At 42.8% G+C, this 72,089-nt stretch overlaps 1 long non-coding RNA gene across 2 annotated transcripts; it reads right to left on the bottom strand.

Annotated features, from left to right (window-relative positions):
* Positions 1-41,532: 41,532 nt before the first annotated feature.
* LOC110339249 lies at positions 41,533-64,624 on the bottom strand. 2 transcript variants are annotated; one of them, XR_005873241.1, is made up of 4 exons: positions 64,515-64,624; positions 60,351-60,505; positions 43,379-43,619; positions 41,533-41,758 (listed from the first exon to the last, which is right to left on the bottom strand). It is a non-coding gene; the product is annotated as an uncharacterized LOC110339249 (long non-coding RNA). The 2 variants fall into 2 exon arrangements; XR_005873242.1 differs by having other exon boundaries at positions 60,351-60,457.
* Between the last annotated feature and the right edge of the window lie 7,465 nt (positions 64,625-72,089).

Below are 72,089 nucleotides of genomic sequence, written 5' to 3'. Positions count from 1 at the left end.
TGCTGATTTAGACAATCAGACAGAGGGATTTTTTTTTTTTTTGCCTCATGTCTTTCACTTGCTTAGGATTTTAGAGGAAATGAAAGGAGACATCAGATCAATGATTTAGGAGAAAACACGGAGTGATATTTATATACATATGTATACACACACACAGAGACAGACAGACATACAAAAAAGTGTGAACTAGCAGGGGAGAACAATGGAGGGAACCCGGGAAGCCACTGCTCTGCAGCACACGTATAAGGAGAAACGCTGTAGAAATCCCAGGAACCCAAGCACAGGGATCGGTGTCACTTCTTGGAAGTAGTCACAGATGGCGGTGAGAACATGGAGAAGAGCCAGCGAGTGTTCCTACTGTCTCTACAGTCCAATGTGACAGAGAAACACGTATTTGTATCTTCCCAGGAGCAGCATCAAACACTGCAGGACCTAGGAGGACACACCTACCATGGCCTGGAGCATGAGTGCCAGAAGTGGCTACCCGGGGTTTTGAGGAAGTGATTAGAATAGATGAAATTGGGATATCGAAGCTCAGCTTGTGGATTGGAGGGAAGAGCTGTAAGGAGACAGGAATGTGGAGTGAGGAAGTGGGGAAAGTCTCCTAGGAGGGTTAGCCCTGGACAGACATGAGCAAAGAAGAATGTGAAAGAGCTCATTTGTCAGTGCTGTCCACAAAGCCTGGGAGACTGGACTCCTGACCAAGAACAGTACACAGTGAGTGTGAGGCCAGCCTTTGCCACATGCCAGCCAGCAAAGGACGGTTATTCACGGGTAACAATTCCCAAAGGCCTTTCTGCTTTATTCCATGTTTTAGTGGTGGTGGGGGCGGAGGTGGTGATGGGGAGGAGGAGGAGATATCTGGTTCCAATCAAATTAGAGTAACAAAGACTGAATTTGCATTCTTTTCTGAAACAACAACAATAAAACGGGACAAAATATACAAAAGGATGAGTGTTAGAACCCTGGTATTAGGCAAGGATGGAGTAACAGGAAACACGGAGTACCGATTATAGAGAGTTTACACAGCCTAGCAGACTCAAGGTGAAGAGGAGCCGACTAATACAGCTGAGGGGTGGTGGGAAGGAACAGACCAAACTGTCAGTCTAGAATTTAGGCTCAATAAAAGTATGTTCCAAAAAAGAAAACAACCATTCTTTTAGACATAAAAACCCGAAAGACTTTTAGCAGAAGACGCAGTGAAAGCCACCCTTTCAAGCCAGGAGGAACCAAGAGTCACAGAAGAGAAGGAGGAACACTGGGGTAACAGTCACATGGGTAGGTATTTAATATTCTATTAATCTTATTTAATTTGGTTTTAAATTGTTTATTAAAACAAAGCTGTATAATAACTTTATAGCATATAAAATAAAGCATGACTAAGATATCCCACAGGCAGCTTAGGAGAAGTAGAAGTTCACTGTTGTAGAGCTTTGTTCTGTATGTAAAGGGATGTCTAATTAGGTAAATTATTAAATTAACAAAAGACTGAAACTATAGCTAGTAAGTAAAAGAGAAGCAAAGAAAACAATATTCTAATCTAGAAGATGACAAAATCGAAGTAAAGGAGAGTAGACACTGAGTAGAAAAATCAGAAATCGCCCCACACCATGTTTGTAGTGATGGTTAGATGTGTGGGGACACCTTTGCAATTATCAAAGTGTATATTTCATTAAAAATATGCAGACTATTGTATTCATATTTCAGTTAAGCTGTTAAAGGAAAGGACTGGTTGGCAGGTAATGTTTTGTCATGAATCCACCTTTATACCTTAAAAAGAAAGGAAATAACTATGAGTTAAATTTCTACCATTTGTGCATTGAAAACCTAATCTGGGATATCAACAATGTAACTAGCTTTACAGCTGCAATTTTAACGACACCATTAGAGCAAGTCAAAGTCAGTATGACCATAGCCTTTAGAAAAAGAAGTAGCCACCACTTTATTCTGTTTGCTGTAACACAATACCACAGAATGGCTGCTTCAACAACATAAAGCATTTCTCACAGCTCTGAAAGCCGGAAAGCCCAAGATAAAAATGGCAGTTTCATTCTGAGGTGACTTCTCTTGGATTACGAATGACCACCATCTTGCTGTGTGCTCACATAATGTCTGTTTACAAGTAGGAGGGAGATGACAAGTCCTCTTGGATGGTCACCAATATCACCAGCTCAGAGCTTCGTTATCTCAATTTCATCTATTCTAATCACTTCCTCAAAACCCCCATTCTAGAGACTGTGACACTGGCAACAGGATATTGCCATCAATTTTACAGGGCAGAAACACTTAGCCTAAAACAGGTAGACAGGAGATTATGGTATAAATAATGAAAGTAGCCACATACAAACCAAGCAGAGGAGAGGCCTAGTTCTCAGGAGTCAACCCTTACAACACCTAGATTTGGGACTCCTTGCCTATGGAATTGTGGGACAGTGTGTGTGTGTGTATGTGTGCGTGTGTGTGTGTGTGTGTGTGTGTGTGTGTGTGTTTGGGCCACTTAGTTTATGGCACATTGTAATGGCAGTCTTAGAAAACTAATGTAAAAGTACAATAGGTAAGGAAACTTAAACAAAACAAAAACACTTGAAAACAAAGCAAAAACCATAGGGATCTAGAGCAGCTTCTCCCAAAGATGCTTCTGATCTATCCATGTATGAACCTGTTGGAAGGGCTAGCCTGAGGTAAGAACTTCCAGGACTCATCACAGAGGATGCTTCTCTTGTCTTTAACCCTTAAAGAACCTTTACGGGCTCCGTGTCTCTTATTTACCTCTAAAGAACTCACGGAGCTCACTGCCTGGGGTAGCAACACAGACGTTTATATAAGGCAAAAGTTCAAAGTTCTGTGAAAGTCTTTTCTGTCTTGAAAAAAAAAAACCCTTTCTAATCTAACTCTTCTGAATCCAGGAGAGGCATGTGTGTCATGTACCCATCATTACTTTAAGCCAATTTAACTTAAGAAACACCAGAGCCAACAACTTCAAGAACATCACCAAATAAAGCTACCTATTTAGGATAAAAGGGCCGACTGCATTAAAAACAATTCCAAGCCCTTAGACGCATGATGACTTTAATGCCCCCCCACAAGACTCGGATATTTGTTTTCTAGAATCCGGTTTGAGGGAGTTGCATCACATACCACAACCAGATATACTTGCATTTCCAATCTCTTACTCTTGTTTGGCTATGAAAATGGTCCTCGCTGATAATGGGAAACTCAAAAGCCTTCAAGCACCATGTCTTGTAGGGAAAAAAGAGATGTGTGAAAGCTTAGGGGGCAAAGTCCGGATTGTACTAAAAGAAAGAAAAGGGGGAACGGGGAGGAAAGGAAAAAGAAGGGGAAGGGAGGAAGGAAGAGATGGAAAGGGGCACGGGTCCCATCAGAAAGTCTTCCTGCTTGGTAGGCAGGCGCTCTGTCGTTTCTTTAACCCTCCTTATGAAAGTTTGTATGAAGAATCCAAAGTCCTTTACCTGTGTTGTTACAGTACCTGCTGTCTATTCAGCCCTCGCCAGAACCCTCCCAAATGTATTGCATGGCCTGCTTTTTGTAGCAAATCTTTAAGTGTGATATCATTAAATCTAGAGACAAGGACCATTCTCAGAGACAGTGATCCCTCAGTTGATATGATCGCCTAGCCAGGCAGTGCCAGAGTGGGCCTGAGTCAGACCTCCAAGTCCACGGCCTTCTTGTCTCTGGGTTCCTCCCAGGCCACGTGGAAGTCTCTCTCTCACACCACATCTTTCAGAGAAATTTGGCAACCGGGTTTATGTTATAAACAAATATAGTTTTCCTGCACTGTCCCTTGATCTTGAGCTGTTGTGACCAATCAAGGACTATTCATTGCCAGAATATAAATGAAGACTTTGATCTCATTACACATAATCTGTTACCAAGCTTCCATTCTTTTTTCGTTTTTTAATTTAAATTAGAAACAAGTTTGTTTTACATGTCAATCCCAGTTCCCTCTCCCTCCCCTCCTCCCCTGCCCCCCAACAACCCCCTATTGCATCCCCTTTCTGTTCCCCAGGGGGAGTGAGTCCTTCCATGGGGGATCTTCAAAGACTCTTATCATTTGGAGCAAGACCTAGACCCTCCCCCATATGTCTAGGCTGAGAGAGTATCCCTCTATGTGGAGTGGGCTCCCAAAGTTCATTCTATACTAGGGATAAATGCTGATCCACTACCAGAGGCCTCCTAACCGACACCCATGTTCAGAGGGTCTGGATTGGTCCTATGCTGGTTTCCCAGCTATCAGTCTGGGGTCCATGAGCTCTCCCTTATTCCTAAGATTCCATTCTTGAAGAATATACATGCTAAATAACATCTAATATTGAAATGACAGAAAGACATTGTATTCCATTTGTTTTCTTGCTCCACTAGAATGTTAAGAGGAAGCAACTGATCTGTAGTTGAATTTATACTTAAAAATGTTATCACTGCTAAGTTATCCGATTTGATGCTATCATCTCTGTAATTATGCAAGAAATATCCATCCCACTGGCAGTTCCCACAATACAGTAGTAATTGCTATGCTATTACAGAATAGTTGCATGATATAGCTATTCTTGTCATATAAACTATAAATTATGTGCTAAGCACAATATAATTTATAATGAAGAGCTTACTGTGCTCCAGTAGCTACCCAACTCAAGTTGTGCTCTGTGGCTGTACAAAGTAATTACATAATTATTTAAGCCTCACAAACTTAGAAATTACAAAGCACTTATGATGAAAAGCATAACCACCAGACACTAAATGGAACTTAAAATAGTTGGCAACCCACTTTGGGTGATGATTTTTTTTGTTGCACTCAATGGCAATCCCATCATTATCTTTCTCTGAGATAGCATCTGAAATATTTTAAAAGTATAAGCTCTAATAGTAAAAGGCACAAGGTTATTGGATGTGGCTTCCTTGGAGCATTTAACAGACGCTGTGGTCTGGGGAGATAACTCAGATTGTAAAGTGCCTGGCAGAGTATTGTGGGGCTTTGTGTTGTACCCCTACAGTAATGCTTAGTATAGGGACACATGTCGTGTTTGTAATCTCAGAGCTCTGGGGGTAGAGACAGATGGATCCCTGAGGCTTCATCTAACTGTGTAACTGCTAAGATCCAGGTCTAGTGACAGAGAGATCCTGCCTCAAACAACAGGGTGTCAGCACCTGAGGAACAGCTGGAGGTTACCTCCAGTTCCCACACACAAACACATGTGCACCCCTCACCCCTGCAGCACACGTGGTGGTATATGTGGCTTTTGATCTTTCAGAAATTATCTGCTTAAATTTCTCTGGTGTTTTTGTTCTCTACGGCAATGGCAAAATGCTCACCAAGAGACCCAGGAATGCCTTACTAACCAGTAATTCTCAGGGAGGACACTTTTCTTTCATAAAAGTCCAAAAGAGACCTTGACTCCTCCTCTGCCTGGGGTGCTGGGGGTCTGTGTCATGTTCCTTCCCCTGAATTAGTCATCACACGCGCAAGTAGTGTGATCTAAATCTAAAGTCAAGATGAGCGTCCCTACATCCAGCAGGGTTGGGTCGTTCCCAGAGGAATTCTGTGGTGTAGTAATGGAAGAAAAATGACTGCTGAGCCAAGGAAGACCAGATGGCTCAAGAGGCAAAATTTATGATCTTCCTCCAGCAGAGATGCTCTGATGGTAGAAACCTCTGGAAGGTGAGTTCTGGTAATGTATCAAGTGAACAAGAGGACCTAGGGCTGATGCCTGTATTGTCAGCATTGACCATAAACATGTTTACAGAACTCTCATTTCTCATTCAAACTGTGGCTACTCTAGAGACAGTCTTCTTCAGCCCCGATCCTCAGAACACTGATTCACCAGCGCCAGTTTTCCCAGAACACTTAAATTTTACTTTTGTCTCTACTCACCAGCCAGCCATGACTCAGGGGCTCTGCTGACATCACTCGGTGTACACAGAACATTCTGGAGAGCCACATATCCCTGCCATATACGCTAATGATCTGTATCCACAGGGCTGAGGGCAGGGAGAACTTCCCACCATCGGGAGCAAGGACGACTTTGTATGGGGAGAGAAGATTGCTGCTCCAGCCCTCACATGCAGCAAGTTAGTCCTCCTGTGGCCAAATGTCTGACCTTCATTTCCAGGTCATAACTATCCACCCGTGAGGTTTGGTGGCAGGCACACACTCATCATCATAGATGATAAATATGCTCTCGGCCAACCTTCTAGTCCTTCTTATTGGCAATGCACGGCATCTGACCTGGCTCCACCAATAAGTGTCCACTCCTGTCTTTGAGTAAAGACTCAGAGATGCAAGTGAGTGAGGACTGAAATGAATAATCTCCGACAGTGACACCTGTTTGCCTCGAGATTAAGTTTTTCGGGGCAACAGAAAGAGCAATACAGAAGCCATGCCCAAGGTTGAGATCAGTTGTACCTCATGGCCTTCATGTAGGTCTAAGGCCCAGTCACAGTAGCTCCTCATTCAACCTCCCTGGGCTCATTCTACAAGACAATTTTCATTTTCTTTCTACCTTCTAAATTTCCAACACCCCTGAAGCAGCTATATATTCTGTATAATGTTTATTTTTCTTTTAAGTAGTCCAAAATTAAAATCTATGTCTTGTATCTAAAAACCTAGGCAACAGAAATGTTTTCACCACATGCCCCATCAAGACTAAGACTACTGTCTTGAAAGATGTCACAGCACGGGGCAGAGGAAGTCTTGTCTCTGTCACATACACACTGCAAGTATTCCTGGGACACATAACTGCTCTCACCCACGGATTCTTTAATGGCAAAGTGGGTTTGATGGCATCTACGTGCAATACCTCTGCAAGGTCAATCACCACATGCTGAGTCTCTGAAGCATAGTAAAGCCTCAATGTGAGCTTTGCAAATTAGTAAACAGATCTGCAGCGCCGTGGCCTGCCTTGAGTCAGTGAGTTGCATTTACTGTCTATCACAGAGGGAAGAAATGAAGGGTTTATATCTTAAAACTAAAACGCTGCCATCGGGAACACATAAACGTTTTAATTTTTCTAGTTTTCCAACTTATGTAAATAAGATGATGAGTAGCAGAGGTTTTGGTAAAAGGGTCAAAGAGCCCCCTTTGATGTTGGTGGCCAGGGTGGTTTGCTTCTGTTCCTCAAATACTTCCTGGGGTGGATGAGGACCCTGAGGCTCATTGCTACAAAACACAAACTAGTCCCAGAAAGAAAACACCTGGGCTGGGATTCCCATATCTCATTCCTTCAAAGGGATCCAGAAATCAAGAAGATGATTTTGAAGGAGGAGCGGGTGAGGGCTTTCATCTGAGTAGAGGTAATGCCTAGCCATCCTAGAGGAGCAGCTTCCTGGTCTGTAGGTGGACATTTCTTTCCCGCCTACCAGTTCGAAGATAACCAACACAGACACTTAATGTTAATTATAAAAGATTGGTTGATAGCTCAGGCTTATTACTAACTAGCTCTTACAACTTAAATGAACCCGTTTCTATTCACCTATGTTCTGCCAAGTGGTATAACCTCTCTTGTTTCCTCTCTTCGTCGTGCTGGTGACACCTCTGACTCCCCCTCCTTCTTCCAGGGTCCGCAGTGTTTGCTGTCCCATATATACTTCCTGCCTAGCTACCAGTCAGTCAGCTCTTTTATTAAGTCAATTAGAAGGTGCCTCAGCAAAGACACATCTTCACAGTGTACAAAACGATCATCCCATAATATTTCCCCCTTTTTGTCTATCACCAGTCCCATGTTGGTCCTCCTAAAACTGGGTGACTGACTCCTGTGTTGCTTATGCCAAAACCAAACCAAAAACATGCTCTTGTTTTCCTATTGAACTATAAATGTAGCAGAGAGTGGTGCTCCAATTCTGGCTGGCATGAACTTTCCATAGCCACGCATCTACACCAGAAACTAGAGCTGACAGCCATAGTAGGATAATTGTGAAAGAAATGAGGAGAGAGCCCATGTTACTCAGCTAATAACCAGAAGAAGATCTGAGGGAGGGATGCTTCCTTACAACCCCACACACGACTTCTTAAACAGGCATCCTGTGGTCTGTAATCACATATCTGAATACTGAATTTATAGGCCCCAGGATGGTAAGTGTGGTTAAATGGTATTTAGCAGTTTTGTGTGGTGTTGTACTAAATTTGGAAAAACCAGAAAAGAGTTTTGGTGTCTTTTCTTTGAGTTTACTTATAAAAGTTGGCTTGGGTGACAGCTGAAACAAACAAACAAACAAACAACAACAAAAACAGACAAAAAAACCCTCCAACCAGGCACAGGGCAATCAGCTTTACTTGCTTTGGATTTTTTTTGAAAAGCCATTCTTTAGACTATGTCTAAATAATTATGAATTTGTATCCATCTCTCAAAATTTTGAATTAGGGAGATTTCTAAATCGTGTCCTGATGGAAACATTCTCCAGAAAAGTCCTGGGGCAAGACCCTGCCAACTCACTGATGTATAATTTGAAAAAAAAAAAAGGTATGAACTATAATGGTTGTTCTAACCATGGAGTTCAAGGATAGGATTAGGTTTGGCATAAAAATGTTCATATTTGTATGCCAAATTACACTTTTTCTTTTCCTTTCCCTCCTTCATTGTCCTCGCCCTCCCCATCCCCCCTTCATGTCTTCATTTCTCACTTTCTTTTTGGAGACAGGGCCTCACGGCATAGCCCCTAGACTGCCCTGGAAGTAGACATGTAACCCAGGTCAGCCTCAGCTCTTCAGCCCTGCGTCTCAACTTTCCAGGGCTGGGGTTATGAGTCAGTACCACCGTGCCCATCTCTACTTTTCTAATACTGTGATTATTTAGAAACTTTAAGAACCTACAATATTTTAAAATAATCTTTTAGCTCAGTTTGAAACCCATGCAAGGTATTTGATATACTTCTTCCAGAGCACTCTTAGTTGCCTTTTTGTTCCCAAAGCATATTAATGGATCAAGGTCTCCCACCTTTTTAATATATTCTATTCCAAAAATCATTTAACTATCTTGAACACCCAGACTCATCCTAAAAGCAGTGTGCCAAGCATATCAACTTATTAAAATGATTGTACCTCCAGTTCTAAAGAATTTTCAAAGTAATATGCCTCAAAAAGGGAAGAAAGAAACAAAGAGATAAAGAAACAAAGAGAGGTAGGGCTTTAAAATTTTACCATGGTTTACGAATGAATTTTGGGAGTCCATTCCAAATAGAGGGATGCTCTCTCAGCCTGGACACATGGGAAAGGGCCTAGGTCCTTCCCTGGATGAAATGACAGACTTTAGAGGTCCCCCCAAGGAGGGCCTCACCCTCTCTGGGGAATGATGTGGGGATTGGGTGGGGGTCTGGGGGCTAGTGGAGGGACAAGGGAGGAGGGATGGGAGAGGGAGCTGGGATTAACATGTGAAGCATTCATGTTTCTAATTTAAATAAAAACATATATTGAGGAAAAAATTGGTCCAATTAAACTGAATAAGTAGAATATGATTCTCAGGTTGATGTTCCACTGGCTCTGGCACCCTATGACTGACTTGTCTCTCTCTCTCTCTCTCTCTCTCTCTCTCTCTCTCTCTCTCTCTCTCTCTCTCTCACACACACACACACACACACACACACACAAATTAGTGTTTTCAGATTACAAATGATTTTTAAAGGATGTTTGCATCTGTGTTGCATAGATTTTTTTTTATCACTGACTCATGCATAAGTTAGCCTCTAGCATAAGTTGAGAAATGGCCCCTTCTTTGGCTCCCTGTAGCATACATCACACTGGCTTTATTTCTTCCTTGAAAGCACAGAATAATTAAAGAGTAATGTGTTGATAGAAGTTTCTGTACCACCTGTTCCTGCAGCCATTTAGTCCCAAATAAACACGCAGAGGTTTATATTAATTATAAACTGTTTGGCAGATGGCTCAGGCTTCTTATTGGCTAGTTCTCTTAATTATTAACCCTTTTCTATTAATCTATGTGTGGTCTTGGCTTACTGGACAATGCTGGGTGTCTACCTTCCCAGTAGCTACATGGCATCTCCCGACTCCACCTCCTACATTTCTCTATTTCTGTTTTGATTTCCTGCATGGCTAAATCCTGCTTGTCCATTGGACAAAACAGTTTTATTCATCAACCAATAAAGAGAAACATATTCACAGCATACAGAAGAACATACCCCATCAGTACTGTTGTGATGATCGGTCAAAATTACCAACAAGACAGATTCTAGAATCACCTAGGAAATGGGTATGTCACTGGGGGATTCTCTCAATAGTCTTAACTATTTAAAATGTGTTACATTTGTTTATGCTGTGAAATGTTACTTTAACTATGTGGAGGTATGTTACATTTGTTTCTGCTGTATTTGCTTAATTAGGTGAAGATGTGTTGCATTTGTTTCACCTTGCCTATCCAAGGCACCTGATTGGTCCAATAAAAAGCTGAATGGCTAATAGCCAGGCAGAGAAAGGGATAAGTGGGGCTGGCAGGCAGAGAGAATAAGTAGGAGGAGAAATCTAGGCTTGAGAAGAGAGAAGAAGGAGTAAAGAATAAGGGAGAAATAGAGGGATATGCTCACGGCCAAAAGCCAAGCAGCTGCCAGCCAGACATGGAGACAGCAAGAAAGTAAGATAGAAAGGATAGAAAGAAAGAAAGAAAGAAAGAAAGAAAGAAAGAAAGAAAGAAAGAAAGAAAGAAAGAAAGAAAGAAAAAGAAAGAAGGGAGGGAGGGAGGGAGGGAGGAAGGAAGGAAAGAAAGAAGGAAATGGAAGAAAGGTTAAAAAAATCCCTGAGGCAAAACATAGATCAAGAGAAACTTATAAGAACTAGTGGGAAAAGTATAAGAAAAGGATGAGCATTCATAACTAATAAGAACTCTCCATGTCATAACTTGGGAGCTGGTTGGTGGCCTAAAAAAAAAAGACCCTGATCCAGAAAGTCCCAACAACTGTGGGTGTCACCATTCTCTGGGTGGGATCCTAGACTATGTCAGTGGAGAAAGAATGTGCAGCAGTGTGCACTCATCCTTGACTATGGATGCATGTCTGCCGTTCCAAGTGCTTTGACTTCTCTGCCATGATGGACTGTGCTCCTGAACTGTGAGCCAGAATAAACCCTTGCTCCCCCGGCTTTTTCCCCCTGAGGTATTTTGTCTCAACGAAAAGAAAAGATACTAAGTAAGACAAGTGTCACCTGAGGATTTTCTGAATAATATACTGTATAGCCAATTTTCACTTTGAAGTTTATTTATTTATTTGTGTGTGCTTGTGTGATTTGCGTGGTAGCTCGAGTGTCATGGCTTCCATATGTGGAGATCAGAGAACAACTGTGGAGTCAGTTCTCTCCTTCTACCTTTATATGAGTTTCAGGGATAAAACCCTGATTGTCCAGTAGCCGAGCAGAAAGCATAGGCGGGGTTACCAGACCAGGAGAACAGGAGAGGGCTGGGTAGGGAGGCAGAGAGAGAGAGAGAGAGAGAGAGCACAAAGAGATGCCACATAGAGACCACGAAGATAGGACATGCCAGGTGTTCTCTGGTAAGATAAGGTCATGTAGAAATACATAGATTAGCAGTTATAGGTTAATAATTAAAAGAGAGCTAGCCAGTAAGAAGCCCTAGCCATCGGCCAACAGTTTTATAATTAATGTAGCATGCGTGTGTTTATTTGGGGTGAATTGGCTGCGGGAGTAGGCAGGACAGGAACCTCCATCTTCACTTCCAAGCCTATAACTAGATAAACATATTTTGTTTATGAAGTGACAATTCTTGGGTATTTCATTACACTATTAAAACATGGACTAACATATGTATACTAAGATGTTGACAAAAACTAAGATGTGACTTGTTTTATGCACGCTGCTAAGGTTTGCAATTATAATTATGGTTTTGCATTTTTTCCTCCTTCATGACCACCAGTTTCAGCTTTGTATACTTTGGAGTGCTGTTTTTAATGCATACATGCCTAGAAATATTATGGATTAATACTTCTCATCACTTACAATATTTTTCCTTCTGAAGTTTATTTTGTCTTATACTGATACAAATATTCTAATTTCCTCATAAGTCATTTTTCTCATTTTATGTGTTTCTCCAACTTTTTGCTTCTAACTTTCATCTTCACAGTTAAAGTGGGACTCTTACATACAGTAAGCAGTCAAACCTGGCAGGGCTTTGCTCTCTCCTTCTCCTTGCGGGGCCTGGGAATCAAACTCAGTCATGAGGCTTGGCACAAGTGCATTGCTCGCTAAACCATCTTCTGGTCCTCAAATAAGGTTTTACCTACAATATAAATACACTCCCAGTGTCCACCTCCTACACACAGTGCTATCTCTCTATACTTCGTGTCTCTGTATGTGATGTCCCACCATTATAATGGTCTATTATTTCGCTTTAAATCTAAATCATATTTTAAGGAGATACACATTAAAGAGATGATGTTTTGAGGAACTTTCCCATATACATTCACCTCTAGCACTGTCTTTTCTTTTTCCTTTTTTGTTGTTTAATCTCCAGTTGACATTATTTTATTTTTGTGGAGCTAATAGAATTTCTTTGGACCTCTCTGGAGGACAGACTGCTCGTGGTCAGGTCTACTTTTGTTAGTTTAAAAGATCTTTAGGACTGATGAGATAGCTCAACAGATAAAGGTGTGTGATCACCTGAAGTCTATCCTGGAAACCCACATGATAGAGGAACACCACCCTCTGAAAGTTATCCTCTGAGCTACACCACACTCACACACATACTCACACACACACTCACACACACACACACACACACACACACACGCACACACGCACACACGCACGCACATAGGCAGGAGCACACCATACCCCAAACAATATTTTTTCCAGACAGGGTTTCTCTGTAGCTTTACAGTCTGTCCTGGAACTTGCTCTGTAGACCAGGCTGGCCGTGAACTCACAGTGATCTGCCTGCCTCTGCCTCCCAAGTGCTGGGATTAAAGGTGTGCGCCACCACTACCCAGTCCAAACAAACAATTTTTGAAAGTCTTTACTTCGGTGAGATTTTTGAAAGACTCTCACTGGGTACAGAATTCAAGGTGTCTCATCTGTCAGCCCTTGCTGCTGCTCCAGTTCTCTGAACCTCCCTGTTTAGAATGAGAAGCTGCCTAAATTCTTCCCCCAGTACCAAAGACACAAGATGCGCTCTTCTCTGGTTACCTGCAGTTGAGAATGTATCGCTTTCCACAGCTTGGCCATGGTGCGTTTCTCTTCATGAGACTTCATTTCCATCTTTACTGCTTGTGGTGTGCCAAGATTCCTCTAACTGGGCTTGCAGATTCACACCAGAGCACTTTGACTCTGACCATGAACTTCTGACTTTTTCTTGCTTATCTTCTTTCTTCTTGGATTATAATGACATGCATTAAGCCATTTGACATTGTGCTTCCAACTATAGGATGAAAGAGCAATTCTATTAGTTTTTTTTTCTTTTATCTTTTTTTATTTTAATTTTAAATAGCTTATTTTACATGTCAATCCCAGTTCCCTCTCCCTCCCCTCCTCCCGCACTCCCCTTCCCCCCCAGCCTGCCACCCTATTGCCAAATCCTTCCACATAGGGGATATTAGAGTCTGTCAATTCACTCTGGGTAGGGTCCAGGCACTCCCCTTAGAGTCCAGGCTGAGAGAGCATCCCTCTTTGTGCTATGGGCACACGATCACTGTTTGTATTCCAGGGATAGACACTGATCCAAAGCTCAGGGCCCCATAGGTTGCCCAGGCCTTCTCGCTGACACTCATATTTGGGGGGGTCCAGATCAGTCCCATGCTGGCCTCCCCACTGTCGGTCTGGTGTCCAAGAGCTCTCCCCTGTTCAGATCAGATGTCTCTGCTGGTTTTGCCAGCCCATTCTTTGCCAATTTGCTCAACACTCCTCTCTGTCACTGGGTTCCTTGGGTTCAGTTCAGTGATTAGTTGTGTGTTTGCCTCTGCTTCCATTAATCACTGGATGAAGGCTCCCGGATGGTTATGGACATCAAGTTCATTATCAGGAATGGGCATTTGAGGTAGTCTCTCCACTATTGCTTAGCTTGCCAATTGGTGTCATCCCTTTAGATCACTCGAGGTCACTCTGGTGCCTGCTCTGTCTTCTAACCTATGATTCCTTCTTCCCCCTATTCTACCCCCACCCACTCAACTTCCTGTTCCCCCATGACCTACTCTCTCATCCTCTTCTCCCCCTCTCTTCTTCCCAGCTCGCACTCCCCCCCACCCCTCGCCGTGTTCCCCATCCATTCAGAGGATCTTGTCTCAATCCTCTTCTCTTGGGTACTATGCATATATGCATATCTTTTAGGTTCTTTCCTGTTTCCCAGACTCTCTATCAGTGGAAGTGCAGACTGGCACTATCCTGATCCATGTCTAAAATCCATATATGAGTGAGTACATACCATGTTTGTCTTTTTGCGACTGGGTTACCTCACTCAGGATGGTTTCTTCCAGTGCTATCCATTTACCTGCGAATTTCAAGATTCCATTGTTTTTCTCTGCTGAGTAATACTCCATTGTGTAAATGTACCACATTTTCTCTATCCACTCTTTAGTTGAGGGGCATCTAGGTTGCTTCCAGGTTCTGGCTATTACAAATAATGCTGCTATGAACATAGTGGAGCAGATGCCCTTGTTGTATGAATTTGCCTCATTTGGATATATGCCTAAGAGTGGAATTGCTGGGTCTTGTGGTAGATTAATTCCCATTTTCCTGAGGAATCTCCATACTGATTTCCAAAGAGGCTGTACGAGTCGGCACTCCCACCAGCAGTGGATGAGTGTTCCCCTTTCTCCACATCCTCTCCAGCATAAATTGTCTTCGGTGTTTTTGATTTTAGCCATTCTGACAGGAGTAAGATGGTATCTCAGAGTTGTTTTGATTTGCATTTCCCTGATGGCTAAGGATGTTGAGCACTCTCTTTAGTGTCTCTTGGCCATTTTAGCCTCCTCTACTGAGAATTCTCTATTTAGTTCTGTACCCCACCTTTTAATTGGATCCTTTGGTGTTTTGGAGACTTGTTTCTTGAGTTCTTTGTAAATTTTGGAGATTAGCCCTCTGTCAGATGTAGAGTTAGTGAATATCTTTTCCCATTCTGTGGACTGCCTTTTTGTCTTATTGACTGTGTCCTTTGCCTTACAGAAGCTTTTTAGTTTCAGGAGGTCCCATTTGTTAATTGTCGATCTCAGTGTCTGTGCCACTGGTGTTATGTTTAGGAAGTGGTCTTCTGTACCAACTCGTTGAAGAGTATCTCCCACTTTCTCTTCTAAAAGTTTCAGTGTGGCTGGATTTATGCTGAGATCTTTGATCCATTTGGACTTAAGTTTTGTACAAGGCGATAAACATGGATCTATTTGCAGTCTTCTGCATACCAGTACCCAGTTATGCCAGCACCATTTGTTGAAGATGCTTTCTTTTTTCCATTGTACAGTTTTAGCTTCTTTGTCAAAAATCAAGTGTTCATAGGTGTGTGGATTAAAATTAGGGCTTTCAATTCGGTTCCATTGGTCTACCTGCCTATTTTTGTGTCAATACCAAGCTGTTTTCAGGACTATAGCTCTATAATAGAGCTTGAAGTCAGGTATGGTGATGCCTCCTGAAATTCCTTTATTGTATAGGGTTGTTTTGGCTATCCTGGGCCTTTTGTTTTTCCATATAAAGTTGATTAATGTTCTTTCCAGGTCCTTGAAGAATTGTGATGGAATTTTGATAGGGATTGCATTGAATCTGTAGATTGCTTTTGGCAAGATTGCCATTTTTATTATGTTGATCCTACCAATCCAAGAGCATGGGAGATCTTTCCATTTTCTGGTATCTTCTTTGATTTCTTTCTTTAAAGACACAAAGTTCTTGATATACAGGTCTTTCACTTCCTTGGTTAACATTATCCCCAGATATTTGATGCTGTTTTTTGCTATTGTAAAGGGTGATGTTTCTCTGATTTCTTTCTCAGTCACTTCATCATCTGTATATAATAGGGCCACTGATTTTTTTGAGTTTACCTTGTATCCTGCCACATTGCTGAAGGTGTTTATCAGCTCTAGGAGTAACCTTGCGGAGTTTTTGGGTCACTTATGTAAACTATCATATCATCTGCAAATAGTGAAAGTTTGACTTCTTTTCATATTTGTATCCCCTTTATCTCCTTTTGTTGTCTTATTGCTGTAGCTAGAACTTCAAGTACAATATTGAAGAGATATGGAGAGAATGGACAGCCTTGTCTTGTTCCTGATTTTAGAGGAATTGCTTTGAGTTTCTCTCCATTTAGTTTGATGTTAGCTGTTGGTTTACTGTATATTGCTTTTATTATATTCAGGTACGTTCCTGTTATCCCTGATCTCTCTAGGACCTTTATCATGAAGGGGTGCTGGATTTTGTCAAAGGCTTTTTCAGCATCTAGTGAGATGATCATGTGTTTTTTCTTTCGCAGTTTGTTAATATGGTGGATTACATTGATAGATTTTCTAATGTTGAACCATCCCTGCATTCCTGGGATGAAGCCTACTTGATCATTGTGGATGATTTTTCTAACGTGTTCTTGCATCCGGTTTGCGAGTATTTTATTGAGTATTTTTGCATCGATGTTCATGAGGGAAATTGGTCTATAGTTCTCTTTCTTAGTTGTGTCTTTGTGTGGCTTGGGTATCAAGGTAATTGTAGCCTCATAAAAAGAGTTTGGCAGTGAGCCTCCTGCTTCTATTGTGTGGAATACTTTGAGGAGTATTGGAATTAGCTCTTCTTTGAATTTCTGGTAGAATTCTGCACTGAAGCCATCTGGGCCTGGGCTTTTTTTGGTTGGGAGACTTTTGATGACTGCTTCTATTTCATTAGGGGTTATAGGTCTGTTTAGATTGTTTATCTGTTCTTGATTTAGTTTTGGCAAGTGATATCTATCCAGGAAATTGTCCATTTCCTTTAAATTTTCAAATTTTGTGGAGTACAGATTTTCAAAGTATGCCCTGATGATTCTCTGGATTTCCTCAGAGTCCGTTGTTATGTCCCCTTTTTCATTTCCGATTTTGTTAATTAGCATGCTCTCTGTCTTTTGGTTAGTTTGGACAGAGGTTTGTCTATTTTGTTGATTTTTTGGATTTTTTCTCTTGAAGCTGCATTTGGATCTTTAAAAAGTTCTTTAAAGCTATCCTCATCATATTTTCCTCAATGTCCTTGAGTATATTCTTAAAGATAATTCTCCCAACTGCTTTATTGTCTGTGCCTACTCCAATTCTTGTTATTCCTGGGTAGGTTCCCATTTATTCATTTTTCTTGCAGTTATAGGTCATATTTTCCTGTTTCTTTGCCTGGCTTCGATTAGATCCTGAATATTTTGACTTTGATGTTCTCGGGCGATAGACTTCCTGAAAGAGTTGGATTTGTTCTGACGTGTTGCTGGGTCCCTTGTGATTTCTCTGAGGCTTCCTTTTATACTCTGTGATGATGGGTCTATCATGCTGAAATGAACCTTCTTTCTGGGAATAATTTGCCTTACAACTACTACATGATGCTTATAATCACTGTGCTGATGTCCGCATCTTCACGAGGTCTGGCTATTGCAGTTGGCGGGGCTCTGCACTTATCCAGTCCTTGATGAGTTATGAAGATTGCTTGATCCAATGATTGATGCTGAGTTTCCCCCTTTTCTTTGGGTAGTTTCAACCCACAGGCGCACGGATAAACACTTGGCTAGCAACAGGATCCCACTATAGCAGTAATCATTTCAGGGGACCAGCACACCAACATTGCTCTACTGGTTTACTCTGTCTGCTTTTCTCCCTGGGGACTGGCCAAGCACTGACCTAGGTCATGGTAGCTCTTGCATCATCTGTTTCCTTCTCTCAGGAATCATAATCCTGTGACACCTGCCATCCAGGTTCTGGGACCTGTTATTTCATGTGTCCATCTGGCTTGCGATTGTTTACACTGGGAAGGAATCTTTGGGGACAGTGAACCAGTCACTGATGGGAATAAACTGATACTCTCGCCAGCTTACGTTGTTAATTTCACAATATACATTACTATAACTCAGTGTAGTTTACCTGGTTTTTTTTTACTGTGGAAAATACATCCTTTATATAAGACATGAAAGGCAAAATGGCACAGTCCTGAAGACAAACATTGATACCCTGGAATTCATTGAAGGTGGACTCTGAAGAAAAGAGAAAGGCAAGGCACAGGTAGAGGAGACCCAAAGACAGACGAGCAAAGGGTGATTCCAGAACAGACAGACGCGCTCCAGAACCCTGATTTCGAAACACCCTTGCTGGGCATGGCGGCCCATACTTTAAATCCCAGCACTGGGGGACGGAGGCAGGCGGATCGCTGTGAGTTCTAGGCCTGGTCTACAGAGCGAGTTCCAGGATAGGCAGAACTACACAGAGAAAGCCTGTCTCAAAAACAAAGCAAATGAAAATGCCTCATTTGTCTCTCCAACCGTTTGCTTTTAGCTTATGTCTTTATTGTTAAAGTATATTATTAAAGTGGGGTTGTATCTTTGCAAAGTAAACGGTTAAGCCTTGTGGGAGTCTGTTCTTTCCCTCCATTGCATGGGGAATCAAATTCAGAGCAAGCCAGGCCTGGTGGAATACTTGTAATCCCAGCACTCGGGAGACAGAGGCACTGGGTTCGAAGACAGCCTTGTCTACAAGGCATGTTTGAGGCTACCTTTTAGGTCTTGTCTCAAGAATAACAGTAACAAGTAGACCAAAGGTCGTAAGAGACACCTTATTAAAGAATCTATACAGACAATAAAGAAATGTATGAAAAGTTTCTTTATATAATACATCATCAGGAAAATGAAATTTACAATAATAATGAGATTCTACTACATAACCTGTTGTAAGGGTCACAGTCCAGAGCATGGACAAGGTCAAATGCTGGCAAACATGGACTGCAAATTCTCACTCGTCATTGGAAAAAAATCCCTTGGAGGACACCTGGCTTGTTCCTTCAAAAAGCAAACACACTCCTATCATTTACTCTCATTATTTGGTAATTAGTCAAAGAATGTGAGGTTTGTTTCCACACAAGTGTCTGCTCAAGAATTTATGGGGATTTCCTTCCTAACTGTTAAAATTCAGTATGAAGACGCTCAGGTGCCTGAATAAACAAACGGGTAGAGCCATGCAGTGAACTACTGCTGAGTCCTGATAAGAAATGAAGCCATCTGAAGATATGGTGAAGTTTTACCTGTGTAGTGAAAGGGCTCCAGGAACATTTCTTCATCTCAGTTCCCAGATTATGTGATTCCTTTTGTTGTTGTTGTTAAAATATTATCTTCATAAAACAGATACAGAGGTATGAGTTTCAATACTTTTACCTGACTTTAAAAAAAACAAAAACACTGTATTAATTGTTCAGTATTTTGTTTTACTGTGCCATGAGATTAAAAGGGTCCCCATCCATTGTCTTAGATGACAATCACGCAAAGGGACTGAGAAGGAGAATAAAGCAAAGGAAACTGACAATTCAGGTTGGCGGTGTTTGGTCAGGCTAGATAGCATAATGCCTAGTGCTACCTTCCAGCTATGCTGAAGTGATAGTAAAGCAGTTATTCTAAACAGGCCTCTGCCCGCTAGATATAGACAAGCTATTTTCGTCAGAGCAGGTGCCCTAGGAAGCAGACACTGAGGCGGAGTTGGGAGTGCACGAGATATTGGAGTGAGAGCCGGCAGGAGGAAACTGGGAAATGCTTTTGCCTGTTGCTCTGAGTCAAGATGCCGTAGGAAGAAACTTGAACAGAAGAGTCTCCTCTAGCCCAAGCAGAGGACTCTCCATAAAAAGCTGCGGGTACAAGAGCCTTCCTTAGGAACCCACGGCAAACTCCTGTCTATATGTGCCAGCCCCTGTGATTGGCCAGGGCTTCCCACAGAAAAGCAACCTCGGCCCAGATGCTGCACTAGACCGTGAAGGTCTGCAACTGGTAGCTGTTGCTAAACTTACTCACAGCTGCAGGTCTGCTTTGTCAGGGAAACCAGGGCAAAGAGCTTCTCCAAGCGCACCACTCTAATTTAACACATTAGGTCTGTAGACGTGGCGGTCTTGAGAAGAATGGGCTCAGATCACAAGAATACATCAAGGATGCGATCCTCAGACATCCCAGGATGCATCTTTGCCGTCTAGATTGAGCCTAAGTCCGCTGGCAGAAGAACAATCGTTGCCACTGAATCCCCCGCTAATGTTTTCAATGTGTACTTTTGTGTGTCACTGTGCCCTAATTTCCTGACCCATGAAAGGGGCATTGCAACACATCCTCTTAGCCCAAATATGAATGGAAGCAACATGAGGGAGAAGAGGGAAGGAAAAGGAAGATACCGTCTGCCTCTTCCTAAAGCCAAGATATTTCACAGAACTTGAGTGACTTCGCCAGTTACCAGCCTTTCTCTCAGTGCCCCATTCAATTAATAAGTGTATATTGAATTATCAGCAGTTTCCCGAAATGAAAAGACTAGAATCACTCCAAGTATTAGAAGCATTAATGAAGAGTGATTTCCTTTTATTAATTTACTTAGACCTACCATTAAATTCATTCTTATGTTATACTCTGAGAACCTATTTTGGGTTTCTTGTGACCACACTGGGGCAGTATCCCTGGGCTTCCCGTTTATTATTAGTTCTCTTATGAAAGTTTGCGTCGTAAATCACTGGCTTCCTTAGCATTTATAGTTTGCTTCCCTTCAAACAAAAACCAGTTTCGTTAGCTTTTCTGAAAGGTCACGCTGCATTGTTTGTTCAGACCCAGGGTTCTAAATTTAAACATCCTATCTAGCATAGGTTTGGGGGGGGGGCATGGAGGGAAGATGGAATAGTCTAGAATTATAACTCAAAGGAGAGTACAACCGTAATGGTACCCTCAAACAGGTATGATTTTATTTCAGACCGACATTATCAAGATAAGCCAAGGTAAAATTGCTAGATGTGCATCCTTGGCACATGAATAGCGATTTCAAAAGCCTACCAGACAACGTGGGCCACAGCTCAGCTCTAACCTAATACGTCACAGATGCCTCTGTGGTAGTTTGAGACAATCTTCCTCATCGTATCCACTTACAGTCTTGCACACTCATCAGAGTCTGTGGTTAAGAGAGTGACATTGTGACCCCGGAGGTGTGTGACAAAAGGGGTGCTCCAACAGGTGTGAGCATGCGGCGTTCCCAGGTGGGATCCTAGCACCTCGTGGCTGATCTCCCAACACAGACTGCAGAGCTTCTTCCATTCAGGAGTTAAAACAGAACAAGGCCAGGAAGAGGGCTGCCCTGACTCGATCCCCAAGGATGGAGTCAGGGATCGTTTCACGCCGTGGAAATCAGAAGCAGCAGAAAGCTGGTTGAGGTTCTGTGGATGAGCGTGTGGTCTGGGGACAATGAATGCCAGGAGCAAAGCTCAGCGTCTGAGAGATGGAGAGACGGGATGGAGCCTCAGGACCCTGCGAGACTTTAGACAAGATGGAGCTGAGGCTGTGTAGCACGAGGGAACCAGAGATAAGGAGCAGCAGGTGGGACAAAATTCTAGATCCGAGACGTCCAGAAGGGAGTGTTGACTTGATGCCTTAGACACCAGAAGCCTTCAAAGGTTAGGGGACCAGTGAACTGTGTGAGGAGACTGTCTGAGAAAGAGGAATAGCATGGGGGGGGTAGGAGGAGAGCATGGTCTCACTTAGTCCCACCAGGAGCTCATGCTAACCAGCCAGGTGTAAAGTGATGATGGGGGAGGGGAGTGAAGAGAGAGAAGAGATGCAGATAGATGTATTTCAAAGGAATACTCAGGAGGATTTAATAAACACTCTCCAGGAGATCAAAATCTCCAGGCTCAGCAAGGCTGCAGCACAAGAGATAAGAAAATGACTACCATTTGTAGAAGGCACAAGAGATAGAAGGCCTGGGAAATAGAAGCCAGGCCTGGAAGTCAGGGCCCCATGACCTGGCCCAAGGCACTTGCTAATTCATTCCTTAAAATCATGGCTTGCCTCCATTAGGGAAACTTGCTAGCCCCTTGTACTCTGCTGTGGTGTTAGAAGTTTAAGATTTGAGGAGAAAAGATATACTATACACTGTACTCATCCAAAGCAGCATTTCTGGAACGCCTTACTTGACACTGGTCTGACTTTACCTACCCTCCTCACCTTGCCTTGCCTCCTCTGAGACCAAAGACACAAATAAACTCCAGGAGAATCGAGTGGACAAAGAATGTAATGGGCCTCCATTTATTTTATTTCATCTTTGAAATATTTGTTGTGTTGTGTAGAAAGATGGAACTCACTCTCTTATAGGAATTTACTTCAGGGGACCTCTGGGATGTCTCAGTGAGTTCCAGCACTTCATGTGGACAGCATGAATTCCTAGGACCGACAGAAAAAGCCAGATACGAGTACCCCCAGCACTGTGGGAGGCTTCCTGGCCACCAGTGTACCTCCAGGGTTAGTGACAGGCCCTGTACCAATGGAGTAAGGCAGTGAGTGATGGAAGACACCTAAAGTCCTTTGTTGTTCTACATGGGCACACGGACACACACACCTTCACACATGTGCAAACACCCCATATGTTCCACACACACTCATAAATGCACATATACAAAAGAATTATGCCTTTGCGTAAATACAAAAGATACCACAATGGAGCTAAATTCAATCTGAAACTGAACAGATATGAATAGCACTGACTGTACATTGTCCTTATTTGTTCTTTCTCAGGGATCTTTTCTAGGTGGCAGTTTGGCATTTGCTGAATCCTGCCTCTCGGTGTCCTGGTAATGTGTTATGTGTTTTTACATCTGTCCAGGAGGAAAGAGAGAATCCCATGGAAAGTTAAACATGGCAAACGGTAGACAATAGAAATGACACAATAGAGAACATGCTAAAATTCATAGTGAAACATGACCCACATGGGAAAAACTAAACAGAAGGACAGAAAACTTGCCAGAGCATGCATGCATACATAGAAGAGAGAAACTTCTATGTTCAGACTCTAAAGTTCATAAAGGAACACTATTTTTTGTACTATTTAGGGACAGAGTAATACATGAGGAAATCCGAAGACTTGCACGTGGGAAGGGCTGAAAGACTGGAAAATCACTTGGAATGTCAGGTACTACAGGCATGCAGAAGGGCTTCAGCCCCAGCTTAAGTTATTCATCCCTTGGCTGGGGAGTATGTGCATGGTGTTCATTACATGATTCCTTATACCTTTTTGTAGTTTTGAAATATTTAACTGTAAGTCTTATCTAGGTCTCCAGTTTTTTTTCCCCAGAGGAAGGGAATGTCTACCTGGTCGAGTCCCTCCCTCATAGTGGACTTAAAATGTTGAAGAGACTCACAGTTTATGGAGGAAGGTAAGAGGACTCCTGCATTTTAGCTACTAAGTGGACAGGTAACTTGCATGAACTTCTCAAAAAGTCTTGGGAAAGTCTTTTGCTGCATGCAAATTCCCATCCAGGAGGAGGAGGGGCCATCTTTTCACACTTCCGTGCAAAGGAAAGGGCTTTGTAGGTTCAAGTTCAAGACCAAATCTGTGTGTCTCCAGGCATTCTCAGCAACCTGAGCCTTGCTGGTGCCCAGGAGGGGCTTAGAAAATACTGTTAACTCACAATGAGAACACATCGGTCTGGGGGCTTCTTTCATCCTAGACCCAGTTTACAGGCACAGTTTCATCACAGGGAGTGTTCCTCCTCAGTGTCACAAGTAGGTTACTCCAAAGCAATGAACGGCAGCTAAGAGAAGAGAACATGATGCTGGAGGATAACAGAACTCTGAAGGCCGAGTGCCCAAGCTCAAGCATTTCCTCTGCTTAATTTACAAGTTCCACTAGTAAGTCTTAAGCCAAAGCTTGAATCTTTCACTCTTCTACCTTTCTGATGATTTAAACCAAGTTCCTAAAGTGTGCATACAAGAGACAGAGAGAGATAAAAAGAGAGCTTTGTGTGCCTTTGTAGTGCCCAGAGTTGAGACACATTCTGGTAGTGTGCATGGTCTATCTGGGGAGTAGTTGATGGCAAAGGAAGCTTAATTACAACTTCCTCTCTCCTGCTTCTATCTGCCCAAGAGGCTCTCAGGCCTCATGACTTCTTTCTGTCTCTGTGTGAACTTCCAGGGGTTGAGTAAACTGAAGTCACTAACTAACCTTGAAGCTTCCTTAAGGGTCAAGGATATGTTTTTATCCCTAACATCACTTTTCACTGAAGGGTCACATTTATCATGCATCTTTTATTACAGATGAACTCATGTGCTGAGCAAATGGTGAGACCATGCGGACTGTCTTTGTCCAGTGGCCACCATCAGATCAAAATGGACTTCAGCTCCCCAACGTAAGTGTGTATCAGTCTTTGGAGCATATGCTACAATGAATCCTTATTTTTGCAACCATGATCAGGGATGAGGATATTTAAAAACTAAAGATAAGTTACCCATCTCTACCACCATCCCCCAGGACTGTGGGTATGTGTTGGGGGCAATCAGTGCTTGAACACAATGAACACTGTTCTCAAAATCAACACGTCTTCACAGCTCTGTAGAATTAGTCAGACAAGAGACAGAGCTCAGCTTTCCTGGAATGCTTAGAGTGCATGGTTTCTTGTCTCCCATTCTCTTAATTTCCAATCTACCCAGCAAACTGAGGCAGAGAAATCCCAATGGATACCTTAGGACTCATCTTTGAAGGTAACTTTTAGAAATGATTGCCATCGCCGGGCATTGGTGGCACACGCCTTTAATCCCAGCACTCGGGAGGCAGAGGCAGGTGGATCTCTGTTAGTTCAAGGCCAGCCTGATCTACAGAGCGAGTTCCAGGACAGCCTCCAAAACAATGCAGAGAAACCCTGTCTCGAAAAACCAAAAAAAAAAAAAACTAAAAAAGATTTCCATCTGTAGCTGACAACTTTGGTCTCAAACATGTCTGATGAGAACAGAAATTTACTGTGCTTTGTTCTGTCATTTACACGAGGACCTAAAGAGTTTTAAGCAAACCTGCATGTTGTGATCTTAGTCTCCTTTTATGAAGCACTATACAGTGATTGGGGTCCTGAACACATCCCAGACCTAACTCTAGGCTTTTTTCTAAGACACGATTTTACCATTTCAGACTCAGGGGTTAGTTTAATTAGAGAAATTTATAGGTTTGCAAAGAAATATCAACCTATGTCCTGATACAGGATTCTAGGATCCTAAAAAACTCTGTGAGAGAAAGAAAGAGAAAGAGAGGGAGGGAGGGAGGGAGGGAGGGAGGAAGAGGGAGAGAGGGAACAAGGAAGAGAATTAGGTAATATCTTAAGTATACTACTATAAAAAGACATTATCTAGATCAGAGGAAATTAAGAATGCTTTATTCATTTGCTTATTATTTACCCATTTATTCAGAAGTATCATCTGCACTAAACACTGTTTAGATTATATATTAAATATAAGCAAGGCATGACACATGCTTTCAAGTCATTGCCAGTCTAGTAAAGGGTGTGTTTCCAGGGCTTATGGGGGCCATAAATGTGTGAGTAGATATCTGTGTACAGTGAGAAGTATGCATGGGTATTCAAAGCTTCCTTGGAAAAATACGTGTGCCTCAGCTATGTCTCTAAGGGTGGCTAAGCCAGCATACACAGTAGAAAGAACATTTTTGCTTGTGGTAACAGAGATCTACATTAAAGATCTATATGGTTTAGAATTACCGGGATGAAGAATGTGAGCTTAGACATGGTAAGAAGCAGAAAAGAGGACCCAAAGGCATCAGGGTAACTTCTTCATCTTAAAACTAAGAAGCTTTATCATGTGAGAACTGGGAAGCCACAACATCAGCGAATCAAGAGGGATGCATGACCACGTTTATAAAGGTCACCGTGGCCAGTTATACAGCAGAGACTTGGGTAGGTCGTGGTAGCGATGGAGGCCGAATAAGATACAAGGAGGATGTGAATTAAGGAAGCAGTGACAAAGAGGAGAGAGTACCATGAGGAGTGATTAGAAGGCACGACTGTGCTTTGATTACTTTCATGTTAAGGATAAGAGAAAAATTTCGTTGATGTCTTAAATTTTAATTGCTGTATAATGGCATAATGGTATAATTTTCTGAGGGAAAAGGGTACAAGGAATAGATTTTATTAAACAGGATGTTGATTTCAGTTTTTAACATACTAACTGTAAATAAATTGGCAATATCTGCCTTGAGTTGCTCAATAGGTAATTTAAATAGAGGAGAATTTCAGAGACAATGTGTGAGCTATTTAAAATCTTAATATTTAAATTGTATTACCATCTTTGGCATATTAGGACTATACTAAATTAATAAAACTCAAGCATGAACTACTTTCAAAAATATATCTGAAATATAAGGAAAGAAAAGTTGAACAAAACAAAGATGCAGTGCTGTCATCAATAGAAAACTTACAAAACGGAGTTGTCTAAAAATGTGAGTGAGGATTAAAGAGATGCAGAAGAAATTATTTTCTGTATAAAATAATTTATCCATAAGGAAGACATAATTATTCTAACTTTTGCACCAAAGAGCACAGCTTCAAAATATGCTAAGGAATATGTCCAAAGAGCAAAGAAGAGGCACACATCATCATAGTCACTACAGGATAGTTGGTACAACTCCCCCAGGAACCAAGAAATCTGACTGTGAAACTGTCATGAGCAGAAGGTCTAAAAAACTCACAGAATTCACAGCCATTGACCATTGCCCTCCAAAGATTAGTTCTCAAAAACACATCACACATGCATCCAATTTAACCATTCTGGATCATAAAATAAGTCTTGGAAATATTTTGAAATATTGAAATCAATAGAATATATCCTTGGTCCATATTGGAATATTGTTGTGTGTCAGTAACATGTTTGTAAATTAAACAGTATACTTACAAATTATCTGTAAATGAAAGAATTTTTGGTGTATATTAGGAAATGTTTTTAAGCAAGTAATAAAGGAAGTACAGTGTACCAAAGCCTGAGCTTTCTTTCACTAAGTAAGGCTTGTGACCCCCCTAGTATCCTATTGCACAGATACTATAGACATTGGAAAGATAGCAGTGCTATTATAAGCAACCAGGACAACTAATCATAAAGTTTGTTTGTTTAAGGATGTAGTTTCTTAGGAGGAAAATTTATCTTACTCAATTTAAGCAGAATTTAACAAATATAAATAGTTTTGCATGCATTGAAGAAACTGAGTCTGTTAGCTAAACGTTTTCCTGGAGAAAACTCCAGGTCCAGATGTCATCCCTAGTGAATTTTAATATTTAAGAAAGAAACAGAATAAGTATCCAAATATTAGAACACTTAATGGAGATTACAACTCTAAATAAGGAAGACCAACAAACTCACAGAAGTTTGCAATATCAAGGAATAGATTAACACAGTGAGAAATCGGTTGCCTGAAAGTAAAAGAAATATGGAATTAGTAACAGGATGAGGAAACCAGAAATGCCAGCTATGGCTTTGTAATCAGTAACCAGAGATGCGGCCTCTAACATCTACCTCATTTTGCCTTGCTAATTATGTGTGAGCTTTTATTGTAGGAGTGGTTTAAATGAGAATGGGCCCCATAGGCTTGTATGTTTGAATGCTTGGTCACTAGTTAGAGGAACTGTTTGAGAAGGATTAGGAGGTGTGGCCTTGTTGAAGGAGGTGTATCACTGGGAGTGGGCTTTGAGATTTCAAAGGCCCATGCCAAGCACCACACCCCCCACCTGTTGTAGACTTATCAGGATATAAAGTAGTTCTCAGGCACTTCTCCATGCCTGCCACCATGTTCCCCACCATGGTCATGATGGACTAGCCTTCTAAAACCGTAAGCAAGTTCCCCAGTTAGGTGCTTTCTTCTGTAAGTTGTTCTGGTCATGATGTTTCTTCATAGCAATGGGACAGTAACTAAGACAATTTTCAAGACATTTAACTATTCTTGTCTCTTTTCTCCCTCTTAGTATCTTGGCTGTCATTAACCTGGCAATTGACAGGTGACAAAAATGTACACTCATGACCATGACACAACAGGCAGAAGGGAGGAAAGACAAGTTTATTCTGAACACAGATGCTGGGCGTGCGAAGGGCAGGATGCAGATTTGGGCCCCCATACTGGACTTCTTATTGTTGAACTTAGGCTTTCCTAAGAGTGCGTCTAGGTTTTCCTCTGCTAAGGACTTACTGGGGCAGCTAGAGGCCGCAGTACAGGCGGTGGTTTGTGCTAGTGTGGTGAAACATCAGTATAATGAAGTGTGTTTTAAAGTATAGCTGCAGGTGCCATATGTAGCAATGAGAGTACAGTGTACAGGGTGAGTTCCCCTGGGTCTCTGAAGATCACACACCCAGAGGCAACACATCTGAGTAATTCCTTCTGAGCAAGGCAGAGCTCCCAATGCTATTCCTGGACCAGAGCCTACTAAATATGTAGGGTTTTGATAGTGATCAAGATTACACATCAGCAGATCACTGAGTGAACAAATGGATTAACATCACACTGTAAGTATGAGCCCAAGAATGTGTTTGAAAACAGCTGCTATGAGAAAGGCTGGAACACGGCCACAGTAACAGACCAGCATATTCTGGCCCCCAGGACAGAGTCGGCTGTTTGATGAGCTGAATACAAGTGCTGTGTTTTCTGATACTGCTTCTCCAACAAGCCCAAATCCCCCAGGAACAGAGGAGCCAAAGAATGAGGTTCTAAGTGAGCCCTCAGTAAATCAAAAGGGAGGTTCAACCCCAGGCCAGACAGGCCAATTACCAACTCAGAGACATGGGTGGTTCCCCACATGCTGCCTACAGTTGCATTATTTTGTTGGCTTAGCTCAAAAAGCAGTACTCTTGGTCACCTGTCATAAGCAGGAGATTTTTATCTCAACAAGAGCAGATTTTCATGTACTTGGAAAATTCCCATCTTGTTACAAAATGCTATGAAATAACAGTAGATAGCATGTTTCTGTCTTCCAAGAGGCTAGAGAGTATTTTGACATACATCTTACTTAATCTTAAAACACCTCCTTGGAGCAAGAGGAAGGAGGGGATTAAATACACGTGGCATAGAGAACACTCAAGGCTTGCACAAGTACAAGGGGCAAAATCTAAGAACAAAGAATGCAGTGCCTCTGGCTGCTAGCCACAGTGACTTTCTGGATGCAGTTCTGTCGACGAGAAACTCAGTTCCCAATGTAGTCTCATCTAATTCAAAGCTACTTGCCGACATTCCCCAAAAGCAACCATAATAAGAGCAGTGGAGGGGCTGCTGAACGCCGTGGTTGGTCAGGTGACATCCATTCCACTCCTCTTCCTCTGAATAGTGTCTTCTTCTCTTTGTGCTGATAAGACAGAAATATCACAAACCGGGTGGCCTAAAACAGCAATACTGTCTCGTGCGTGGAAGTTGATGATCAAGGTCTGGATAGATGGAGTGTGTGGTGACACACCTTTGTGGCACTGACGGTGCCTTCTTGCTCAATCTTCACGTGATAGAAGGGCCAAGCAAGCTCCCCTGGGCCTTTTTCCACCGGGACTTTGTTTCCATTGAGAAGATCATTTGAGACTCCCAAGCTTTTTAGGCACGTACATGGACATAGACACCCCCACCCCACCCACCTACCCCCCACCTGCCCAAGTTTTCCCCACCCCCAAATTTCTTAGGTGGGATATCTCAATGATCCTACCTCTTCATACCATCACCCTGCTCATCAGGCTTTAGTCTATGAATTTGGGGAGGACACAGATATTCAGGTCACAGGGAACAAAACCAAGGTTGGTGGGGAAAATGGCCTGCTGATGGATATAAAAGGTTATCCGGCCCTATTGACAGTGACTGGTTCAGAAATGTGCATGTGTGACCAAGGAGATTTTCTAGAGGCTTCTGAGGAAGCACTCTTGCACTCTGAAGAGAGAGAAACACCACGAAAGCAGACACTCCCCTGTGGATTGCTACTGGCAGCCATCCCATGGCCCCAAGAGGAGTTGCCTTATGATTAAACTGACAATGAAGACAAAAGTATAGAAGATGAAAAGACCCAAAGTCCTTGATGATATCATTGAACTTCTGGATCTGCCAAACTCAAAGCCAACCCCTACTCCCTTCCTCTAGTATGTAAGTTAAAGGTAAATCTTTTTTTCTAAGATAGACTGAGATGTTTTCTCTACTGCTTTAGCATAAAGATTCAGAGAAAACAATCTTCACAAGCATTCTGTAAGAGCATGCCATCTCCAATTCCCAAACCTCCTATCCAACCTCCATCCTGCACAACCAAGGTGCAACAACAACTTCATTGTTAACTAGAGTTGTTCTCAGCCCGTTTCCCTTGCCCTGTGATAGCCATGGCCCAAGCCCCTGGTTGTCTAGATTGATGATGGGCTCTATCCTTTCTATAGCTTCCTATAGTGTGAGCTTGGCCAAGGTAATGTTGGAGACAGGGGAGTTAAACTCCTTCCATGATTGTCTCTGGCCTACACTTTCAGTTCCTGCATGGTATTTTGTTCTTGGGAAAGGGGGTAAGAAGGCCCCACTTGTATTCTCTGTTGTCATTTTCTAGTCCCACCCTTTCTCCTGCCCCAATAACTGGGGCTCTGAGAAGTGGAGGCAATCTAAAGAACAAGGAAGAGTGTGTTCTTGATGATCTCGCGAAGCTCATTCAGGACCGGGTTTGGATGGGAACCAGGAAGGCTTCACTTTGGAATGAAAGAACATTGACTAGATCCCTTGCCTACTTTGAAAAAAAAAGGCATTGCCTTTTTTAAATGTATAAGCAATTATATTTACTCATGAAGTACCATGTGATATTTGGTATAGGCACAAACTATAGAAAGATCATATTAAGCTAGTTAATGATTAACTTACCATATTTTGTTGTGAGAGCAACATAAGTCTACTCTTTTTACAATTTAATTTCAAAACACATTGTTAATACCTGGGCTCACCATGCTGTTTTAAGGATAACATGAGTACCTTCCTGCTTGTGGCAAGTTTAGAATCTTCTGCCCTCTTTTCCTTTGTGTGAAATATAAGCTTCCTCACTAAAGTGCCCTGTGTCTGGGAGGAAGTGGTACACAGACATTAGGACAAAATAAGTAACTGAATAAATAAATAAATAAACAAACAAAAACAGACAAATGAATAAATAAAGTGCAACTGACTTAGATTTCAAGATCACTCTATAAACCCAGCACCTGGGTGCCTTTCTGTAAATGACAGTGTTGGGTCAAATCCCTAGAGTCATTCTGAGAACCTTCTTGGTACCCAAAGAGTGAAACATGGTCACACTCAGTCTAGGCAGGGACCACAGGTGGGCATGATTTCATCCACACACAGAGCATCCTCTGACTCCTCTGAGAAATCCCCGCAGGCACTCTGTCTTGGCCACTGACCCCCACAGCACTCCCTCTCACGCTCCTAGTTCACACTCCTCCAAGAAAGCACATGCAGTTCCTGGACCACTCCCTTTACAGGGGTCAAAGATGGCTTCATCATGCATTCCCATAATTCTTTAATTGCTAAATGTTCACCTTAATTATCTTTTCTCTTTCATTGTGTCTGGTCCAAATTGGGGGTCGGATTGCCTGAGAAATTTTGCCTGGAGATTCTGTGTTGAAATTTAACCAACATAACCACAGCCCTTTGAATTCTGTGCCCTTGACATTCTCCTGGTGTCTGATTTGGGTGTGTTCATGGAAACAGGCCCTCTATATTTGTACCATCTAGATTCCCCCTGCATTCCACGTGGAGGGGTTCAAATGGCTTCCCCATAATCCTGGCATGAGTCTGTCTACTGAAAAGGGGGAGTTTCTCACTGGCTACTTAGTTACTGTGCTTCTACTTATCTTCCAACAGATTCCAACCAGTTCTTTCCGGCATAGCTGCGAGCTTGGAAGTTGAGTAACTCTCAGGCCATGTGTGCTGAGAAGTCCCAGGTGACATCTGCTGAAAGTGCAGATCTCTGGCCTTAGGCATGATGCCAGAAGGAAGGTTTAATGTCCAAATGTTTTATGCTTCAAAGATAGGTCCTTGTGGTTGATGGTTTAAACCTGCATACTCCACAGGAAGCAATCTGATATCCCACTGACTGGAACCCATCAGGTAATTCAAAATCGCTTCGATTGAGGCCAATAACTTCGCTGAAGATTTGATACTCTCTAGAGACTATTGCCCCAATAGGAGAGCGTTTGAGCTGTTCCTCCAGGCCCACATTCCACATAGCCCACATGTTAGAGGCAAATTTAGGAATGTAAGAATTAGGATTAGTCCTTTGCCTGGTGTTCTCTGACATTCCACAGCTTTTTACAGACTTCTGAACTCTAAAAAACTAAAACAGTTGATGCGGCTTCTAAGCCACTTGTTAATTGCAAAATGAACAACTTCTCGAACAGCAAGGAGGGGTGTTCTCCCATCCTGGTTAGATAATGGCGCAGTGCAGCGTTTATGATTCTTCTGCAGATACTTCAATTCTTTGTGATGAAAAAGTGGTTCAGTTATGGTCCTCTTTTAAAATATGTCTCATCTAACAGACATTTATTCATAATCTATATGAGCAAAGCTTTAGTGAAGGTTCCTAAGGTAAGACATTGTTCCTCCTCTTCAGGACATAGCAGATTAAAGCACTCATGAGCCTACACACACACACACACACACACACACACACACACACACACACACACACACGTGTACACGCACTCAGTACACAGTGAAAAGCACTATCGGGAAGTGAACAGCTCTGGGAGTGTTGGCAAAGTCCTAAAGGAAGAAGTGACTTTTGAGCCGAGCTCTAAGGAGGAACATTTCCATGATAAGAGATGGTGGGCCACCACCTGAGATCACACGATGCTTCAAGTGAGGACACCTGAGCCCCAGCTGGAGCCAGGGAATAGAGGCACAGGTGGCTGTACCGTGTTTCTGAGCACAGTATAGCAGACCACCCATGGCAGATCTGAGAAGTCGGTAGTTCCACCTCAGGTGGAAGCACTAGATGAAGTTGCCCTTGAGAAACGCAATTCCACAGATAATCCACTCGTGCTGCAAATGAGCACCTGCACTTCAGGGCCCCCCTTCCCCGGACATGCCTTTTGATCCGGCCTGGAAGTCATCCTGTTTCCGAATGGCTGACATTGTTAGCTGTGTCTCTTCTATGTGGGAGCCATGTAGCTATCAAGCTTTCTTCCCAGATAATCTGAGGGTCAGTGGTCTATACCGCTGAGAAGCCTGCCTTGGTGTCTACAGGGGACCTTTAGACAGCCTACATAATATGGTATTTTAAATCCTACAATCCTAAACATGTCATTCCCTTTCAATGAAAATCCTTCCATCTGGTTTTTGTGATACAGTAAGGCGCACAGTAAAACTTCATTTTTCTCTAGGTGAATAAAAAGAATCGGCAAGATGAGTGGCAGGCTTTAAAAGTCAACACCAGAGGCAGTGGGCTTTATGGATAAAAGAACGAGCCTGGGATGTTGGGAGGATTTTACAATGCTCCAGGCAAGAGGTAACAAGAGCCTGAACTAAAGCAGTAAGACTTAAAAGAAGGGGCAGATTGGGAGGAATTTGGTACATAGGATCAAAAGGGATTGGCAACTGATTGAAAGCGAACGGAGGCACCAACTGTAGGAGGAAACACACGTTTCACAAGCAGCAAGAGTGTCTGTGCCTTCTAGTTGATGAATTACAATCCGAGTTATAACTAGAGTGACCATGTAGTGTTATCACTAAATAGATGTTTTTGCTGTAATAGGATGGGCCCAACATGCAGATGCTGGTGAATAACAGCCTTCATGTCCAGTCACTAGGTACCTGTATGAATGAAGCTGGCTCCATGTACAATAATTGTAGGATCTCAGGATTTTCCCAGATATCTACGTAATGCATGCTTCCCGTGGTCCCAGGAAGTGCTTTCTGTTCCATTCCCTATGACTGTCACCTGGGACAGTCCCTAGGACAAGGGACTTACTTTGTCTTTCATAAATCCATTCTATTTCTTTTTTTGCGCAGAATAAAATTGGTATTTTCCTATTCTTTACTAAAACTGGGGTCACATGAACTCCACCCATTGGTACTAACTAGTCACACTAATAACGCCATTACTAACATGGAAATGAAATAGCATTGTTGAATCCCACAAAAGGCCAGGCTTCACTTGCATCCCTTCTTGGAGCTCTCCAGCAAGCCTGTTTCTGTTGTTTGCACAGATGTAACAACAGAAGGACACGGACATGAAAAGTCACAAGGGTGCTGCTGTCCACGGGAAGCAACGCTGTTACCAAGAGCGTGAGGCTAACCGGCAGAGCATGCTTTCAACTGCGTCTCTTCCCAGCTCTGAAGTCCATATGCTTTCTGAGACATGTTTCTGTGTGTGTCACGTGTGTACCTGCAGGAGGAATGTGCCCTGGGTCCACTAGCTCGTCCACACATCAGCCCTTAGGCTGTGGGAAATAATTGTCTCCACTCCTTTTGTGGACCTACCCTGATTTCATTCTCTTCATGTGTGTTTTGCCATTCAGACACGAGCTCTTTCTTTTTAAAACTTCTGGATCGATTTTGGCAAGTTTTAATTCGATAATGTGCTGCCCCTTAGAATGAGATTCTCAGGACCAAACCCAATGTGTCAAGTGTGCCCCCAGTGAAGACAAATGGAACCCAAATCTGTAATCTCCTCTGTCCTTGGTTTCAATACAAGGCACTATACGTTTGAGTTTCCCTCTTATTACTATCTCCCCTACAGTGACCAGTGGTTTGCTATTGGGTTGTCAGTTACATCTGATGGCTCAGAATACACAGTGTGGCATCTTGACACAATCCACCATGACTCTAAATATAGCTTTTGAGTCACCATAGATGCGCCAGACACCTGTTATTTCTCATTCATCGAAACTTCTGGTAACGGGGTTTGGTTATTGCTATTATGTGTTCCTCCTTTCAGCCTTTGCCCCTAAAACTATCCAGATTCAACCTGGGAGCTCGAGGAGGAGAGCTCATGGCCTAGCATTATCTGATCACATTCTCACCGTCTGCCTGAGTGTTAATGTCTGAACTAGCAGAGTAGGCTACTAACGATATTAGTTAGCCACTGTCATAATAATGCTAGTTAACAAGTGGTTCCAAAACTCAGGGGCTTACAACAACAAGCATTTCACTGATCCATTTCTGAAGTTGGCTGAAAAATGGACTAATTAAGGTTCCCTTGAATGATGCCAACTCCAGCCCAGTACTAAGATCATGATCCAAGATCATGTCACATATCTTTTTTCTTGTTTACACAATCTTTTATACAAGACATGTTCTTCATTTCCTAAATGTAACCAGTTGATAGAGAAACCCATTGGCTTAGCTTTGTGGATGTTATTTTTATCATATAATTGGGTGATAGCAGGGGTTGTAGCAAGAGGGAAAACTCAACTGCGTGTACAGCCTTTTACATAATGTTTTCTAGTATGTCACTCACCTGTGAGTCATATAGTCAAGCCAATAACCAAGGCAAGGAGGGTACAATGTCTACTGAGTCACAGCAAGAAAGTAATTCATAATGCTGCTGTAAGAGACTACAGAATTACAACAGAGAAATAACCTAATCTACTACAAAAATATAGTCCAAGCTAGTGGAATTCGTTTCTAGACTTCATTTGAGCTGTCCAAGAAGTAAACTGTATCTCCAATGAACATAATTATATGAAGAAGGAAACCTAAATTTTGAGACCACCACTTAGAGTCAGTATTGGGCGACTGCCGAGAAAGGAGAGCCTATAGATAGAACAAAGTGGCAAGAATTGATTCTTGACCCACACCATACCTGATGGCAGAGTTGCTAACTGAATTATGGGAACCGATACAGTAAGTTGGGTTTTTGCCTCTTTTAGACAGAGAGGTCTCAAGTTCAGTGAGTGGGTGAAATTGTCTTCAAATCTGAGCTTTAATACATGACAACTAGGCCAATAACTACCCTGGCTAATGTGCATGCCACATTCTTCTAGATCATTCACTACCTTCAAAGCCTTTTCTGAGTGGAGAACTAGCATGCAGCCCATAGCACTAGACCATTTCATCTTGTTTCCCCAAACACCCTGCCAAACAATCTCTCAACACTAACACCTTCCTTGGATATTTAATATTTTAGCCCACTAGAAGCCTTGCATGACTTCAATCATTTCTCCATATAGAAAAAATGAGTTTAAAATTCCAGGGTAATTGTTGAGAAGATGCAAAGTGTAGAGAGCTTCGAAGTGCCTCACCCTTAAGATGGTGCTGGCTTCCGCCTTCTGCTAGCCCGACAGCAAGTGCTCTCTGTGATAAACAACTCCTTAAGAGCCCCACCTGTATTTGGTTAAGCCTGGATTTCAGGCTTGCTTCCGCGTACGTGGACCTATCTGCATGTTCCACATGGCATACTGGGGTTGGCCGCCCAAGGGTTTTTAAGTTGTGTGCCGGCACTCCCCAGGGTCAGAATATTGTTCAAGGTTCCTGAATAAACTGCTTAAAGAAGAGTCCGAGCGTTGCATCTTCCTTGCTGGCCGAGGCGGTCGCGACAGCAAAGTTAATATTTTTGATTGCACTGTATCCTGGGCCTTGACGTTGAGGTTTTCTAGTTCAACTTCAAGAACGAAACAAGATGTGTTTAGGGGAGACCTTGACTTCAGAACCTAGCAGATGTCCTCAGGTTCATCACACCAGTCCCTCTGAGCCTCAGTGTCCCCACGTTCCTTGTGTGATTTATAAGGATTTTACAGGAATCACTGAAAGACTGGCTGTGAATGAAACAGTCCTGTTACTTTCCTTATTATGTCAGCATTTCCTAAATGTAACCACCTGATAGAGAAACCCATTGGCTTAGCTTTGTGGATATTATTTTTACCATTTAATTAGGTGGTTCTAGTCTGATCACAACCTTGTGTAAAAAGAGGACTGTATCAGTTACTGGTTTCTTGGAGCAAAAAAAAAAAGTGTGTACTGCAGGTTCAACCAAGATCTCACTCAGTCCTCCAAGTTGACTAGCTAGAAGTGGTTCACATGTCCAACTATTAAAACAGACATTGGTGAGAAGAGTTAGACAGATAAGATTGGCTGGAGCAGTCCTGTCTTGTACCCAGCATCACGTGAAAGACGGGACACTCCTGACCTCGATGTAGAAATATGAATGACAGGCTGAGAACCAAGCGTCTAGTATAGCATTTGCAAGACTCCACTCTACGTTGAATGGCTGCGTGGCTTCATGTCCAAATCCCCTGTGACTCTCTGAACTCTGGGGCAGAGGGGCCACTGTCTTTTTACCAGAACCCAGAGCAATTGCTGAAACCCAGTGGGAACTCAATAAGCACTTACTGGATTTCGTCATCATTTTTTATCCATCTCAGCCCCAAGGCTCTACAAGTTTCTCAGTGGTAGGCTGACGACATCTCTGCCCTTTCTCTGGGCTAGATGGAGACTTAGCAGAGAGGAATAAACACTCCCTGGTATGTCTAAGCTCCTGTTGGACTCCTGTGAGTCTTTGTTTAGAATGATTTCATTCCCTTGGCCTCTTTACATTACTATCTAAAACCTTTAGAACTAATTAGAAGTGGGAGGATCAAAGATGATATAGTTTAAATTCACTTCCCACCTCACCCACTTAAAGAACCCTGCATCGCCCATTAAGCTGGAGGCACTTGCTGACAGGAAGGGAACCATCTGGTGAACAAGTTCTGTTAATTACGTTGGAGCATACTAACGAGACTAGAGAACAGCCCTTAATGACCTTCCCCTTGGTGGCGGAATCCACTGCAGAGTAGACAGTCATGGCTCAGAGCCAAAAGCTAATGGTTAGTATTGGCACTGAGCACTCCTGCTCACTAGGACTCAGTAATCTCCTCTCCAGAGAGCAAGTATTTCAGGCATTTGTAGCATAAATCTTACCACCTGCATGTAACTGAGCTCCAAAACAGTTATTTAGGGCATCATTTGGAACTCTCAAAAAATCCACCTGGGTGTTACCTTCCCCCTATCTTTCTTTGCTTTTGGACATATCAAATAAGAGCAAAGCTTTGCATTTTGTTTCAACCAATAACAACATTTAAATGCTACTTGGCAAAGGACTGATGTAATTATTGCATACCCGAAAGGGATAAAGAAACACAGAAATAATTATCCTCATTAAGACCTGGATCAGTTAATTATTTATAATAATATTTGTAATTCCACATTCTGCGGAATCCTCCTGACAACTCTGTGTCACCCCTGCAAAAAGGCTGAAAAAAAGCTTGTGCTCGTCTGTCTGAGTTAGCCATAGTGTCAAAATAACCGCACATTTTCTTTCATGTATCTTCCTCCTACTGGCTTTGATAAATACTTTTAAATGAAGGCTGGAGAGATGACACAGCAGTAAAGACCATACTGCTCTTGCAGAGGACCTGGGTTCAATTCCCAGCACCCATACTGGGTGGTTGACAATGACCCATAACTCCAGTTCCAGGGGGGGTCAGACGCCCTTTTCTGGCCTCTGAGGGCACCTGCATGCATATACATGGTGCACATGAACTTATGCAGAGACACACAAAACATACATAAGTAAATCATAAAAAATGGAAGTGACTTTCACAGTATGGTTGAAAACTAAAATTAAGATTTTAAAATTTGATATTAAAATGCTTTTAAATTTTTAAAGAGAAAACAAGGTAGGTAAATACCTACAAACCAAGAGCAATGTTAGCATAAAAATATGAATATGATGAAATTATATACCTTCCTGGATGGTGGAGACACAAACTTGTCTCTAAAATTCCCAGGAGTCCACTCAGGAGAGACATGCACTGGAGTGAACACTTAGCACAAGCAGGAAGGAATTTAAAGCATCTCAAGTGTGTGTGTGCCCTGGTACTTAAAGCACTCCAGGATGACTCTCTATAGTAGACTAACAATATGTGTGCAAAAGAAAAGGGAGGTGGGAAGGAGGGAAGGAGAGGGTGAGGAAGGGAGCAGGGAGGGATCGAGGGAGGGAGGAAGAAGAAGGAAGGAAGGAAGGGAGGGAGGGAGGGAGGGAGGGAGGGAGGGAGGGAGGGAGGGAGGGAGGGAGGGAGGGAGGAAGAAAAGGAATTGGACCTAGGAGCTGCTATTTCAAAACAGGTGAGAAATGTTATCTTAACAAAAATCTTAAAAGTCCCATGACTGCAAGTTGTTATTATTAAGATCCTATAAGATAACAGATCTGCAAAGAAAATGAATCAGTAGCATGTTTAAGTTTAAAAATCCTGGGTATTAATCAAGAAATTCTTTTTGTAGGATTTCCCGATGCATGTTTAAGGCTTTTATATCTATATCAAAAATATAATTTTATAAAGGTACTTATGTCCAAGAGGTATGCTCAGAGGTAACAAAATAAGAGTTGTTTGTCCCCTAAATCATCCCATCTGTGTCCATTGGATGATACTCAAACCTTCCTGCAGCCACATGCATGAAGCAATTGGCTAAAGGTCCTCGTAGACAGGATGTGTCCTATTTGCATTTGATGTCGTCTCCTTTTTAAAATAGAAACACCATTCATTTGTCCTACTTATTTTATCTGCCTTTTGCATACGGATTTCCTCCAAACTGAAAAGAAACATCAGGTCACTGTCAATACTCCTCAAAATATCTTGGTGTTCAGCAAATCTCAGTGTCTTAGGTAGGGGAGTGCTAACCTCTGCTTCCTCGAAGCAGTTTATTCTCCTCCACCTCCAGCTATGTTCTGCACTGCCTCCTCTACCACCGCCCCCATCTTTGAAGTTGTCTGCATTGGAGCAGGCTTGCTGAACGCTGGTTACACACCTAGCTCTCAGAGTTAGAAGCTGTCCATGTGACAGACTTAATCAGTCCCTTGGTTTCTCAGACGCACAGCTGGTGCTGAATTCTTTTTGGCTGGTGTAATATTGTAAGCGTCTTAAAATTAAAGCTGCCATTAAATTTCCATCCGTTCTTCAAGGAGGCTGCCTTTTGGAAATAGCACATGTACGCAGTTCTATGTGGTGGTGCCAAAGAGATATTTTCTTCTACATCAAATCTTTTCGAGTTCGGAAAGAATGGCCCAATTGAATAGAAAAAGTTAGTGAAGAATCCAAGTTGTTGGATCTGGGCAATAGCCGGTTCCCTAGAATTATTGGTGAAAATAAAAATATGACTCTCCTTGGCAGGTATATGCTACAGATGCTGCGTTTAAAATGAAACAGAGAAAACATGTGGGATTTATAGAAACTCTTTCCTTGTCCAGATTGCCTGGCTTCTGCAAGTCAAAATGTCACTTCTGAAACACGTCATTTACCAGTTCTTCAGCAAAACAAACAACCCTCAGGAAAGACCCCCTTCCAAGGAGGGGATACTAATAGAGCTGGAATGTCATGACAATCAAGGGAATGGACCTTCAGAGATCACCAGATTGTTACAAGGAAATCAAAGAGAGGATGAGCAAAGGCAGTATGAGACAGAAAGTCTGTCGAGCAACCAAAGGGAGTCTTGCTCCCCCAAGAGCTGCTCATCTCAGGAGAGATTCCAGGTGTGGTGGGGAGACGGAGGTTGCCAGTGAGCAGTAGGACACTTAACCCCTTTGTGAACAGAACTGGTACTCAGCTCTCATCTTTTTTTTAGCACATCTATAATTTGCCTTCAGGCCCATAGCCACAGTCACCTAGCAAATCTTCATCAGGCAAAATGGATGGTCAGAGTTTTGAATTCACCGTAATGGAAGTAAAGCACAGAAAAAGACACATTAAGCCTCTGCTGTCCCCATAAGGAACTCTGTGGAGCTGGGGTTTGTGCTTAGGGTGTGACAGCCCAACAGTCTTGGGGATGATTCCAGGCTCTCGAACTTCCCAGTCCCACGGTCCCTATTGAGCAACTGTCTGCCTACTCAATCCTCAGGTTTCTCTTCTGACAAATGGGAATGGTACCCTTTCATAGTCAAGGAGGAAACTGTGAATTATTGCAGGCTGTAGACAAAGTGTGGGTCGCAGAGTGCTCACTTAAGTAGAGTTGGCTGACCAAGGAGAATATTTGGGAATCCTATATTCTAGCATATTTTAAGAAATTATTTGCATTTAAGGCAGTAAAGCACTGGGTTAGGAACATCCTATATGACATAAATCTAAGAACAGGATAGGCTTAGAACACAGAGAGTAAATAATCATAATCCCATACCTTTGTAAAGATTATGGTGCAGCAATAAATTGGATGTGTAACAGAATTCTGCATTCTGGGGTTCTCTAGATGTGAGGATAAATTCACAGGAGTAAATATGAACCAGATGGTGAGGATAAAATCATGGGAGTAAATATGAAGTTCTCTTCTCCATTTTTGAAAAGTAGATTATCACTTTTTTTTACATTTTGGATGATATCTAGATTCTTAAACAAGATGGGAGTGAAAAGCTATGATTCAATTGTGCACACTCATCTTAAAGGAATGAATAAATGCTTTTATCTTGGTTTAGCAATTATTGTGCTTGTCTCAGAAGGGAGAAATGCAACTCCCATATCTGCAAACTCACCTTGTTATGGGCAAATTGCTCAATATCCTTGTTAATCATCTCCACACAGAAAACAGCATACTAATATTTACACACCTCACAATGTGCTGTGGGGCTTAATTACTGTTTGAAAGATTGTGATCCTCGGATGCAAAGAACCATAGAATGCAAGCATTTTATTTTTCAACATGTGTTAAGGACCAAGAATTTAAGAGGCCATTTATACGACAGAGGGCAATAAATACATGCAGATCTGTACATGAGATGAACATGTACACGTGCCCCTGGCATGGTTCCCTGTGAAAGTGGCATGGCGGGGTTCATCAGATTCTAATTGCAGAATGCTCCTTCTTCGGCTCCGGCTTCGTGTGCTAGGCAGTGATAAAGCTGTGATGAAGACAAGAAAAGAAGAGCCCCTCATTCACCAGAACACCGCACCTTCAGTTCTTAGGGACCTGCAGAGTTTACGAGGGTCAGGCTAAAGGACTGAGCAGCAGCAGGAACACAAGTAAGATACGCCTCTGCCTTCCTTTTCATTTCTGGTATTTCGCTTCCGTATATCCTGTGTGCCAGGCCCTCACGGGATTCTCCCTTTTCGCACCCACCAGTCCCAGGACGGGAACATGCCGGCTGCTCCCCAGGCACTGCTTGCCCACAGACTGCATTTTCCGAGCCTCTTCAGAGACCCTCGCCAGGCTTGATGATGTGTAAGCACAGTTTAAGTCCTGACGGAGTTCCAGTGCAGACAAAGGGGCTTCCAATGAGCTTAGCCACTCTCCAGAGTTACCAGCTATAGCACACAGAGAATTTCATCTTTGACTGGCCTTAAACCACCCTTCAGTCATCACCACAGCCATGACTGAGGCATTTTTATAGCCCAGCACTCCATAGCAACTTACTGCCTGTCGTCCAGAATTCCAAACCCTCATCCCTGATGCTTTTCCCCTAGCCCTACTTTATACTTCAAAACTCAGCTCATGATTTTTTCCTGCTGTCTCAGAAAACGAGTTATACCATCTACAAGTGTCCCACAGTGTTGATTAAAACAAGCGTGTTAGCCTGGTTCCATTCATGTATCTACACACAAATATTCACATATTCTGTAGATTGATAAATAATATCTGTAAAAATAATCCACATGCTTAAATATTTTAATCTACTATTGACATGTAAATTGTTTATGTAGCATGTATGTTACATGTGTTTTTACTTATATGTATATGTATATGTTTGTATATAGATATATAATGTCTTCAATATACATTTCCAGTGCATTTGTAGTTATTAGGTAAATATATTAATCACATTAAGTATTATTTGAATATATTTATAGGTTTGTGTAGGTGTGCATTGTCATGGTTGGGATCTGTAATGTCCCCAAAGTCCCCAAGTGTTAAAGTTTGCCCTCAGCTATTAGACCAAACTACGGAGAGGTGGTGGAGTCAAGTGGATCCTGACAAAAGACCATTAGAGAAGCAGCCACCCCAGCCACTTCCTCAGCTCAGGACTTAGTGTGTTGCCACAATCCCAAACAGAGTTATAGAGCCAGCAAGCATGAACTGGAACTTCTGAAACTATGACAAAATTATTTATTTTCCCTGTAAAGCATTCACCTCAGGACTCTGTCACAGGGAAGACTAATAGATACATATATTCATAGATGTGTATGCTTCATATTGTATATTTATATATTTAGCTAATTTCTATTTAGAGTATGCTCCATTAAATATTAAATTTAAAATAAATATAATTATTACATTTCCCATCTGCTTCAGTCACAAAGCTATGAACTCTACTAAGCCAGAAGTTCAGAAATGAGATTGAGACCCAATTAGACACAATGCCTACCTTTGTTAAAACACTAGCTCCAAGTCAAATGCTGATTTCAGTGATCAATCTGTGCATTTGATCTCATTTAATCTCCACAACCATCCATTAAGATTGGTATTACAATTACCCACACTCATAGGTGAGGAAATAAAAACTCAAACAAATGATATAATGTACCATTAGCCTGGGATACTTAGGCTACCAGCCAGGTTTGGTGCTGATTCTTCATCTGGCCTCTGACCACCTGGTGATGCTGGAAGCCACATGAGGATGCTAAATCCTGGTGGGTAAGAGCAGGTGCTCAGTAGTCAGCTAAGCACAGCACACATCTGCAAGCTGTTCCCTTTGCACGGTGTAGATCCGTAACATTCCTCTGTCTTTCATTGCTCGTGGACCAAGGTCTGAGGTGAATCCTGAACTGGGAGGGAAAAAAACGCAACCCCCTTTAATGAAGGAAAACTCAGATTTCATAAGCAAGACAGTTTTAGCATCTTCAGTGTAAATCACTGAGACTCTTCTAACTCCAATCTGACTCTGTGAGCAAAGCAGAGTCCCATGCCTTTCTCCCACCTACAGGATGAGAAACCCGCATCTGGACAGGACCCTTGAGCGGCTCCTACATGTGACATGGCTTAAGAAGCACACGCAGAGCAGTCTCACCTCCTGCACAGGCGCATTAACTGTGGTTCTAAATGAGAACCACATGTCCCTCTGCTACTGGGCCAACAATTCTAACTACAAGGGATGGAGGGGTTGTGGGAGTGACGTGGGGATGAGGTAGAACGAGAGACTAGCATCAGCTTCACTGCAAGTGAGCTGTATGGCCTCATGGTAGCTTACTGACTCTGTGACTAAATCTCCCTCTGCAGGGTTCATGAGGGTGAGGGAAAATGAGATTGGCAAGAGAGGAATTAGGGACACTGTTGGAAAAGTGACCATTTCAGTTCAAATATCCATTACAGAAAACATTGACGTAAGACATACGCCTGATTGGAATTGTCGAGGATTACATTTCTTCTGGCTTCGCTGCTGCTGTGTTTCCAGCACGTGGTAGTGGTCCTGCAAGTGACAGGAGTCAAAACTGAACAAAGGCCTCTGGTGCCCTGAAAAGCACCGCAAATCTCCCTCTGAGGCAGGGCCTTCTTCTGAACATCTGCAATAATTTTATATCAGTCGGTACTTAGAACAATGGAACAAACTTTTCAAGTGACATTATCCACAAATTTGCCAACACTGATTTCTGTAGGGACTTACGGTTTGAATATTCCTTTATTAGCCAGAGCATTGGCTCATGATGAGATTCAAACATTTACACACTTGCAAACTTCATATGTGCATTCATTCATAATTATTTTAGGACTGCATAACACTCCCTTAAATTAATGTGTCTGATGAAGTCCACACTGTTGAATGTTTTTATGAGCTCAATGTTTCATCTTAGTTTAGGTACTAGAATGGACATCCTTTAAATGGACATTTAAGAGGCATTTCTTTGATAGTCATGGGAGTGAACTGATTGGAGCAAAGAGTTCAGTGTTGTGGTAGTTACTGGTAAAGAAGGCTGAAATTTTGTTTTTGGTTCCAAAATTCTAGAATTCTAAGAAAATCACATTTTCTGGTGGCTGTAAGAAAGACTAGGAGATAGCAGCCAGCTACTAGTGCCACCAAAATCCTTGGGCAAAGCCGCCATTCCCACATTCTTTTCTTTCATGGACGATTACAACAAAGTGGGAACCTCATGCTAGAAACTGGCTTAGAGCATCCAATGGGTGAAACATCGTGTTACACAGATGACCAGAGACTACTAGAATAAACAAGACAAACTCAGAACTGCATTCTTTCCCAGAATCTTGGAGTATCACTTTTGAACATGAATTCATGTTCTGTTTCTTGCCTGTTTTTCAAATGTCAAAAGAAGGAGCTGATGTCACAATGAATTAATATCCAGAATCGTCCAACCCCGAGACAGGTTCAAATCCTCCCTAGTTAAAAGTAAACATGAATTTTTTTTCTGGCTTCTTGGAGATCTTTAGTGGATATTTCTTGAACCCCCCAGTTTGACCTTTGACAGGATGATCTCAGCATCTGTTTTGTCCTGGTGCCCTGAGGGCTGAGATGGGGTGAGGCAGACACCACCACTCCGGAGGAGGAGTGAGAGACTTATCTCCCACCTGCACTCCTGGGGATTCCAATCTACTGTTCTACATCCCTCTATCACCAGGCACACAGCTGCAGCACAAGAGAGACGGGAAAGGGACAGGAGGAGCCCTGGCCCCGCGACTGACTTGGAGAGACAAAGGCCATCGAAGCAGGGCAGTAGAATCCACCAGCATGGCCGCAGTATTGTCCCTGGCCGTAGTGAACCTAATAGAGGGACCCGCCCGACAAGTGTCCCCTTGGTGTAGACAGCTGCTCGTAGCTTGAGTCATGACTTTGATTTTTCTCTTGGAGACTATAGCAAGTTATAGCCACCCCTATACCTGATTGCCCTTTCCTCCAGGAAGCCTTCCTACCAGGTTGGGTTGCACACCCCCGTGTTTTTGGCCCCTGTGGCATCCTTCTCCCCACATTGGTGCTTCCCTCACAGCCCGGGACAAGCTGTACCAGTCTGCTCTCCCAGTGAACATCAGAGCGAGCACTACCCACCCATAGCGTGTCCCACTGAATCTCAGTGGCCATCTCTCAGTCAGCCCTTTTTCTTCCCCTGCTTTTGGAGTTTCAAGACACACTTTCTCTGCGTAGCACTGGCTGTCCTGGCACTCTCTCTGTAGACCAGGCTGGCCTCGAGCTCAGAGATCCGCCTGCCTCTGCCTCCGGAGTGCTGGGATTAAAGGCGAGCGCCTTCAACGCCCTGATTCATTCAGCACTTCCATTCACGCCTTTCTGTGCATCTCAGGAAGATCTTCTGAATGGACTTGCGCTCCACCTGAAGCGACTCTGAGAGACAGGGTGCTGCCACAGAGGCGCACCAGGGTGGCAGAAGAACTCAGGATTCTGGGGGGCAGCCCCAGCTTCCTGACAGCTGGGCTCTTGTTGAAGCAAGCCAGATTCCCACCAGAACCCCTGTGGGTCTTCATATGGAACCCGTGATGACAGGAAATGACAAACGGTCTTTCCCTCAAAAAGGCAAGTCACACTTGGGTCACCCCTGGCTCAGTGTCGGGATGCAACCCAAGATGATCAGACTATGGGGAAACCAGACTCACACACGCCTGCTAAAGGAGGTGGTCACGCAGATCTGCTTTACCCCTTCCTTTTTGCTTAAGTTGGCCTTTTCAGTTTAAAGTGTATTTAAGTAGATTGTTAAAGGGTCAGAAGGGCAGAATCCGTTTCCGTATCGCTCACCCACCCGACTGTGTTCCTAGGAGACCCACCGCGTGGATGACCCGGGCCTGGCTGGCCCTGAGCTTGCTAACTGGTTGAGTTGCTCACCTCTCAACTCGGGGGCGCAGGCCCCGCTTCCATTTTTCAGCTCAGCCAAACGGTAAGCCTGTATTTCACAAATGTTGAACATTTTTTCCCCGGCCCCAAGAAACGTAGGAATAAATTCCTCACCACTAAGGCAGATTCCAGGGAAGGAAGAGTCAGCCATCCAGAGAGGAGAAGGGAACCAGGCAGTCAATCAGTTCCGGCCCAGTGAATCACAGCCCTGCAAAGACCTGCCTCCAGGCTTCTGGTCTGCAGTTCTAGAAGATTCCAGAATGCCTCTGCTTTAATGTTATCCTGATCACCTCCTCTAGGTTTTCTTGCCCCTCTCAATATTTGAGATCCTGGTCCCCTACCTGACTCAAACTCGATGCTAATACTTCCTCCTGGAGTTGAGTATTTAAAGGGAGTAGTAGCAGGTTTGCTGTCCAGGGACTGTGCTCGTTCGTGCTCAGGCCTGTGGGCCAATCTGTTTGTAAGAGGATTGGTATGCCGGGGGATAGCTGGGAGAAATGCTGCGCCTCCCTTTATTAGATACCTCCTGCTGCTGTTGCACCTGCTGTGCAGCCTGCATCCGAGAATGTAGCGAGGTGGTCGGGATAGATGACACAGAGACCGGTCGGTTGCTTTAAGAAAACTTTATGCTTCCCAAGTTGGCTTAGAAGCACTCCCCAAGAAAAAACACTTCCCTTTTTAAGGACTTCTGCCATCCATCTACATACAATTCTCCAACAACTCTCTCAGACTTCTCACCCTCCTGGCTGGTGGTTTAATCTTCAGCCCCAGAATCGGGGAGACACAGCAGGGGAACAGGAAGAAGCATCTAGCCGTAGGGGGTGTCAAAGTCATGGTGCTTCAGTGAGCAAGCCCTTATCTGAGCCCTATCAAGAGCTTTATAGCACTGAATTGTTTTCAGTAAACATTATCTCACAGCTGTCTGCTCCCAGGCCAAAGGGGAAGTGGGTTTCTGTTCAAGGTCTGGTATCCCCACATGCTGCCACTTCTTTCTTGTCAGCTGTTCCATCTGGGGAGGCGGCGGAAGGGGAAGGCCTTGAACTCAGAGACTTGCCTCCTCCATTGCTCTGTGTTCACCCGGTGAAAGAACATAGAACCCTTCGTCAAAATACACCCAGAAATTAGAGCACATGTGGCAAGCCCTGAAAAACGCTGATTGAAAGGGGCCAAGGGCTCGGCTAGCTTGGATGAGAAGAGAGGAGAGGATGAATCTCTAAGATTTCAAGTACAAGGGCTAGAGAAATGGCTCAGAGGTTAAGAGCACTGCCTGTGCTTCCAAAGGACCTGAGTTCAATTCCCAGCAACCACAGGGTGGCTCATAACCATCTGTAATAAGATTTCAAGTCCGAACAAAATGCTTTTGCTTCCGGTTGTTGTTGTTGTGTGTTTGTTTGGTTTCTGTTGTTTTATTCATTGCCTCCTCATTTGAGACTGCATGGCCCACTGTGAGTCAAGAGTATCCCAAGAAGTCTAGCAATCAACCTCAGAGCCTGAAAATGGTAGTTGGAAAAGCAGGGAAGCCAGGTCCTAAGATCTTTGTTTTATCACATATTGTTAAGTGAGACTTTAGGCAACATGCTTAGTCCAAGCAGATCTCCAGCTTCGGGTCTGTAAAATGTACATCGCTCCTGTGGGAAAGCAGACAGAAAGGCAGCTTGGAACCGTGAAGACCATTTCAATGGCCATGCCCAGCAGCAGGGCCTTGAGTCCATTGTCATCGCCGGACAGCTTTCTGACCTGTGCTAGGCTGCCTGAAAGCTAGGAGAAGTTTACTTTATCTTTGATTCCAGACTTTTCCACAAGGTGCTAAGAAATTATATCCTTTTCTTTTGCAGGGTAGCAATTACCACAGCCCCAGTATCTTTAAAAATATTCCCATTAATTATCTTATACGGAGAACTTGTCTCGATTCTGTACTCAAGGTCTCACAAGGCTAAAAATCTAGAAGTCAGCCAAGGCCAGTTCTTGTCTGGAGGCACTGGCAAGAATTGATTTGTAGCTTATTCCTGTTGTTTCTGGAATTTATTCCCTCATAGCATTAGAACCCAGGTTCTGATTTCTTTGCTGGCTACCAACCAGAGCCCTCTCCTAGCTTCTGCACAGGTGGCTTCCTCTAGCTTCAAATCTAAGACAAAGCTCTGAATCTTCTCACCACATCACAGGGAGCAGCAGGGTCATGCCATATTCCTTCCACATTGCGACCCCAACTTGCTTCTCTGCCACCGTCCAGAGAGTCCTTTACTGCTGTGTCTCCTGTAGTTAGATCAGGCCAATTCACACAGTTCCCATCTTAAACTATCACACACCATCCCATAAGCAAAGCAGTGATGTTTCAGCCTTGGAGATTCTGAATTTATAGACAAGTTTCCTTAGAGGACCACTTTAAAATCCTTCATCCCATTGCACCAATTATTTCTATCAGATTCCGTTCTGCTCGAAAAGCCTGAAATGATTAAGGTTTTCCTATACGGAACCATACATTCAAAATGACATTGTTGTCTACAAGCAAATAATGAAGAAAAGAAAATAAACTTTAGGATTCATAATAGACTTATGCTTGAAATATTCTAGACTGTTACCCAATAAATATCAGTTAACAAATAATTATTTATAAGATGTCATGTACCAAGTCATGCAGATTTTATAAATAAACCAAAAGAAAGCACATAGGAGGTAGATATAGTTGAGTCAGAAGTTCAAGGTCATCCTCAGCTACCTAGGCCAGCTTGAGTTATGTAAGCTCTTGTCTCAAAGGAGAAAAGAAGGAAAAGAGAGAGATGGGGAGAGAGACAGAGAGAGAGAGAGAGAGAGAGAGAGAGAGAGAGAGAGAGAGAGAGAGAGCTTACTTTAGGACCCCATAGACAAAATAGATACAAACAGAGAGCATTTCAGGGCAACACATTATCAGAGATGAGAGAGAAAAGAGTAAGTTCAAAGTGTAAGATTGACTGGAGGGAGGAACTGAACAATGTTGACTGACTTAAACAGTGTGAGACTCTGACTTAGGCATTATTCAATTTAAAGATACAAGGCGGCCTACCCAGAGACTGCTAGAGTCCCAGTTCCTTTCTCTGCTCACAGGAGAGGCAAGGTAAGCATGGGCCTGTTTCAGACCCGCCTTCCAGTGCCCTGCACGGAACCAGGTGAGGCCTGGGAACTGCACAATGCAGATGCCATTCTGGCCGGATCCAACCCTCACAGAGACTGACAGCTTCCTAGTCCCTTTCTCCACCCACGAGACTAGGTAAGCCTGGGCCTGTTTCTGGCATGCCTTCCAGTGCCCTGCTTGGAGGCTCCTGAGGCCTGGGGACTGCACACTGCAGATCCCATCCTGACAGGCTCCAGCCTATGCTGAGACTGTCACGGCCTCAGTACAAGGACTGCCTCCATCAATGAAAAGGGGAGAGCCACCAGAGTATTGGACCTGCCCACACCCACCAGAAGGGAACCTTGGTTCTGTACCCACCAGGAGAGGAAGAGACTCCTTCTACACCCACTTGAAGAAGGTATGGGAAGGAGACAATATAAAAACACACTTAGCAACAGAAAAACCAATATGACACCGCCACAGTCTACAGACTCTACTCCAACAAGACCTGAACATCCCAACTCATGTGAAGCAGAAGAGAATGAATGACATTAAAAACAACTTCATAAAAATGATAGAGGCCCTCAAAGAAGATATGAGAAAATCCCTTTAGAAATGGAAGAAAAAGCAAACCAAAAAATTCAAGAAAGAAATTGAGGAAAAGACAAAGCAAAAATTGCAAGAACAATTCAAACTGTGCAAGGGTTGAAAGCTGAAATAGAGACAATTAAAAAAACCACAATCTGAAGGAATGCTGGAAATAGAAAAGCTGGGTTAAAGGTTAGGTACTACAGATGCAAGCATAACCAAAAGAATAGGAAGAGAGAATGTCAGGCATTGAAGATACATTAGGAGAAATAGATTCATCAACCAAAGAAAATCTTAAGTCCAACAAATCCCTAACACAAAATATCCAGGAAATATGGGACACCATGAAAAGACCAAACCTAAGAATAGCACTTCTATAAAAAAGTGAAGAAACCCACCTCAAAGGGGCAGAAAGTATATTCAACAAAATCATAGAAGAAAACTTTCCCAACCTAAAGAAATACATGCTAATAAAAGCACAAGACGCTTACAGAACACCAAATAGAGTGGACCACAAAAAAGTTCCCTCACTGCATAATAATCAAGATCCCAAACATACAGAATAAAGAAAGAATATTAAGAGCAGCTAAGGAAAAAGTCAAGTAACATGTAAAAGCAAACCTATCAGAATTACATCTGACTTCTCCATGGAAACTCTGAAAGCCAGAAGGTCCTGGATAGATATTCTACCAACACTACGAGACCACAGATGTGAGCCCAGACTACCATACCCAGCAAAACTTTCAATCAGTATAGATGGAGAAAACAAGATATTTCATAACAAAACCAGATTTAAACAATACATATCCACTAATCCAGGCCTACAGAAAGTTCTGGAAGGAAAACTCCAACCCAAGAAAGTTAACTACAACCAGAGAAACACAGGCAATAGATAATCCCACTTTACAAACAGCCAAAAGAAAAAAGGGGTGGAAATCTACACACAATTCCACCACCACTACCAACTCCAAAACAAAAAAGAATGAGCAATCAATGGTCATTAATATCCCTCAATATTAATGGTCTTAACTTGCCCATAAAAAAACACAGGCTAACAGGATGGATTCAAAGACAGAATCCATCCTTCAGCTGCATACAAGAAACACACTTCAGCTTCAGGAACAGATGTTACCTCAGAGTTAAGGGTTGGGAAAAGATTTTCCAATCAAATGGACCCAAGAAACAAGCAGGGATAGCAATCCCAATATGTAACAAATTAGACTTTAAACAAAAAGCAATCAAAAGAGAAGAAGGAGGCCATTTCATACTCATCACAGGAGAAATCCACCAAGATGAAGTCTCAACTCTGAACATCTATACCCCGAAAACAAAGGCATCAACACCTCACTCTCACCACTAAACAGGAATACCAAACAGAAACTTAACAAAGAAACATAAGAACTATTAGAAGTTATTAAACAATTGGGTTTAACAGACATCTATAGAACATTCCATCCAAACACAAAAGAATATACCGTCTTCTCAGTGCCACATGGAACCTTCTCAAAAATTGACCACATACTAGTCAGCATGGCAAACCTCAACAGGTACAAAAAAAATGGAATAACTCCATATATCCTATCAGACCACCATGCTTTAAAGTTAGAATTCAACAACAACACAAATTGCAAAAAACATACAAACTCATGGAAATTGGATAATGTACAATTGAATTCCTGGGTCAAGGAAGAAATAAAGAAAGAAATTAAAGACTTCCTAGAATTCGATAGTAATAAAGACACATCATACCCAAACTTATGGGACACTTTGAAAGCAGTGCTAAGAGGAAAGTTCATAGCACTAAGTGCCCACATGAAGAAACTGGAGATTAGACACACTAGAGAATTAACAGCACAATTGAAAGTTCTAGAACAAAAAGAAGCAAACTCACCCCAGAGGAGTAGATTCCAGGAAATAATCTAATTGAGATCTGAAATCAATAAAGTAGAAACTAGGAAAACAAAACAAAAAATCAATGTAAGGAAGAATTGGTTCTGTGAGAAAATCAGCAAGATAGACACACCTTTACCCAAACTTACCAAATGGCAGAGAGTGAACATGCAAATTAACAAAATCAGAAATGAAAAGGGGGATATAACAACGAACACTGAGGAAATCCAGAGAATCATCAGGTCACACTTTGAAAATCTGTACTACTCAAAATTTGAAAATCTAAAGGAAATGGACTATTTTCTGGATAGATATCACTTACCAAAATTAAATCAAGAACAGATAAACAATTTAAATAAACCTATAACCCCTAAGGAAATAGAAGCAGTCATCAAAAGTCTCCCAACCAAAAAAAAAAAAAAATTCCAGGGCCAGATGGCCTCAGTGCAGAATTCTACCAGCAATTCAAAGAACAGCTAGTACCAATTCTCTTAAAGTATCCCATGCAATAGAAGCAGGAGAGTCATTGCGAAACTCTTTTTACGAGGGTTCAATAACCTTGATACCCAAGCCACACAAAGACACAACTAAGAAAGAGAACTTCAGACCAATATCCCTCATGAACATTTATACAAAAATAAATTACAGGCAAATTGAATCCAAGAACACATCAGAAAAAACATCCACCATGATCAAGTAGGCTTCATCCCAGGGATGCAGGGATAGTTCAACATATGAAAATCCATCAATGTAATCTACCATATAAACAAGCTGAGAAACAAAAATCACATGATCATCTCACTAGATGCTGAAAAAGCCTTTGACAAAATCCAACACCCCTTCATGATAAAGGTCTTGGAGAAATCAGGGATAACAGGAAACTACCTAAACATAATAAAAGTAATATACAGTAAACCAACAGCCAACATCAAACTAAATGGAGAGAAACTCAACACGATTCCCCTAAAATCACGAACAAGACAAGGCTGTCCCCTCTCTCCATACCTCTTCAATATTGTATTGAAGTTCTAGCTAGAGCAATATGACAACAAAAAGAGACCAAGGGGGGGGGGGGTGATACAAATTGGAAAAGAAGAAGCCAAACTTTCCTTTCACAATTTGCAGATGATATGATAGTTTATATAAGTGACTCGAAAAACTTTACCAGGGAACTCCTACAGCTGATAAACACCTTTAGCGAAGTGGCAGGATACAAGATAAACTAAGAAAAAATCAGTAGCCCTACTATATACAGAGGATAAAAAAGGCTGGGAAAGAAATCAGAGAAACATCACCGTTTACAATTGTCACAAACAACATAAGATACCTTGGGGTAACACTAACCAAACAAGTGAAACACCTGTATAGCAAGAACTTTGAGGCTTTAAAGAAAGAAATTAAAGAAGATACCAGAAAATGGAAAGATCTCCATTCTTTTAGACAGTAGAATCAACGTAGTTAAATGGCAATCTTGCCAAAAGCAATCTACAGATTCAATGCAATCCCCATCAAAATACCAGGACAATTCTTCACAGACCTTGAAAGAAAAATTCTCAACTTTATATGGAAAAACAAAAGACCCAGGATAGCCAAAACAACCCTGTACAATAAAGGAACTTCAGGAGGCATCACCATCCTTTATTTCAAGCTCTATTAGAGAGCTATAGTTCAGAAAATGCTTGGTATTGGCACAAAAATAGTCAAGTAGAACAATGGAATCTAATCGAACACCCTGATATTAACCCACACACTATGAACACCTGATTTTTGACAAAGAAGCTAAAAATATATAATGGAAAAAAGAAAGCATCTTCAACAAACAGTGCTGGTATAACTGGATGCTGGCATGTAGAAGACTGCAGATAGATCCATATCTATAGCCATGCCCAAAACTTAAGTCCAAATGGATTAAAGACCTCAACATAAATTCAGCCATGCTGAACCTCTTAGAAAAGAAGGTAGGTGGTACCCTCGAATGAATAGGTACAGGAGAGCACTTCCTGAACATAACACCAGTAGCACAGACACTGAGATCGACAATTAATAAATGGGACCTCCTGAAACTGAAAAGCTTTTGTAAGGCAAAGGACACAGTCAGCAAAACAAACTGGCAACCCACAGACTGGGAAAAGATATTCACCAACCCCACATCTGACAGAGGGCTGATTTCTAAAATTATACAAAGAACTCAAGAAGCAGTCACAAAACTCCAAATAATCCAATTAAAAAGTGGTGTACAGAACTAAATAGATAAGTCTCAATAGAGAAGTCTAAAATGACTGAGAGACACATAAGAAAGTGCTCAACATCCTTAGCCATCAGGGAAATGCAAATCAAAACAACTCTGAAATACCATCTTACTCCTATTAGAATGGCTAAAATCAAAAACACCAATGACAGTTTATGCTGGGGAGGATGTGGTGAAAGGGGAACATTCCTCCACTGCTGGTGAGAGTGCCAACTCGTACAACCACTTTGAAAATCAGTATGGAGATTCCTCAGGAAAATGGGAATGAGTCTACCTCAAGATCTAGCAATGCCACTCTTAGGCATATATCCAAAAGATGCACATTCATACAAGGACATCTGTTCAACCATGTTCATAAGATTATTATTTGTAATAGTCAGAACCTGGAAGCAACCTAGAAGCCCCTCAACTGAAGAGTGGATAGAGAAAATATGGTACAGTTGCACAATGGAGTACTACTCAGTGAAAAAAAAAACAATGGAATCTTGAAATTTGCAGGCAAATGTGGACCTAGGAGAAACCATCCTGAGTGAGGTAATCCAGTCACAAAAAGACAAACATGGTATGTACTCACTAATATATGGATTTTAGACATAGGACAATGAAGTACCAGCCTACAATCCACACCGCCAGAGAAGCTAGGAAACAAGGAGGACCTTAAGAGAGACAGATATACATGGTCCCCCATAGAAGGGGAAAGGGACAAGATCTCCTGAGCTAATTGGGATCATGGGGGGGAGGGGAGAGGGAGTTAGAAGAAAGAGAAGTAGAGAAGAGGAAGGGAGAGGAGGACATGAGAGAGCAGGAAGATCGAGTCAGAGGAAGAATAGAGGAGAGCAAGAAAAGAGATACTATAATAGAGAGAGCCATTACAGGTTTAAAGAGAAATCTGGCACTAGGGAAATGTCCAGAGATCTACAAGGTTGACCCTAACTAATAATCTAAGCAATAGATTAGAGAGGCTACCTTAAATGTCCTTCTCCGATAATGAGATTGATGACTACCTTATATGCCATCCTAGAGCCTTCATCCATTAGCTGATGGAAGCAGAAGCAAATACCCACAGCTAAACACTGAACTAAACTCCCAGAACCCTGTTGTAGAGAGGGAGGAGTGATGAGCAAAAGGATCAAGACCAGGATGAGAAACCCACAGAAACAGCTGACCTGAACAAGGGGAAGCTCATGGACCCCAGACTGATAGCTGGGAAACCAGCATAGGACTGTTCCAGACCCCCCCGAACATGGGTGTCAGTTTGGAGGTCTGGTTAATCTGTGGGGCCTCTGGTAGTGGATCAGTATTTATCTCTAGTACAGGAATGGACTTTGGGAGCCCACTCCACATAGAGGGATACTCTCTCAGCCTAGACACACGGGGGAGGGTCTAGGCCCTGCTCCAAATGATATGACAGACTTTGAAGATCCCCTTGGAAGGCCTTATCCTCCCTGGGGAGCAGAAAGAGGATAGGATAGGGGATCATGGGGGCAGGGGAGGAGGGGAGGGAGAGGGAACTGGGATTGACATGTAAAACAAGCTTGTTTCTAATTTAAATTAAAAAGGTGGGGAGTGATAAATGGAGCATGTTGCTGCCCTGGAGAACCTCAGGGCAGGCTAATGGAGAAGAAGTTATGGAACATAATCACATGACGTGATGAAGCAATAGCTACATGTTTTGAATTTTTACTAGATATCTAATACTGTGCTAATTACTTCTTATCCAGCATCCCATTTAACGTTTACCTACAATCTGAGTTAAAAAATATTTTCTACATTTCACAGAGGAAAACTATTCTAAAGCCACTTTTAGGAAAAGGTTGGTCCAGGTAGACTCAAGTCTAATACTTTCACCATCTTAAATACTATCAAATGCTAATGCATGAGTTATGGCCAGGGTCCTTTCTACAAATTCAGTGACTCCTGCCCCACCCCATCAGCAATCCTTGCTGCCATTGCTACACGTCTGAATCCTTTCCAGGAGTCTTAATTGTCCTTGGAAATGGTAAGACCAGTGTCTCCTTCAGACTCTCGGGACACTTATCCAAAGACTGTTGATGGTGAGTGGGTGCCCAACTCTTTCATTCTGAGACAACTGTGATACTTGATTTTCTGAGTTCATAAGTTTGCCTGCAGAGTGAGCACAAAGAACTTCCCGTGTCACCTTGCCCATGAACTTCCCGTGTCACCTTGCCCATGACCACAGGCTTCCTTGGCTTCTCCCTTGTCCTTCACTCTGTCCCTACACACTGCTTTCCTGGTCTCCCTTGAAATTTCCTTCTGAACATTTGCCCACAGACCTACGGGTCTGCCCTAAGACACCCTTGTTTTGAACTTCGCGCTGAAGCACAATGAGAACCAAGAGAAGAGAGTGGTTAGTTCAATAAAGGAGGATCCCCATGTCTACCTCTAGGCTACACACACACACACACACACACACACACACACAGACACACACACGTGCACAAGTACACATAACATAAAAAGAAAGTAGGTATCCAAATAGGTACTAGGGATATTGCAGTGAAGACCACTAAATATAAAAACCTGTTTGCATTTCAATAAACTTAACTAAAATGCATTTTCTAGTCACAGCCACACTAGCCACATTGCCACTGTGTAGTGGCCACATGTGGCTAATGATTACCACACTGGACCCTGCAGATCCTAACATGAGCTCCACGTTGAACAGTTTCGTGGCTAGTGCCAGCATATCACATGAATGGAAAGGTAGCCACTAGCCTTTTATTCCTTGTTCGTTTATGTGGTTATTTCTTTCTCTGTCTTAAAAAAGTCATTTCTTGTGCCATTCATCTTTTGATATGCTGAAAGACACAGGATGCCTTTGATTGGCACAACTGGAATACTGAACAGCCCTCCTGCATCTGGCGATTGAATCGTAGCGGTAGTTGTCAAAGGACCAGCTTCGCGGAAATCCCTTTGAAAATGCCTGTGGGCTTTTGTGCACTGGATGAGGGCAAATTTGCCCACACCTGCCCAGAATGTCCAACTAAGAAGGTCGGCCTGCCTCCATCTGTTTACCCTGCCCATTCTGAATGTATGAACCTCAAAGCCCAGCCTCCGAGCAAAGCGGTACTCTTGAAAGAGGCACACACTGGTTCCACTTGGCATTCTGTCATGCCTGGTACCACAGAGAGGAAAGCCAACCCCAACCTTAGGAACAGTTAACTCTCTGTCAAGGAACCAAGAACTCAGGATTCTTAAAATGCATTTTAGGAGATTAACAGGAACTGGGATTTTCCTTGAAATATTGTTTTCTTCTAACATGCCCTTTTACTGCTCTGTGAAATACATCCATCATATAATTATAACTGATCTACATCATCAGTTGCAGTTATTTCTTGTATCATTCATTTGTGTGTTGCCATGAGGTGTGTGTGGAGGTCAGACAGCAACGTGTGTGAACCCCAGGAGTTCCTGCTCCTCTTCCAGCATGGGTGTCCCAAGAATTGAACTCAGGTCCTCGGGCTTGATGGCAACTTCCTTTAATCACTGAGTTACCTCAAAGACCCATCATCCAATATTTGTTATAGTCTCTTACTCTAGGGAAATTTAAGCTTGATAATGATGAAGTCTGTAGTAAAACCCTGGTGGGCATTCAAGCACTATGATAAATCCACCCTACAAAGACAATTTAATACTCGCTTGGGAAAGATTGTATGACTAGTTATCCCTGGTATAGTACAGCTTTCAGGGTCCAGAAAGTCTGGAAAGGCTCTCTTGATGCTAATAGTAAGAGGCATGACATGTAAGAGAACAGAAAGAAAGCGCTATCTTAAAAATATTTACTTTTGTTGGCCATGATACCAACCTTCAGAATCTTACCTCAGCCAGCTTAAATGGCTTTTAGCAACCCCAATGTACAGAAACCATGCAAACATCCGGAAACCCACGCTTGAAGACCTGTAGCAGATGTAGGAACTAGAGGCCACACAGCAAAGAGATGCCACTATTTCAAGGACAGAGAAGACAACATTGCAATTGACAGGGTTTCTTTTACACTTTTGCTCATCTGTAACACCCCCACCCACTGCCACAATGTGTGCTTAGGTGTGTATACGTGTGTGTCTGTGTTCATGCATTTACAACTTAATTCTCTTGCCTTTGCAACAGCAAGAAAGGGGTGCAGAATATTCCTATCCCCCACCCCCTGTCTGTCAGACTAAGAAGGCATCATCAGCCAAGCTCCTTGAGTTTTTCAGTTGCAGAGATCCTGAGCATGCTCTCTGCGCTAGGTCTTGCGTCTCAGCCCTGCCTCCAGATGAAAGGAAAAGCCTGAAAGCTGTCACAAAGCCTGGACTCTGCTTTCCTGCTCCAACATGCTATCAGATGCGGACGGGGCACTCGAGTGATGCAGGCATTCTGTTGTTCGTGCCCACCGGGCTCAGCTGAGAATGTCTGAGATCAACAGGTGGCCTCGCTAATGGAACAGATTCGCTCATTGTTTGTGTGTTTAATGAATCATTGAGTTACTGATCGGCAGTGAGCAATGGAAGCTGTTCAAACAGAAAGGAAGTCCAACCGTGGGGTGGTGCCGCCAACACACTCCTTTGAAGCGCTGCTGGCCCTGTGGGGAATGCAAGAGGCTTAGGGTTTACTCCCTATGGTTCCCAGAGAAATGGTAGCAAGAAGATGGTGTTATTTCTAATTGGATGATGAAAGTCAGATCGAGGGACAGAGACCAAAGGGCCAAATGGAAGGAGGGGAGGAAGTGAAAACATCTGAATCAAACACTGAGGTAAAAGTGAGAGGCAGGTGTTTGCAGTGAACCGTGCAATAACCCTCCCCTCACCCCCTGGTCTTCAGGAAGCAGCCAAGTGGGAAAGAGCAGAGAGAAGTAAAAAACTAAACTAAAAGGCTGGGGAGTTGGAAGCTGTATTTCTGGAGTGCACGCTACAGTGGGAGTGTTCTGTGATTTGGAGGGCCAAGGCTGACCAGCAGTTAGAGTCCTAAGTGGTACTCACTTTCTGTAACAGACCGGCGAGGTAGACTAGCATTGTTTTCGGCACACACTGTGCTCCCCCTAAATAAGACATTTTTGTTCTTCAACTTCCTGGGTCTGAGTGTTTACAGAGTCTCAGCTTGGCAGCTCTTACCATCAGCCTAGTCCATGGTGGCATCAGCATTTTCATCAGCAGAAGAGTACCCTTGTCTATAGATCCTCTGAGCTGATTGCAAACTAAGTATGTTTCCTTTCCTCTGGGACACACAGCCAAACCCAGATCCTACCCTTCCATATAGTCAGATGAGCTCAGATGTAAGGGCTGACCAAGGTAATGTGAGCCAGGCAGTATAGCCAGGCCCAGGTCAGGATGGTCAGATGTAAGGGCTGACCAAGGTAATGTGAGCCAGGCAGTATAGCCAGGCCCAGGTCAGGAAGGTCCACTGTGTTCGCTTTCCCTTCTCTCAGGCTTTACTACCTTAGAAGATGACAGAACTTCTGCCCAACCTGGCCCCCTCATCCCTCATCCCTCAGGGTGGCTGAGCGGTACGCCCAGGCTCAACTTCCCTTCATGCACCGTGTAAACATGAATTCTTTCTACCTGTCCAGGGGAAATTGGCACAGAAGAATCCTTGTGGATGATGAGCACTGTCTGACTTATGTGGCCACACTGTCTGTTTGGAATCTGCTGGCCACAAGAATTCTCCTTCAAGAGGCAGAGCACAGGAAAATAAAGATAACAGAAAGCCTGTCAGGGTCATCCAGTCAATCAACGGACTTACGGCACAGCTTAAAGGGAGTGGCATGAAGTCTAGGAGAACCAGAAGCCAGGGAATGAAGCCCCACTTCCCACTACATCTTGCTGGTGTTGAGTTCTGAGCAGTAAACCCTGAACAAGGATCGGAGGCGTGGCCATGATCTCAAGCCCCCATTTTACCAGCGCGTCTCTTGCTGTGAGTCTGGCTCCATCAAATCCTTTGCACCTGAAGATCTCAGCTCTTCCAGATCCATCTCCTTCCGTGAATCCTCTTCAATGAAGCCCTTCTTTCAACGGAAAGAGGAATGTGACAGCTATTGCTCCATTAGTCATTTCTGTTTTAAAAACCAAGAAGAGTATACACAATACCCTATGTGTACATGACTTTCAATGCAGATTTCTGATTCTGAATGTGTGTGTGCACAGTGGAATGCAGGCTCCTTCTATAGCAGAAGCCATACCATATGTCCTGTAGTGGGGATGTGACCTAATCCGGAATAAAGAGCTTGTGTTTAGTCTGTAACTTAAATAGCCAAACCAACCATTCAGTGCTACAAAATGAAAAGCTGGTGTCTAAATGTCTATACTAGGGTGGACAAAAAAAAAGATAACTCATGTTTTTAATAGGTCTTTTGGGAAATATTTAAAATCTTTCCATGGAGTTTATTATATAACAAGCATTGGTTTAAATTCATTTGCAGAAATCAATTTAATTCCTTAGGAAGGTGATATTATTGCCACCACATTTTTACAAGAAGATCAAACAGTTTCCTAGCTGGAGAGCTAAATAGGATATAGATCCACTCAGTCCGGTATCTCCAGCTGCATGCTGGCCAGTGTGCCGTGATGTCCGATTACTTTAACACCTCACCTCATACACCTGTGTGTGTGTGCTCTCTTGCTTTCCTGGAACAGAGTGAGAAGATACACAAAGCCAATCTGTGGGTATCTATTTCCAAGGTCCCATGCAAGCCTGATGTTTAAGCCATGAAGGCAGAATTGTGACCCAGACTGTGAAAAGCCTTCTTGGTGTTTATGGTTCCAGGACTGAGATGCTGATAAGAAATGTTTTCTTTAATAATAATAATAATAATAATAATAATAATAATAATAATAATAATAAACTTAACCAGAATCAAATGCTCAAAGCACCATTCTCATGAGAAAACAAAAATCTACAAGACTGATTTTGCCTCTGTAGTTTTCAAGTGGCAGAACGGAAGTAGAAAAGACAGTCTGAGGGTGGCACCTTCTAAAAGCTAGTGCTTAAACATTTAAAGACGTTCGACAGTTAACTTACTTTTAGTAGCTGGCAAGATTTCGGTGAACACTGGCAGGGGACATAATGGCAACATCTACCTCTCCAGACTCTATTTCTTCATGTTTAAAGTGAGAAGAAAAGGCTGTATGCGCATTTTGAACTTGCTGTCCTCCCAGCAGACAGGCTGGCGATCGGGCCTTGCCAGTCATCTCTGTGTCGATTGCTGACCGCCCCCCACACACACACACACAGGGCCTCACCATCTGCGTGTTCAAACCCACTAAGCACCTTCCAGTGGCAGGGCTTTTCCTGGGTGACTCCTCCTCCTGGCCACCACCTGGCTGGCTCATTTCTCCTCCCATTCAAGCTACTGGCTCACTCTTCAGTTACTTCTTCAATGAGCCTGTCCCCAGATGTCCCATCCACCAATCTGCCCGCCCTAGCCTGTCCCCAGATGTCCCATCCACCATTCTGCCCACCCTAGCCTGTCCCCAGATGTCCCATCCACCAATCTGCCCGCCCTAGCCTGTCCCCAGATGTCCCATCCACCAATCTGCCCGCCCTAGCCTGTCCCCAGATGTCCCATCCACCAATCTGCCCGCCCTAGCAGTGGCTTTCAACAGTCCCGCTGGATTTTGCCACCCATCACACGCTGCTATATTCTTACGAGTTTGTTTACGTCTGTCTACCCTCACTAGGTCTAAACTACATGAGAGTGATCTGTCCTGCTGTGTAAGAACAGAGTGGCCATTCTGTACATATTTGCTGAGTCAACTAAGTTCAAGGAATCACAGACTCGTCATGGAAGCAAAGACCATAGAGAAGAAAACCAATAGGGTTCCTTTACATGAGTCACTTCGGAGAGCCAAGAGGTTGGCTGCTCTCAGTGTGACAACCCCTTTCTCATTCAACTTAGTGATCTCAGACCCAGTTTCGTAGTGAGGACACACAGGCCTATATCAGGCCTGTGAATCTTTTCTCTTCCACTGAACTTCTGTCTCTTGGTGACAAGTTGTAAAGCCACCATGACATCTTGTCTGCTGGCACTGCCTGCCTCATAGTCACAACAGTCTGTCTTCTCAAGGGGCCAGCATTTCACTGCTGAGGTCAGCTGCGTGGACCAAGTTCTGCAGATTCTGAGCTTCAAGATATGAGGGGATTGGGGCACAGTGGCCAGCAGGACTGAGGGGAGCTGGGGTGTCCTCAACAGCTGCAAAAAATATCTAGGGGTGCTGCCAGATGGTGTGGGACAGTTGGTTGATATTGATTCACTGGTAGGTGTTACTTGAAATAAAGCTGTCCCTTCTCTCCTTTATAGGAAGACTAGGGGGAACCACACTAAGTCACCACAGACTCTGAGAGAACCAGCCAAAGCCTCTGAGGCCTAAGGAAGCAGCATGGAGTTTCTGGGGTGGGGCAGTTATAGAAACTGCTCCTCCCAGCTCAAAAAGGTTGATGCTTAACTGGCAGCTGCCTCCTCAGAAAGCAAGGCAGCAGTCCCACCCCGTGTGTCCCCTGGGACTGAGGTAGGCTAAACCTCATGAAGTCAGAGGACGTGGTCCAAGAGTTACCACCTGGATTTCAGAAGTAATGGCTAGGCCTCCCGGGTGAAGGGAGTCTCTCATTGGTTGGGAACCTGGAATCGAGTGGGCGTCACTGTTTCAGTGACTGCTGTTGATGTTTCTTTCTCCCCTGCACTCAGTTTCAGAACCTCCTAACGTCTGAGGAGAGACCCTGGCTCACACTGTTTTCTCCTCATTCCCTAAGCACGCTACTAGCTAGCTTAAGGACCGGTGAGAACTGGTGATGTTCTGTCCTATCATGGAGATATCACAAGGTCAGAGATGGGGGCCCAGGCTTTGGCTTCCCAGTTCCTCTTCGAGCTTTACTAACTAGCATACCCCCTCCAAAGCAGCAACCAATTCCTTCCTGTCAAATCTACTCTAGAAAAGGACCATGAAATCCCACCTTCTCCTCAACATTTAAAAATGATTATATCAGTCAACAGCTGCCAATCTTCCCCAATTTTCACAAGAAGTAACACTTCCATCACTATCTTCTGTCTGGTAACTACCCCGCCCCCTAGAACTTTAAGTGTTTTTATAACTTTTACAGCACACAAGTCAAAATGTCCCTGTGGCTTTGTCCCCACGTAGCTTGGTCTTGTCTCGACATCATCCTACTCCACACAGTTGATTTTCTAAATTTCTCCAGTTTACCAATCCCAGGTTTTGTCCCTGTCATTGAAAATCTCAGAAAAACCAACCAGCTAAGCAGACATGCCTATATTCTGCTTATAAGAGCATGGGACAACCCTGGCTCCTAGACCATGAAGTTGTTTCCACCCTGGAGTTGTTCCTTCCTGCTACCCCAAGCCTCTGCTAACCATGCAGTTTTGAATTCCAGTTGTGGCATACCCACAGAGAGCACAGTAACCGGAGTCTCGCTCTGAGAACTATTGTTACAAAATAACTCTCACTTTTGTCCCCTGCTCTTTTTGTATTTATGTACAGCTCCTACATTATCCTACATGTGCTTGCCCAAGATGTAGTCAGCATCACTAACTGTATTAGATGTCTATACCTAAGTGCACTGTCCTAGCATTAACCTCAAACTCTTTCAGACAATAGTCACACCAGTTATTAAAGTTGCTTATTGTTTTTCCCCCGTAGAGGTTTTAGGCTATGTGGACATGTCAGTGATCCCAACTCAGACTTGTGTCTTCAGCACAATTATTAGAGCACATTCAAAGACCCCCAGTGGGTACCTGAAACCATGGGTACTACCAAACCCTATTATGTGTTTTTGTTTTTCTTTATTTTACTATGGTATAATTTATTTTCAAAATTTAGTAAGATATTAGCAAGAATATCTACCAATAAGGTAGAAGAATTATAAGATGCCATAACGAGATTTTCAGTATCATAGTATCGTTTTTGTGCTCTGGGACCATTAAGTAGAATAAGGACTACCCAAACACGTGCTTTGAGATTGTGACAGACTGATTGGTTAATGAGAAGGCTACTGATTGCCAAGAAGGTTGTGTATAAAGTATGGAGATACTGAACAAAGAGGTAATTTACCTTTAGATTGGATGAGGTGAGAATTCATCACTCTACTCAGCAGTATACAATTCATGTCATAACCTGTAGAATTTTCCATTTAGTTTTGGGTGTTGATTGAACACGGTCAACTGGGCTCATGGGTAAGAGAACACCACTAGGAAGAATATTCTTTCCTCGGCTTTGGGTGGTCATAATACAGTCACCTATTACCCTTCCCAGAAGCACGTCACTAAGGATACCTGGATTGTTCCAGGACTTCCGTTAGAGACCATACATACTCTGTCTCTAGGAGTTGTTTTTGACATTCCAGAAAATGAGTGTTTAATCATTAACAGGAGTGCTATGGTACCACCTATGATATCAGCCTGATGCTCTGTTTTGGTTCATAATTATGAGGATATTATAGAGAACAAAAATTAAAATCTAGAGCTTTGGAGCAGGACTGTATAAGTCCTAATTCTAGCTCTGTCACTTTGATGTATATCATTTACTGGGGACATGTAAACCCATGAATGTGCTCTTTTGTTGATTTCTGTTTATTTGTTTATTTGAGACAAAGTCTCATGTCCCTCACATTTGGCTCAAGTCTGTTATGTAGCAGAGTACCACCTTGAACTTCTCATCGTCCTTCCTCTACATCCTAAATGCTGGGACTACAGACATGTGCTACTGTGCAGGCTGAGACTGAACCCAGAGCTTCATGCATCCTGGGCAAGCACTCTACCAACCGAGCTTCCTAATCTTCTGGTTTTAGGGGTTGTTTCTTTTCTTTGCTTTTTTGAGACAGGGTCTTTCTGTGTAGCCTTGGCTGTCCTGGAACTCACTCTATAAACCATGCTGGCCGCAAACTCAGAGAGATCTGCCTGCCTCTGCCTCCCACGTGCTAGGATTAAAGGAGTATGCCAGTATGCCCCAGCTGTCCAAGTTCTTGATCAAAAAGTCTCTGAAACAGAATTCACGCACAAATGAAGCCATCATCCACAAAGCTGACCTGTGCATTCCCATGTAATAGATCACACAAAGTAGACTGTGGTGACTCAGGTCTACACCAGGCTAAATCATGAGCACCCACTGGCAATATTTCTCCAGCACAAAGACTTCCTTCCCACAGTGTGAAACAACTATTCCCCATTTGGATACTGAACCAAGATGGAATTGGGTCATTCATTTATTCTGCCACAGTGTGTAATTTATACATCCCCCGGGTGCTCTAGACTAAGAGCTATCTGGCATCTAAAGAAAACAATATCCCCCCATGCATATCCTCAAGTATTTTATTATTGGCCTGGAGTTAGCAGAAGGACACACACTAAAGTAAATGGCCATGCAAGACACTGCACTGAGATTTTGGAAAGGAATGAGATGACTGCAGTCAGATGAGTGAGTTCTTATACAAGGCCTACGAGAGCTACATACTCAGAATAGAGAAAACGCACTTGCGTGTGAAGGATCCGAAGGATTCAAGGTGAAGGAGACGTAAGGAATGAATCAGGAGGGAAAATGACCTCTGAGTCAATTGGGTGTCATATTTGGCAACAGCTTCTGCCTTGGTTTGTAGAACAGCGGAGTGTCTGTTTCAGTATCATTGTTGTAGTTTCCTGGGATTCCTCAGTGACCCAGGATTGCACAGGTTAAAATCATACCTGATGAGCACAGCAACCTTGGGGAGATTCCGGGACCAGGTCCTTCAGGTTACGTTTTTAAAAAAAAAGAGTTACCTTTTGGGAAACATTGCTAAATAAATATATTAGAAAACAGAAAACCTCGTCATAAGGATATAGGGGATGATTGTGGAAGTGCTTTCCTGGAATGAGCAAGGCCTTGGCTTCAAAACATGGCACCACATAAGCTAGGTGTGCTGCGTATGACAATAGTACCAGCACTGGAGAAGTAAAAGCAGCCCTCTCCCCCAAAGTTCAAGATCACATCATTACATAACAATTTTGAGACCAGACTGACCTACATAAGACCTTATGAAAAAGAAATAAAGGGAAGAGGAGTGTGTTTAATATAGTTTCACAAAATGATACCTTGGAATAAAAAAACGGAGTCCCAATGAAACTTCGTATTAGTACCGTAGTATTCACTTTTGAATATGGGTGAATATTTTATGTATAGTTAGATTTTTTCTTAAATCTCTTTACCTGCTTTACATACTAACACTTTAAAAAAGAATAAATTTGCTTAGTGGTTAATTTTAGTAAAAACATTTTAGTTTTGCCATAAATATTAGCTTGTAATATCAGTCTAATTCACTTGAGTAGTGTTAAGTTATCAGTCAACTGAAGTTTGAACCAGGGCTGGTAGCACAGGACTATATGCCTGGCTACTAAGTATGTGAGGCCAGGGGTTAGAGAGATGGCCCACGGTGAAGAGAACTTATTGCTCTCCCAGAGAACTACAGTTTGGTCTCCAGCATCCACGTCAGGTGGTTCACAAACACCTATAATAACTCTAGTTCTATGGAGCCCAACACCCTCTAATGGTCTTTGAGGGCACTTACATTCGCGTGCACATACTCACAGGCAGACACACTCATACACATGAGTAAAAATAAATCTTAAATAAACAAAGGAGGATGAGGTCAAAGGATCACAATTCAAGGCTTCCTTGGGCTAGAAGCACGTTTGACATTAGCCTGGTCAAATTACCAAATATTGTCTCAAAAGAAAAAATAGAAGGGCTAGATGTATAAGTCAGTAGTAAAGTGTTTTCCCAGCACTCAAAATCCCTGTACTTTCTAAAACTAAAACTAAAAAGAATGACGCATGAAAATATAGTTATCATAGGAAAATAAACCAATTTTCTAGATACGATAATAATACATAATAATTTGTATGAAAAATAATTATGAATTTCTAATGGTTAACTGTCACTAGGCCTTGATGGCTAACAGAAATGTTAAGAGAAAGTACATTTTGTAGAAAGTTTGAAAGAATAATACAATATTCTCAAACTTACAAATGTTTGTAAAACTTAAAATAATAGTGCAAGGCAAATTAATAGAACATTGATGGCATCATTATAATCTTTATATAGTTGTAGCCTTAAGTATCATTTTTCAGTTTAAAACTGATGATGAATTCACCAAATTTCTGCTTTATCTGGTTTCTGGGGATTTTTGTTTATTTGTTTGTTTCAAACTATGACCAATGTGGTGACTCCTACCAAAGAAATATTTTTAGAATAGGAAAATTAGGAAAGAATGGTATTACGTAATTTTCATTGTCAATGGGACAAACATGAAGGTACTGGGTGATTTAGAAATCACAAGAAGAAAACATATGTGTGTTTCCAGAAAGGACCCAACCCAGAGGGCAAAATAATGTAATAGAATAACTTAAGGACCATCAGTAAGATTGTGAGCAAGCCACCATGATCATGTTTCATTGTCTACAGAAAAAGTACCTAAAACATGTTTTAAAGAAAAATCTGCCTGAACGCTGGAGATATGACGCAGTGGTTAAGAGTATTTGATATTCTTCCAAGGGATCTGAGTTCAGTTCCCAGCACCCAGGTTGGGGGCCTTCTAAACACCTGTAACTCTAGATCCAGGGGATCCAAACCCTCTTCTGGTTTCTTTAGGTATCTGTACACATGTGGCATACACACACACACACACACACACACACACACACACACACCAATACATAGAAATCAGTCTGACAAAAGAATGACTTAAGCTTCTCCTTTGCAGGAGGCACTGTCAAAATCCCAGGACTCTCTGCCCCCAGGACTGTCTGTAGAGGGGTGGTGTGCCAAAGGCTGCACCAGGGTGAGCCTGTAATGATAGACAAACTGCACAAGAAGCGCTGAAGGTCTGGAAATCCAATTATTTTATTCAGCTGACACATTTCAATATCCAAATTTTAAGAACAATCCCCCCCCCAAGTGATGGAGGAAGCAACACAGACACGCAAAAGTGCTGGAAGGAAATTAATTAGGAGCAGAGGCCCTGGGTGAGAACTGTGAGCCAGAAAAACATGCTGAGCATTTCCCCTCCCATTTATTGAGTACCTGTGCCACACCTCATCTGGAGCTATATACTGCCTGGATTCAGACTGTAGCTGTGCCACCCAGCTGTATGACCCTGGGTTTTTTATGTCATTGTTCCTCAGTTTCTGGACTTGGTGAATGGACTTTGTCACAATACTGTCCTCATCAGGATGTCTTCAGGACTCAGTGCATTAATAGCTGTATGTCACTAGCATACAGCCTGGTACACATGCTACAGTATTTGTGAAATTAGAAGGCATTTGTCTGGGCACTTGAGTTAAATAACATACAAAATGTGCTTTGTATAAAGAAACTCCTAAAAGTGTCATCATCATTGTCAACTAGTTCTTAAAGTCCAGCAGCCAAAGGGGTCATAATCTGTTATTTGAGGCGCTTAGCTCTAGAGAGAAAGGATGTCTCGATAATGTGGCGACCGATGCCATAGCCTCACCAGACAGGAAATAGCCAAAAGAAGAACCTTGCTTTATAGCAACCTCCATTGCAATGAATGAATAGCAAACACCTGTTAAATCCAAGGGAAGACAAGCACAGCAGGATAGAACCGTGAAGGCTGTGGGAGAAGGAGTAAAGGGTAGATTTGTTGACTTCAGAAAAAAGAACAACAGCTTGATAGTTTAGGTGACCCTGGTGGCCTTCAAAGGAACAGTTTCAGTGAAAGAACTAGGGGACTAGATGCCTGGAGGGGAAGGCGTCTGTTCGTGGAGAAATCGGGAGGAAAGTGAGGGCAGATACCGGCAGATGTTGATATTAGAGTCTTTACGGTACAGGAAACCCCATAGAAGAAGAGAGAAAGAAATGTATGGAAAGTAAGGGCATAACTGATGGAGATTCCAGGGCAGGAAAGAAGGTGGAGTGCAGAACTAAGAGGCAGAGAGGAATGACTGTGGATCTCAGGCCAGGTGCCCTTTGTATAAAGTGAGGACATGACCGTTCCGAGGTATGGTTGAGGGGACGGTTTCTATTCTAAATACGAGGGAGAGTACAGCTGGAGGCATCTGGAAGGATCCAGACAGGGAAAGTGGTAGACCAAACACGGCCAAAAGACTGGACTTGCCGGGAGGAGGCAAAGGGGGCGGGGCAAGAGATGAAGAGGGTGTGGGGCAAGGAGACCAAGAGAGGAAAACAAAAGAGGGAGGGCAAAAATGGTAGGGTATTGGGAATGAGAAGCTGGTGGGGGGGGGGGGAATCCAGGAGCTGGGTAGGTGGGCAGGGAGAGAAGAGCTGAGAAAAGTCACAGGTATTGGTGATACTGATGCCTGGAGGCCAGCATGTGCCTTGTATGCTAATAGGCACCACGGATAGCCATCTGTCCCTGAGTTTCTTTTGGACCTGGCATCCTTGATCCTCCAGCAAAGTCTAAATAGGAGCAAGGGTACAGGAGTGTCCTGGGACACTTAAGGGACATGGCAAAGTTTAGGCCTGCTGCTGTGAGGACTATGGCAGTAGCTCAGCATAAACACACAGATGTGCAGTCAAGTCCGGGAACCCAACTGAGATTGAACAGCTGGAATCCGTGGTGGATCCAAACACAATTCCAGAATTGACCTGCTCTGTGGAATTCATAGGCCATAGCATGTGTAGGAATCACAAGCTTGGAAGGGCCAGGGGACTCTCACCTCACAAGGTTTTCCTAGCTGCTCTCTACTGGAGAAGGGTGAAGCTAAGATAGAAACAGCAATTTTAAAAACTGGTATAGATTTAAGAACCAAAAAACTATGATAAAAAAAAGGCATTATTACTGGAAGAAAATTCAGGGAGTATGCTATCTTCGAGGTAGCAAAGAGAAGAGGGTTAGGAACCATGCTGAAAGACAGGAAAAGGGGAAGATAAAAGGTCAGTGAAGAAGATGCAGAAAGAAACCTTCAGAGACATAGGGATACAGAAAGGCAGTCACAAATAGTTTATAAAGGAGACAGAGCTGACAAGTATTTCTGTAAACACTAACCCTTCTATTTTATTTTATTTTGTTCTGTTTGGTTTTTCGAAACAGGGTTTCTCTGTATTGTTTTGGAGCCTGTCCTGGAACTCACTCTGTAGACCAGGCTAGCCTCGAACTCACAGAGAAACGCCTGTCTCTGCCTCCTGAGTGCTGGGATTAAAAGTGTGCACTACCAACACCCTCAGTACTAACTCTACTAAAGGCGCACTGTTCAACAGCAATGATTGCTGTGTGCTAGTTAGGGATCAAGCACAGTGCTGCTCCGTAGGCATTTTGCACTATTAAATTTTCCTAACAACTTAACGAGCCCAGTCCTGTTGCTGGCCACTCCTGAGGTGAGACACAGCTCTGTGAAGCTACTGACCCAAGGTCGCACAGCAGGAGCTTAGAGCCCAGCTCTGAACACCTTTCTGCTTCAATAGCTGGAACACATTTTGAAACCATTTCTGTCTGTGATATATTGCAAACATTTTCTGCGAATACAGTATCACATGCATGTATTATATTACCTACACTTCAGGGAGAATGGGCTGGAGTTCAAGGAAGACTGAGACCAAAACATCTTTGCTGGATTTGTCTATTAGGAGACCCTTAGGAGCTGTCTGCAAAGCAGAGGAGCAGGGGAGGCCTGGAGCACACTGCTGGTGACAAGAGCTCAGAGGAAATAGAAGACACAAGGAACAGGATGGGAACACAGGGGACCACAATTTTAGAAACACCTACAGGGTTAAGAATTAAAGGCTATGGTGGAAAATAGCGTTGTTACCAGAAGAGTGTGTAAGTCCAAGTACAGGTTGAACCCATTGCATGCTTTGTGTGAAAGCAAGTTTTTCCTTAATAACTAAGAATTATTTTCCATAGGCATAATGACTTCTTCCATAGAATTTGAATATAACTCCCATGTCTTTGTTTGGCACTCTCTCATTCAGTAATGTTTGTGCTGTACAAAATGCATATACAGCATGGTTAACAGTGCGGTAAGACTTTGAGATAGCCGGGTAGACCTTCACAATGCAGCCCTACAGTGGTGAACGTCCTGGGTCTCTTGATTTAATCACCCTGCACTGTGCTTTAGGCCACTTTTGCATTTGTTTGATTACTACATAAAGCTTGTGAGGCAAGGACATCAAACTTAATTTCTCCCTCGAGTTGAGAAATGATGAGGCATCATATATATCACGAATACAGACATTTTTCAAATCCTTAATAAAGACTAGTACATGTTTACCAAAAATGTGCTGCTCATGTCAGCACAAAGAGCTTGGGAGGCCCAGAGCCTTCACTGCAGGTTTCGTCGTTATACACAGTTCTGTCATCTTTCCCTGAAGTGAACACAGTTATGCTCACCACACCAGTACATAAACATCTACAGTGTGCATGAACACCAGGTTTTAAAAGATGAAGTCCTAGGACGTGAGGAGATCAGTTGTTCTTACGTGCTGGCAATCTTGAATTAGGGAACACCTAGAGTCATGGAAAACCTCTGTGGATCAGCTCAACCTCCTCGGTCATTCCTCAGGATGAAGCAGGTGGGAGTGCACGCCAGGGGAAGGAGGGAGGGAATGAGGGAGGGAGGGAGGGAGGGAGGGGGGATGAGGGAGGGAGAGTCCAAGTATGGCCCTGAAGTCAGCACATCT

Source organism: Mesocricetus auratus, unplaced genomic scaffold, assembly GCF_017639785.1.
Source record: "Mesocricetus auratus isolate SY011 unplaced genomic scaffold, BCM_Maur_2.0 Super-Scaffold_100048, whole genome shotgun sequence".
Lineage (NCBI taxonomy): Eukaryota > Metazoa > Chordata > Mammalia > Rodentia > Cricetidae > Mesocricetus > Mesocricetus auratus.
This window is presented reverse-complemented; position numbering and strand designations above follow the sequence as displayed.